Raw genomic sequence first — 66881 nt, 5'->3', positions numbered from 1 at the left:
AACCTAAGTAAGCTTTGAACTCATCATCCCCCTGCCTCAGCCTTCTAAGTAGCTGGGATTACAGGCTTGTATCACCAAGCCTGGGTTTCATTTTTTTTTTTTTTTTTGTTTTTTTATGAGTCTTTGCTGGCATGAATGTATATGCATCCTGTGCATGCTTAGTTCCTGAGGTCAGAAGAGGTCATCAGATCCCCTGGGACTGGAGGTACAGGTGGCTGTGAACTGCCATCTGGGTGCTGGGAACTGAATCCAGGTCCTCTGGAAGAATAGCTAGTGCTCTTAACCTCTGAGCCATCTCTCCAACCCCTCTTAATGGAATTTTAAAACCATCAAACCTCACTCAAATGGATCCACGTCCAGAGTTGATCCAGCGTACCCCTGTGCTCAGCATCCACGTTACCGATTCCTTTGAGGTCTACTTTGGGAAAGGCGGGGCCCAGCCAGGGAGAGTCCTGGTTTGAGGTGAGGCTGGGCTCCCAGGCCGTGGCCTCTGACCTCCATCCCTGTGTTGCTTCTGTGTGCAGTGAGTACTACCACTTCCGGCAGGCCTGGGTACCGCTGCGTTGGATGTCCCCAGAGGCCGTCCTGGAGGGGGATTTCTCCACCAAGTCTGACGTCTGGGCCTTTGGTGTGCTGATGTGGGAAGTGTTCACGCATGGAGAGATGCCCCATGGTGGACAGGCAGATGATGAAGTGCTGGCAGGTAAGGAGCCGTGTTCCTGAGAGATGATTCTGGATATTACCCCACCCTCTCCATCCCACCTCTGCTTGCTCAGGCCCCAGGGTTATTGAGCCTACCTCCTCCTCCCTTGGGGCTGGTACTTAGCAGTTATGAAGATATGACCTCTCCAGGTGTTAAAAACATGTAAATATGGGCTAGCAAGATGGCTCACCAATAAATAATTTCAGCTAGGTGTAGTGGCACATGCCTTTAATTCCAGCACTTGGGAGGCAGAGGCAGGTGGATCTCTGCGAGTTTGAGGTCAGCCTGGTCTACAAAGCTGAGCTCAGGACAGACAGGGTTACACAGAGAAACGCTGTCTCAAAAAACAAAACAAAAACAAAAAAAAAAGTTTTAAAAATACTGAGAAGCAGGGTCAGGTTGTGTGGGAGGTGATAGACCCTTGACTACCATCTGCAAAGTCCCAGGTTCATCCTCAGTATTGCAAAACACAAAACTAACTTATGGAGCACTTTATACTGGGTAATAAGCAGCACTTACCCCAGTGTCTCCTCCAGCTGTCACTCAGTCGCTTCAGCTCCCACAGGGACCCTGCCTACCAACCAGAGTGAACTTGGGGAGCGGAGTTATCTCTTGGTCTTACAAGATCTTTGCCATAGTCTTAAAATATGGTACCCACCCTCACTGACCAGTACTCCCCAGAGCAGAGTGGCCCTTGGGCGACTGCTGTGGGAACTGCACACCCCGGCAGGTGTTAAAGTCGTTCAACATCCAGGCTAACACTCTGCCCCGTGTGCCCTGCAGACTTGCAGGCTGGGAAGGCCCGACTCCCACAGCCCGAAGGCTGCCCCTCCAAGCTCTACCGGCTGATGCAGCGCTGCTGGGCCCTGAACCCCAAGGACCGGCCCTCCTTCAGTGAGATCGCCAGCACCCTGGGAGACAGCCCTGCAGAGGGCAAGCAGTGAGGGGGCCTTGCAGGCTGTGCTTCAGGGGAGAACACCTCCTGAGGGGAGCCTGAAGCATGATGGGCAAGATTATCCTGTCCTTCTTGGCCTGGGGTCCCTGCCCAAGCCCAGCGGGCATTGTTGAGGGCAGGCGGTGCCCAGGCATTTCGCCTCGCCTCAGCCATTGGGGAGGCTGACTCGAACCCAGGCTGGGTGACTAAGGTGTTGGGCTGGGCACCTTTCTTTGCCCCCTTTCCTCATCAGGGACAGTATGGGTGCCTCAGGTAACCCCGATTTCTGGTCTGAGACCTCTTTTGGCCAGGTCCAGCTCTGCCACTCATCTGCCAATGTTGCCTAGGGAGGGCTGGGCTTGGGCCGAGCTAGGTTTGGGGAACTAATTTACTAAAGTACGCAAATTCCAGGATAGCTCTGGGCACTCAGGACCAACAGTCCTCTTGGCCCATGGGTCCCACCTGGGGTGGGTCTAGCAGGTTGTGGAGGACATAGCCTCCCCGCTGCGGGTTTGTGCACACTAACCCAGACCCGTCCCCCAAATCCTTTCCTCATCCCAAGTGCCTGGCAGATGAAGTGTTCAGGGCCTTTTGACACTTATACAGCCCGCCCTTTTTGTATGCACATGGGCGGCTTTTTTATGTAATTGCAGCGTGGGGTGGGTGGGCATGGGGAGGTCTGGGGGGACCCTAGAGGAATTGGGGAGGGTGGGCCACCCCTGCCTTATACTTTTATTGTTGTTATTGTTATTGTTGTTTGTTTTGTTTTTTTTGTTTTGTTTTTTTTACACTCGCTGCTCTCAATAAAGAAGCCTTTTTTACAGTCTGTTTGTAAGACTCTTCGCTGCCTTTGCTCATGAATAGAGTTCTTTGTGACTTCATTTCATCTAGTAGGGTGTGGATAGGACTGTGCAGTAGATACTGGTCTGCTCTCCAGTTCAGAGATGTTTTGTAATACGTCTTAACCTGTGTGACGGCCGCTTACTCTTTGCTGGTGACTCGGTCCCCACACTCAGGGAATGTAGACGTGTAATGGACATGGAGGACCAGAAAAGGGGTTAGTGACATATTCAGGCTCCGAGTCCCTTTAAAACTAGGAAGGCCAGGAGCTGGAGAGATGGCTTAGTGGCTGAGAGCACTGGCTGTCTTGCAGAGGACCTGGGTTTCAGTTTCTCACACCCATGTAAGCAGCAGTTACAACTGGCTATAACTAGTTCCAGGGAGTCCAATACCCTCTTTTGGCACCAGTGGGCCAAAAGGGGTTACCAGGCGTGCACACACGCGTGTATACACACACACACACACACACACACACACACACACACACACACACACAAAGGTAAAACACATGAAATAAAAGTAAATCTTGACAAAAACACAAAAAATGAGATGGGAAATGGTTCAGTGGTTAAGATCCTTGTTCGTTGCTCTTGCAGAGGACCCAGGTTCAGTTCCCAGCACCCACATGGTAGCTCACAACCATCCCTAACTCCAGTTCCAGGAGATCAGACCCCCTCTTCTGTCTTCCTCAGGTATCAGGTACACAAACAGCACGCATACATACATTCAGGTAGAACACTGAAATACACAAAGTAAATAAATATTTATATATTATATATAAAGAATAGATAAATATAAAGTATATACATTATGGAGTTTATATATATTATATATACTTGGAAAATGCCTCAGGAGGCAGAGGCCAGAGGCCAATTTCTCTCAAAAAAGCAAAATAAATAAAACCACCCCACTGATAGGGTACTTGCCTGGCATCATGAAGCCCCGAGTTAGATCCCCAACCATAAACCAAGCATGGAGGTATATTCCTGTAACCCCAGGATCTGGTCGGGAGAGGCAGGAGGATCAAGGCTGGGGCTTGGACAGGTGGTTCAGCCATTAAGAGCAAACACTGGCTACTCTCCCTGAGCACCCAGCGTCAGTACCCAGTACCCACTTGGCTGCTCACAACCATCTGTGACTCCAGTTCCTGGGTATCTAGCCTCCATATGTACCAGGAATACACACAGAACACAGACATACATGCATGATAAACACCCATAAACAAAATAATAACAATAATAAAAACTAGTGTTTTCAATTTAAGAAAGAACAAAGAAGTTCAAAGCCACCTTCAGCTACATAAAAAAAGGTCGCCCCTCCGACCCTCTTACCTCAGTCTTTAACTCCTATTTTCTTGATGTGTCCTTCCCTCTGCCTGCTTGACCGAATCTGAGGAATCTCCTTCACTAACTTTGCTCTCTCTGAAGGGTACCAGTGTTAGGAGAGTCTTCCTTATTCGACAGTAAAACTGTTTTTAGTGTTACTGGTTTGTGTGCGGCAGGATCTCAAGTGTGGTCTAGAAATGGTCTTCAACTCACTAGCAGCTGAGGCTGCTCTTGAACTCCTGATGTTCTGCCTCTACTTCCCAAGTACTGGGATGGCAAGCATGGGCCACCATTCCCAACCAGAACCTTAACCCCAATGCCAGCATCAAAATCCATTTAGCTCACCTCTGCCTTGTGTCTTGAGTTTTGCTTGAATGTAAGAGAAAAAAGTAGGTAAAAGTGTAATTCTGATTGTAGAAAAAGTCTGATGGTAGGTACCCACGTAAGCACAATGTACTTCTTTTTGTCCCAAACCTAGTCTAGAGATAAGTACTGTTAGAGTTTGCAGCATGGCTTTCTAGAATTTTCCTGGGCACACTGGCTTATGATTTCCTTTTAGTTCCCTCTAACTTGCCGTCACAGCTGAGACCCTCACCTCAACAGGGTGTTGTGACAGTCTTTTTTTTTTTTTTTAGATAGAGGCTCTGTTACGTAGCTTTGGCTGTCCTGGAATATGCTATGTAGATCAGGCTGGCCTCAAACTCACACAGATCTGCTTGCCTCTTGCCCCCCAAGTACTGGGACTGAAGACACTTTCTATGTATGAAGACACTTTCTATGTAACGTATGTATGTATCTATGTATGTATGCATGTCCATATATAGGTGTTTGGCCTGCTTGTATGTCTGTTCATTTACCACATGTGTTCAGTGCTCTAAGAGTCCAGAAGAGGGCATTGGATCCCCTGGGATTGGAGTTACAGACAGCTGAGTGCTGCCATGTGGGTACTGGGAATTGAATCTAGGTCCTCTGGAAGAGCAGCAAGTACTCTTCTGAGCTGTCTCCAGCTCCACGGCAATCATTTTTAAGATTTAAATTTATTGTCTTTAATTGTGTATGTGTATCTGTCTGTCTGTCTGTGTCTGTGAGCCTGTGAATGCAGGTACCCACAGACTCCTGAAGAGGGTGTTGAATCCCTTGGAGCTGGTCATGAGCAACCCAGCATGAGTGCTAGGCACCCAGCTCAGGTCCCCTGGAAGGGGAGCCAGCACATAACCACCGAGCCCTTCCAGTCCACGACTGACATTAAAATGTTAATTTATTATTTTTTAATCTGCATGTGTATCTGTATACCATGTGTGTGCTTGGTGCCAGAGGAGGTCAGAAGAGGGCATTGGGTCCCTCTAGGAACTGAACCTCCACGTCATGTGGAGCTTACTCCTGAATATTGTGGTGTGTGTGTACTGCATGCATAGATGAATACACACACACACACAAAAAAAAAAAAAACTAATGTAATAAACAGTGTTATTTAGAAGCACAAATGTTGTATGATCCAAATAAAACACATCTATGAATTTTTGTTGTTAGTTCAGGGCCTCATAGACTCCAGGTTGGCCCCTAACTCACTATGTAGCCAAGGATAACCTTGAACTTTTTTCTAATACTCTTGTTTCTACCTTGAATGAAAAAAAGAAGTATAAAGGAAAGGAACATGACTGTTCCTAGGTATGGTGGAGGAGAAAGTTATCATAAATAAAAGGGAGAGAGAGCATAGCCAGAGACAGGGATATCTGGAAGAGTCGAGTGGAATGACCCTGACTGAGCTGGGCCACGTGTGGAGTGGGGGAGGGAGGGGGGGAGGCCTGCGCAGGAGGAAATGGGGTAAGAAGGGCACCAGGTACAGCAGCCAGGAGGCCAAAGGTATGAGAAGAACCGGTAACCAAAATGTCTGGATTATATAGGGAAGAGCCTCTGGGGGAAGGGCAACCCAGCCTCTGGGCTGAAGAGTTCAGGGTGGAGGGCGGGGTATGACAGCCACTCCCTGTAACAGGTAGGGACTGAGGGATGCTGGGAGAACCTGGCTTTGATACATTAAATAGGCATTTCAGCCTGTTGTCTCAGTGTTAGAGATTTAACCCAGCTCCAGAGTCCTAGTATATACATACTAGTATACACATATATACCACTGTGCCTGGTTTATGTGGTGGTGGTTAGGCAAGTACTCTACACACTGCTACATCTCCCACCCCATTAATACATTTAAAAAAAGATTTGGCTTGTTTGTTTTTCGAGAAATCGTTTCCCTGTGTAGCCTTTGCTGTCCTGAAGCTGGCTCTGTATACCAGGCTGGCCTTGAACTCACAGAGATCTGCCTGCTTCTGCAAAAAGATTTTTTTTTTAATGTACATGGGGGTTTTACTTCCATGTACGTCGGTGCACCACATGTGTCCCTGATACCTACCGAGACCAGAGGAAGACATGCCATGTAACTGGAGTGACAGATGGCTGTGAGCTGGCATGTGGGTGCTGGGAACCAAACCTGGGTCCTCTCCAAGAGCAGCCAGTGCTCTGGACCACTGAGCCATCTTTCCAGCCCTGTGATCCGCATCAATGGCTTTGGCTCCTGAACCTGCAGTCATGTGACATGGTATGGGCTTGAGTCTCCCCCTGCCTTCCTGTGGTGACCAAGGGCAGTGTGAATGACGTCACCTAAGAAGGTTGTGACACAGCACAGTAACCCAGGAGAAGGAAAGCTGAGGCAGGCAGGGTTCTTCCTGGACACCGCCCACTGTGGATGTGATGGAGTGCTGCCTTGCAGTACAGGACTCAAAGTCTTTGGAAGCTGGGTGGGGATGAAACCACAGGGCTGTGGATTTCAGACTCCATCCCCATCCCCATCCCCCACCCCCCGCTCTACCTGTGACCCATGAACTCTTGCAGAATCAATGTATATGTCTGACCTCTTCTGCCTCTTAAGCTAATGCGTTCCATATGTGTAAGTACCTTTGGTGCAAATTAGAGAAATGTGAGGGAGGCGTGATCCTAGTTCCTGTTTTCAGAGACTCAGTGACTAAACCTATGTTGTATGTACATGTGTGCACATACATTATCACTAATCTCTTGATATTTCTCATGGTTTTGAACTGTGTGTGACTCATAGTGAGCAATGCAGTGAACATTGACACCCAGTGCAAACAGATGAAATCAACAATTTTACACCCTTGACCTATGGAATAGTACTTTCATATGGTCCAACCTATATATAATGCAAACAAAAGTGCTTGGTGGTTTTTAGTGTGTGTGTGTGTGTGTGTGTGTGTGTGTGTGTGTGTGTGTGTGTGTGTGTTTTGAGAAAGGGTCTCACTTTATAGCCCTGGCTGGTCTGGAACTCATAGACTGGTGCACCTCTGCCTCGTGAGTGTTGAGATTACAGGCATGCTCCTCCACACCCAGCCCATACAGAAGTTTTGTGCAACTGGGTGTGGTGTCTCCAGCTCTTTATGGGAGCACTAGAGGGCTGGAGTGGGGGAGGAGTAGATGTTCAAAGCCATCCTCAGCTATACCGTAAGTTCAGTACCAGCCTGTGATGACTGAGACTTGGACACTTAATACTCGCCCTGGTCTTTGTTTCTGTATGCCTGGGTGAGGGTGGGGAGACCATAGTGCAGTCTTCACTGTCATTCCTTGGAAGCTGTCCACTGTGGTTTTTATTTTTAAAAATGTGTGGGTGCACACGCACTGCAGTGTGTATGCAGGTACAGAGGACAACTTTGAGAGCTGGTTCTCTCCTTCCACCATGCTGGTCCCAGGTCACCAGGCTGGCCTTTACCCACTGAGCCAGGTCACCAGCCCAGGCTTGTTTTTAAAGACACTGTCCCTCACTCAGCTGCCACGTAGGGTAGCCTGAGGGACCAGGGGTCCCCAGGTGTCTGCCTGTCTCCTCCCAGCACTGAAATCGATACAAGCATGTACCACCGTGGCTGCCCCTTGTCCCCCAGACAGGGTTTCTCTGTGTAGCCCTGGCTGTCCTGGAACTCGCTCCGTAGACCAGGCTGGCCTCAAACTCACAGAGATCCACCTGGCCCTGCCTCTGCTGAGATAGAAGGCGTGTGCCACCAACCTCTACTGGTTTATAATTGACTTTTTTGACGTGAGGTCTGGGGCTTGAACTCAGATCTTCATGCTTTCCAAGCAAACATTTCACTGACTAAGCCGTCATCTAAGTCCTTAATCTCGTGTGTGTATAATAATATACTTATTATATGATCTCTTTCTGGTGTCTTGGCCTCCTCAGTGTTGCAGGCATGAGCCACCATATCTGGCTAGCTCGTTTGTTCGAATACTTGTGTCATACCAGTACAATGACACTTTTTCTTCTTCACAACAGCACGTAGAGGAAACCCATCTCATTAAACACATCAGGATGGATTGGGGCGACTTACTACATGTAGCTCCGTATAACTAGCCACAGACCGCTGTTGTGGCTTTCTTTACTCTTTGCCCCCATTAAATCTATATTCAGAACTTGAGGGATGGATACCAACACCAAAGAATGGACCTGGAAACAATCTCTTGTTTCCAGGCGCAGGACTACCAAAAGGCAGGCAAACTTCTTATTTGAGTAATTTTTTTTTTTTTTTTGACTGGTTTTGCTGTGTGGTCTTGGCTGGCTCGGCACTCAGTACGTAGGTTAGGCTGGTCTTGAACTCAGGGCAATCCTCCTGCCTCAGCCTCAGGAATAGCTAGAATTAAATGTGTGCACCACCCTCTCCGACCAGATTTGAGTAATTTCAGTAACACAGAAGTTCAAGCTGTTTTCTCTATCTTAGAGCAAAGACTCAGCCTCTCGGACCCTTAACGCGGGCTTTGTAATACCCACGTTTTAACCTTTGCGTCTTTTTTCACTTTTAATCCTCCTATCCCACTGTACTTCAGGCCTCTGCACTGGCTGCGGGGTGTGCTTCATCCTCCAGACCACCCCCTCTTTCAGCACAGCCGGCAGCTGGAAGTCTTCACTGACCTCTCACTCTCCGCCCTGCCCCCACCATGGATGGGAGGACGTCTGTCCCTCCTCCTCGTCCAGATGTGTGTCTGCCAAAGACCCCCCAGTGTAGAGGATGATGAATGATGTGACCTCGCAGCGAGACTTGTGGGAAAGTGTTGATCCTTTGAAAAGAGAAAGAAAGGGAAGTAGTGGGGGTGGGAGGGGAGGCGACGAGACGGACGGGACGGGAGTGGAGCCGCTGGGCTGGAGGAGTCTAAACACGCACGCTCGCTCGGCTCCAACCACTTTACCTTCCTCAGGAAGTGATGGAAGTGCTCCAATCTATGCCTGCACGCCTTCGCTGGAATTAGCGAGTGTTTTTCCTCGTTTGCTTTAAACCCCCAATGCACTCGGGTTCCCTCTTCTCGGCAAGACAGTATTCCAGCCCTCTGCTAGGCTTCCTCGGCGCCAGCCCCTCTCCATACTCCACTACGCTTCAACACTTGGGGGCGGAGCCGGCTCGGCGGGCCTGTTCCTTTAAGGAGTTGTCTCCGCCCCTCTCGGAATCGCGGTCTGACGCGGGATGACAGCAGCGAGTTCCGTATGCCTATGCAAATAAGTGTCCCCGTCCGGCCAATGGGGAGCGGAGGTGCCGGAAGCGCGGACCAATAGGGCGGGGGCGCTGGGGCTCACCATATAAGGAGCGGCCTCGCCATAAAAGGAAACATTGTATCTCTTTATATGGGGGGGGAAGGGTTGGGGGATACCTCCGCCGCCAGCGCGTGGTCCCGGCCCCCTCCGCCCGCGGTCTCGGCCGCGGCCAGCAGCCCCTGCCCCCCGGGGGACGCTGACGGCCGCAGGGCGCGCCTCCCCGGCACACGGACAGGGGGCGCTGCGCGCGGCCTGGGGCAACCCCGGCCATAGGGGCAGGAAAGTGAGGGCCCAGGTCGGCCCGGGCGTGCAGGGGCCCCGGGTTCGCAGCGGCGGCCGCGGCAGCGGGAGCGGCGCTAGCAGCAGCGGGAGTGCCCGGTGGAACCGGGAAGCCGATGGCGGCGGCGGCCCCGATTCCTCGCTGACTTGCCCGTCCGCCCTCCTGCACTGAGCGCCATGTTACCGAGCCAAGCTGGGGCCGCGGCGGCTCTGGGCCGGGGCTCGGCCCTGGGGGGCAGCCTGAACCGGACCCCGACGGGGCGGCCGGGCGGCGGAGGCGGCGGAGGGACTCGCGGGGCGAACGGGGGCCGGGTTCCCGGGAACGGCGCGGGGCTCGGCCCGGGCCGTCTGGAGCGGGAGGCTGCAGCGGCAGCGGCGCCCACCCCGGCGCCCACCGCCGGGGCCCTCTACAGCGGCAGCGAGGGCGACTCCGAGTCCGGCGAGGAGGAGGAGCTGGGCGCCGAGCGGCGCGGCCTCAAGCGGAGCCTGAGCGAGATGGAGCTCGGCGTGGTGGTCGGTGGGCCCGAGGCGGCGGCGGCGGCCGCCGGGGGCTACGGGCCGGTGAGCGGTGCGGTGAGCGGGGCCAAGCCGGGGAAGAAGACCCGGGGCCGCGTGAAGATCAAGATGGAGTTCATCGACAACAAGCTGCGGCGCTATACGACCTTCAGCAAGAGGAAGACGGGCATCATGAAGAAGGTACCGGAGCCGGAGGTTGGCGCGCCCGGGGGGGGACCCGGAGGGTGGGTGCGCGCTAGGGTAGCCCGGGAGCGAGGCGGAGGTGAGGAGGCGGCGGGTCCGCACAAGGTGTGTAGGAGGGGATGGTGGTACACCGGCCGCGCGAAAGGGGAGGGGCCGCCGGGGAAATGTGGGGAGAGGGGAGATGCTGCGAACGTCCGGAACCCAGGGCAGAGGCGCCGAGGGGGGAGTGACCGGCGCGCGGGAGAAAGAGGGTCCTGGAGGAGGGCAGGAGTGGGCAGGGGCGGGCAGGAAGGTGGATAACCAGACGCGGGCGTCAGCCGATCCACTGTGTCCTGGCGTGCGGGAAGGGCGGTGGAAAGGGGAGCAGGAGGATTTGAGATGAGGAGGCTGGAGTTGCATGACAGCCGTGAGCGAGCGTGAGTGGGAGGAAAGGTGGGCATCGCTGGAGTTGTGCGCGCTTGAAGGACAGGCAGGGTTAGGGACCAGGTGAGAGAGCTGCTGCCGCCGCCGCTGCTGCTGCTGCTGCTGCTGCTGCTGCTGCTGCTGCTGCTGCCGCTGCCGCTGCCTTGAGGAACAGCGAGCTGGGACCAAGTCCCGCCCTGGCCATGTGTCTTCCGTTGCTTTCTCTGGAAATCTCATGCTGCCCGCAGGACTGGCTGCAGAATCACCGGTCTTTGGGACGAGCAGGGTTTCCAGCTCTAGGGCAAATCAGTGCATGCAATGTTGGGGACAGGGAGATTTGTAGAGGTATCTTTTGCCAGCCAGTATCCCAGGAAAAGTGGTGAGGACAGGAGTCTAGGGGATGCAGGAAGGGATGGAAGCAGAGGAAGCAGCCTGCAGCCTGGGAACCAGTGTTATCTGTTCCTTGTAGAAGCTGGAACTGCTTCCAAGGTGGGTTGTGCAATTTAGCGGGGGATCCCGTTTCTGGGCTCATGGCAGAGGATCTGTTGCAAACTTAGCTCTCATCGTTTTAGCCAATCTGTGATCGGTAACCCTTAATCATCACGGAGAAGGTCCTTCCTTATCCCAAGGCAAAGGGCACTATAGTATTACAGGGCCAAAGGAGTTAGGCTGTGGCAACAGGTTAGAGCCTGTGCAGTGATCTGGCAGGAAACATGGGCAGTTGCACACTTAGATGGCTGTTACCACCAATATGATGTGTGAGTTCCAGTGTGGTAGGGATCTCATTGTCCCTCTGACAGTGAGGGGGAAGCGGGCACCAGGCATGTTAGGGGATAGCTAACTGGGTCTTTCTATATCCCCTTGAAGTTATATATCCATCCCTGCTGGAAGCTATTTCTGTTTGCTTGGGGTGCCTGCAGTCAGACTGTTTCTTCAAGGACATAGGTAGTTTATTCACTTCCAGCTCACCGTCAGATGTCTAGTCCCTAGAGTTGAAGGTCATCACAGGAGTCGGTGCTGGAGATGACCGAATAATTTTCCCCAGGGAAGTGGAGAGGAAATGCTGACCTGCCCATATCCCTCCCAACTCCCCAGGCCTATGAGCTGTCCACGCTGACAGGGACGCAAGTGCTGTTGCTGGTGGCCAGCGAGACAGGCCATGTGTATACCTTTGCCACCCGCAAACTGCAGCCCATGATCACCAGTGAGACCGGCAAGGCACTGATTCAGACCTGCCTCAACTCGCCAGACTCTCCACCCCGCTCAGACCCCACCACAGACCAGAGAATGAGTGCCACTGGCTTTGAAGAGCCGGATCTCACCTACCAGGTGTCGGAATCTGACAGCAGTGGGGAAACCAAGGTGTGTTGTTGGGGTCACCTATGTAAAGGGGGGGAGAAAAGAGGGTCCCTTTCCTTTCTTGGCCTAGTACGGGTAAATAGATGTTCTTAGTGATGTGGAGTGGGACCAGGTTAGTGTTCCTTATCCTAGGAGACAGGTGTCCATCCTCCATTCCTGACAGGAGGCCGTCCCCCAAGATAAGCGGGCGGCCTCCGTGCCCATATAAGGCCGGTTCGGGCTCCACGCCGGCCTCCCGCCCACAGCCCGCCCGCCTGGCAAGGCTTTTGCATTCCTCCCGCCAGCTGTCTCCCCGCTTGGGGCGGGGGTGTAGCTTGGCCCTGCCCTCCTGGCAGGCTGGGAATAGGAAGGGAGCCTCCTAATCCAGGGTCCTGGGAACCCACTGCTGTTGCCAAGCGGGCTGTCAGGTTGGGCAAGGAACTACCATACTAGCGAGCCTCGTCCCGGGTGTTGGGGTGCTCGGGATACCCAGGCCTGGGCTGTTGGGGAGAGCATTGGCCTGCTACTAAAGATGCCTGCTCTAGTTACGCCTCCCCCTTATTCCCGGTAAGGAGAGAGGGGCGGGTCTTCCTTCCTGCTGCCTGTGGAGCTCCGCCTTCCGGGTGCTTGACTAACTGACCAATGGAAGGAAGCGGCACTGTTTGCCTTAGCAACGCCTCCACCAACCAAAGGCCTTGGGACCCGTTGCTTAGCAAACATCCCGAGCTGACCCACCCCGGCTTTTTTAATCAAGTCGGATCTAGGCCTGGCGGCTTGGTTCTCAACTCCTGGCTTCTTCTTCACAACTCTAAGAACCGAGAGAGTCAAAACTCCAGGTTCCCCCTTGTGTTAGTTACCCGTTATCTGCAATCATTTTCTCGTGTGTGTGTGTGTGTGTGTGTGTGTGTGTGTGTGTGTGTGTGTGTGTTGCCTCGTTTCTGTGCACGTGGGTAAGTCCCTTGGTCTTGGGCTGAAGCGCTTCACTGTCAGACCTTCATGAGCTTTCTCTTTGAAAATCTCGGTCCCTGATGTAGAGCCCAGCAGTTCAGAACCGTAAGGACCCTTTTGAAGAGAACTCAAGCCCAACCCTCTCATGTTTTGAAGAGGAAATTAAAGCTCATAAAAGGGAAGTGATTATCTCAGGGTCACCCAGATGGTCACTGCCAGAGCTAGAAGCAGACTGTGAGTGAGATTTGTGCGGTTCCCTGGGGCAGAAAACGGCAGGAGTTCTCACTGTAAGAGCTGCAAGTGTTTATTTTGATCTTGGTGTGAGCTCAGATGCTCTCTCTGAGTGGTTTTAGGAATGCTAGCCTGCTTATCTTTTTTTTTTTCCCTGCTTAATCTTCTTAACAACCTCCAAGTTAAGTAGTTGTGTTTTTTTCTTTATTTGTTTGTAATATTTACTTATTATTTTGAGGCAAGGTCCTGATTGTCCTGGATCTCGCTCTGTAGACCAGGCTGGCCTTGAACTCACAGATCCTCCTGCCTCTGCCTCCCGAGTGCTGGGATTAAAGGCGTGCGCCACCACTGCCTGGTGTTACGTTTGTGATTTTTAAACTTCGAGAGAGGGTCTCACAGTGTAGACAAGGCTAGGCAATGCTGATGCCTCAGACTCCCAAGTGCCAGCACTTGAGGCACCGTGTCTAATCAACAGCTTCATGACTTTCGTGGCAAGTAAATGGTATAATTAGGGTTTTAACAGAAACAGCGATTGCTGCCTGAATTCTCCATTCACACAAAGCTCCTGAGGGATGAACTCTGTTAGCAGCTCACTGCTCCGTCTTTACTCTGGGTGTAGGACACACTGAAGCCAGCATTCACTGTCACCAACCTGCCGGGTACCACCTCCACCATCCAAACAGCACCCAGCACCTCGACCACCATGCAAGTCAGCAGCGGCCCCTCCTTCCCCATCACCAACTACCTGGCACCGGTGTCTGCCAGCGTCAGCCCCAGTGGTGCCAGCAGTGCCAACGGGACTGTGCTCAAGAGCACGGGCAGTGGGCCTGTGTCCTCCGGGGGCCTAATGCAGCTGCCCACCAGCTTCACCCTCATGCCTGGTGAGTCCCAGGGGGCGGCAGGGAGGGGTTTGCTTTCTCGGGGTCAAATGGAGGATGTTAAAAGTGATTTTAGGGCTAGCCCCAGGAGGACCTCTTTCTTTGCTAAGAGAGCCCAAGAGAATCACTGTATGTCTCATTGGAAGACAAGCTTTGTCCAGTGAGATCCCTGCTGGTGGTGTAGTAAGTTTCAACGCTACAGTCTGGTCTTGTCTGGCTAGCTCACCCCTGAACCTCTGTTGGTTGCTATGGAGGTGGTTGGTGTTCTGCCACTTCCCTGTTGCGACTGGAGGGTGGGTTATGTTGATGGGTTAAGGACAGCTCCGGGTCAGCTGAAGAAGATGGAAGCAAAGCCTGAGGCAGAAGGAAGAGGGAGTCACTTCATTCAGACATGAAGGACCTCTTCAGGTCCCAGGGGAAAGTGATAAGGGTTGGGAACCAGAGTATCGGACCCGGGACTGTAGTGCTCCAGCGTGTTTGGTGAGGCCGACAGACTGCTTGGGATGGAGCCCGAGTAACACACCGTGTCTTGTAGGTGGGGCGGTGGCCCAGCAGGTCCCTGTGCAGGCCATTCAGGTGCACCAGGCCCCACAGCAGGCGTCTCCCTCTCGTGACAGCAGCACAGACCTCACGCAGACCTCCTCCAGCGGGACAGGTATAACTCCTTGTCACCCCCCATGCCTTGCCTTCCCACAGGAAGCCTAGCAGAAGGTGCTTAGCCGTGTGGCTCCTGTACGAGGACCCCGGGGAATTTACTCAAGTAGAAACTGGGGCTTTTGGTTTCGTGTTTATAGGAAAGCCGGTGAGCATGGTGGGGTTTGAACCCTGCTCTGCAGTGAGGATGTAAGTCAAGAGAGACATAAGAATCCACGGGAAATTGTTTGTTCAGTAGCAAGGAAGGAGCCGTGAGTGCATCTGTCACCGGGTGGGAGGGTGTTACAGGTCTTGAGTAGTTCTAATTCCTCTCAGCTACCTTTGGTCATTTCAGGAATTATAGCGAACTCTCATATGTAAGCTACTACCATCCCAACCTTATTCGTTACAGTGTGGTCTAGGGGCTGAAGTAACCGAGGACTTGAGGTTTTCACATCTCCAGTGTCGCCTCAAACCCAGTGACTCAGAATTTGCACTTTAACAAGGTTCCTATGCTAACATTGGAGAAGTGCTTGTCTCAAGGATGAACTGATTAGGTGTGAGTTTAGGAAGAGGGAGCGAGAGGAAGGAACAGGTGAAAATGAAAAGTGAGTGATGGAGTTTCCTGGGAGAGGGCCCATCGTTGTGATGCTAGGGTCTGGGGACAGAGAATTGGATGCATAGACAGTCCGCTCAGAAGAAAACGTTAGGCTGTTTTTCAGTTGATGGTAAGGAACAAAGAAACATTCTCTTGTCAAACCTGGGACACAGAACATGGTACAAAGATCCTAGAGATTGGACTCCTGGGGCAGGATGAGAGCTAGCCGGAGGGATCAGCTCCCTGATGTGTATCTGTGTTTTCCAGTGACGTTGCCCGCCACCATCATGACGTCGTCTATACCCACAACTGTGGGTGGCCACATGATGTACCCTAGTCCCCATGCAGTGATGTATGCCCCCACCTCGGGCCTGGCTGATGGCAGCCTCACCGTGCTCAATGCCTTCTCCCAGGCACCGTCCACCATGCAGGTGTCCCACAGCCAGGTCCAGGAGCAAGGTGAGGGAAGGACCAGGGCTGAAGAAAGAAAGACCATTTCTCCCTTTTCCAGGCACTCAGATGTGCCCCAGCTCCAACACTGAGATGCATTCTCCTCCTGTTTCTTCCCTCCCCCAATGCCCACATATATTCCTGCACAAATACACAGACTTGGATATTCTCACACTCACTGGACAACTGTATTTGTTCATTTGGACACTCACACACACTTAAACCCTCACACTACAGGCACCCTCGTGCATTGCATGAGACACTTTGGGGCACACATCCTTGGCTACATGTTTGAGGCTCCCCTAGTCACCTATGTATATCACATCTCCGATATCTAGAGCTCCTCCTGAGCAAGTGAATGAGTATCTCCCATGCTTTCCGATGCAGGTGGTGTCCCTCAGGTGTTCCTGACGGCATCCTCTGGGACCGTGCAGATCCCTGTTTCTGCAGTTCAGCTTCACCAGGTAAATGGGGCAGGGGGCCCCACCCCCTCCCGCCCTGTCCCACCCAGTCTTCCCTAGCCAAGGGGCCCATCTGTTGCTGCTCAGGCCTGCATTGGACGGGCATGCCAGCAGGGGGCGCCTGAGCCTGCTTGTCCGTCCTCCTCCTGGCCATCCTCACACTCCTCCTTCCCTACAGATGGCTGTGATAGGGCAGCAAGCTGGGAGCAGCAGCAACCTCACCGAGCTACAGGTGGTGAACTTGGACGCCACCCACAGCACCAAGAGTGAATGATCCGCCCGACACCCTGGACAGATGGCCAAGGGACGCCACCACTTATTTATTGTTGCCTTTTCACGTTTTCTTTACACACACGTTGACTGGCCCAAGGAGGGAGGCAGGAGAAGGAGAGGGCAGCCACAGGACTATGCCCTCTCACTCCAGCCAAAGAAATGGGCCTGCCTGCCCTCCACCTGCCCTCCCTCACCCCCTCCTTCCTACCCCACCCGTCGTGCTGTGGATGGGGGGGCTGTCCTCCTCCTCAGACCCCTGCCAGCTTGGCTCAATGTTTGCTGAGTATTCGCTCACCCGGTGGGACTGTGCCCACCTTCCCACTCACAGGCCTTCTGTGGGACTGGGCACAGTGTCCCCTCTGAGGAAGCATTTGGGGCCCTCTCTCCAGCCTGCCTGGTGACCTCTGGTTAGTTCTGTGCTGCCACAGTCTGGGTCAAAAGAGCCCTGCCCCTGCCCTCAGGGAGCCAGCTGGGAGAGAGGGGGTTCTTCCCTCCTGCCGCCACCCTCTGCCCCTTCCAGCTCCTGGATAGCTGGGCCTGTGCACTGGTCAGGTTTCTGGGGCCACCTGCTCCGCCTTGCCGCTCTGTCCCCATGGACCTGCAGGGGCTCTTGGGTTGGAGGGAACCTCCGGCGTTCTCTCTTCCCTGTCTTCCCCCTTCTCCCAGCTGCTTTACTTAAAAGTTGATTTTGAACTTTTTATTTGAGGAGATGAAGTGAAAACAAATCTATAAATATATATTTTTAAAATATTTAACTTTTTTTTAATGGCGTTTTTCTCATCCCCCTCCCTGCCCAAACTCCCCTTTTCTGGGGAGCCCTTAGGCTCTCTAGAACTGGCTGGGCCCCTGGGGACAGCCCCCCCATGAGCTCGGGGTCCACCAGTGTGCATGCGGGAGATTCTGGGTTTGCCCCACGTCCTGGGTTCTTTCCAGGAGAAAGCTGGGGAAGGGGCCCTCAGGCCGCAAAAGGGGAAGGGAGGGTTATCCACAACTCTAGGCCTCTTTTACCCTATAGGGTTGTGGCTGGGGGAGAGGGAGACCAAATGTGGGGCTAGGGTGGGAGGGGGCCAGGTAGAGGAGACGGACGTCATTTGTGCCACAGCACATCATTGCAGCCTTGTGCCCCCCCAGGCTTACAGCTCCCTGGGGCCCAGGCTGCAGTGAGCAGGAGGGGGTCTGGGAGGTGGGGGAGACACAGGAATGGGGGTCACATAGGAGCAGCTCTTGGGCTGAGTGCAGCGATGGAGAGCCAGAAATGGGCAGCTCCCCCAGGGAGTAAGCAGCTACTGTAACTTTTTTAAATTAAGACAAAAAGCCTTGAAGAAAATGACTTTATTTTTCTAAGTGTAACCTCAGTATTTATGTAATTTGTACAGGGCCATGCCCCACCCCCTTAGAACCCGCTGGGGACCTTGAGGGTGGGCTAGCATAGGGGAAGGGTATTTTACCCCGTGTCAGAGCCAGCCCAAACCCCCTGTGTTCAGTAAGAGAGCTTTTCCAGAAGGGCAGTTGGGGTGGGGTGTCGTCAGACCCCTCGCTCCTGCCCTCGGTAGGCACGTGCCTGCTTCTGAGGTTAGGTGAAAGGTGGGGAGGGTCTTATGCACACCTGGGTATGACGGGAGGATCTGTTGACATGTTTGAGAACCCCCCAACCTCTGATCCCCATTGCTGTCTTACCCAGCTGGGGAGGCCACCATTCTGGGCTTTCTCCTGGAAATAGCTGGGCCTTGGGTAGCTTTCAAGACTGGGGCATGGTAAACCAGGGGCCAGAGTGGGGGAGCTTGGGACTCAGGTCTGTAACTGCCCAGCCCCTCCCTCTGCCCTTGGTTCACTCCACTACCACTCACCACTCCCCCAACACATGGGAGGAGATGTTCATTGCTCCTCACAAAAGGTAGATCCAGTGAGTGAATCAGGCAAAGTGCTTATGATGTGTGCTGTGTGATTGTGGCCTTGGGAGAGTCTGTGTGTCAGGATTGAGGTGGCATTTCTGTGTGCAGCGACCCGTGGTGTTTCCCTTCCTAAGTGGCTCTGGGGTGTGTGTGTGTGCTTGTGTTTGAGTGAATGCTTGTGTGAATGTGGGGTGTATGTGGGTATATCAGTGGTTTCTACTTCTCCTGGGATGTTGACCCAGGAATAGTGGACATGGTCACATCCTATGTACAGAGCTTTCTTTTGTATTAAAAAAAATTACTCTTTCAATAAATGTATCATTTTTGTGCACAGACTGGGGTCTTTGGCTGTGTCTTTGGGATCTTTTCAGCATAGGGAGGGAGGAGCGAATACAAAACCCCCTAAACTCTGCCCCTGGAAGCAGGGTCCTTTGGACTATTGAATCCTACATGACTGAAGAAATCTAGGCGAGGGACTTTCTCACTATGCATGGTTTTGCTAGCAGCTCAGGGCGGTTCAGTGGTTTTACCTAAAAAACAAAGTGGAAGAACTAACTTAAAATTCCTCAGGGTTTGGGGAGTGTTGGAAACTTAAACTAAAAAACACTGAAAAGTCACAGGGTGGTGGGAGTATGGCTTAACTAATCCAGGGCAGGTGCTGGGATGGGTGGATGAGGAAGACGGACCCGGTGAAGAGCAGGGTGCTTCACACCTGACTAGCTGGAAAGGACACGGACTGCAGACTCCCCGGCTAGTACGCATGCTCCATTCACGCGCCGTTTTGCCACGCTCGTAGTGGGCCACGGTGGGACCCGTAGCCGCCGGGCCTGTGCGTGTGCCCGGCGGCGTGTGACCCGGAAAGGAGTTGTGGAGGAGGCGGGCCGAGCTGTGGGACCCGCTGCTGGATGCCAGTGAGGGGCGAGCCGGGCGGGGAGAGGTGAGAAGCCAGTCCTGCGCCGACCGGTCCCTTCCCCTTCCCCACCCCCAAGTCTCCCCGCGACAGGGGGGAAGTCGGGTCTCGCTCGTCCTGTCAGCTCTCGAGACCGAGACCGCCATCCTCCCGCACCCCGCCCCCAGGCCGTTCCCAGCGCGGTGCTGGGCCGGCTCGGCCGTCTCTCCGGAGTCTTGCACGGACGCGATCGCGCTGCTTTCGGCCCCGCCCCCCGGCCCGGCGCCACCTTCACGCCTCTGTTTAAGCTGCTGCTCCTGCCCTCCCTGTCCGTCCCCGCCCCCCAGGCCTAGCGGGTGGTTGGACTTGGTCCTGTGCTAATCAACAGCCACTGTGGCATCAGTGGCTACCTCCTAGCCTCCCTTCCATGCTAAGTGGGTCCCATCCCCATTGGGCTCACATCTTACTTGACTCCTCCTCCTTTCTGCTGCTCGGCTTCTGAGTACCCTGACGTGACGCCCGCCCTGATCGCCGGTTCTTCATCGCGGTGTGCCTTCCGTCCATTCTACTCTCGAGTGCACCTGCACTGCTTCAGACCTCACATACCTTTTCTGATCATTTTATTCTGCCTTAATACCCATTCCTATCTGATGCCTGCTACCTACTGTCTCCATCTAAGAATAGTATTAGATTATGTAGTCATACATTGCTTACTGAGCACTTCTGAGCTTGACAATGTTCAGTTTTGTTTTTGTTTTTATTTTTTTAAGATGGTCTTACTATGTAGTTGGGGTTGGCCTGGAACTTTCTGTGTAGCCCAGCCTAGCCTCAAAAAGATGATTTTCTTGCCTCAGTCTCCCGAATATCAAGATTATAGGCATGTGCCAGCACACCATGCTTAAATTCATAACCTTTAAAAAGATGTATGGGACTGGGGGTGTAGTTCGGTTAGTACAGTGCTTGCCAAGCATCCATGAAGCCCTGGATCAGTCCTCAACACCCATATAGTCCTGACAACCATCTATAACTCCAGTTCCAGGGGATCTAATTCCCTCTGCTGGCCTCCAAGGGCACCATGCAGGCAAGCAGGGCACAAACAAATGCACAGGCAACACACACACACACACACACACACACACACACACACACACACACAGTGCTAGGAGCTCAGGGTCTCTCACACACTAGGCAGACGCACTGCTTTTGAGCTATAGTCCCAGCCCTCTTCCATCCCTGAAATGCTTTCATTTCATCTCCTTGCTCTTTCACTACATTCCTCTCTTATATAAATATAACCCCTTATTTATCCTGTCGTATACTTTGTCTTTTCTGCCTGTGTGTTCTAAACCTCATCACACAACCCACCAATCACCACCATCCTGTTTTGCTACAAGATTCCATCATGCTCTACGTAGTTGTTTCCTCTTTGACATACTGCCTGTCTCTCTCCTGTATATTCTAGGAGGTCAGGATGGTAGGGGATCGACGAGCAGGGGACCTCATGATCCCCTTGGGGCCCCGGCTGCAGGCGTACCCTGAAGAACTCATTCGGCAGAGACCTGGACATGACGGACATCCTGAATACCTGATCCGATGGAGTGTCCTCAAGTGTGGGGAAGAGGGCAAAGTGAATGTAGAGGAAGACAAGACAGAGCACCTCCTCATGTGGCTGTCAGCTCCAGAGGTCTATGCCAACTGCCCCATGCTGCTGCGGGAGCAAACACTATCTAAAGGACCTCAGTACCAACCTGCTGGAGAGTTAGGAAGCTTCCCACAGGATCCAGGCGGCCTGGATGAGTTGGCAATGGCGGAGATGGAGGCTGACGTGCGGGCACTGGTGCGCAGGGCCGCCAGGCAGCTGGCCGAAGGCGGGACCTCGAGCCTGACGGCTGCTGTGCTTCACACCATCCATGTGCTCAGCGCCTATGCGAGCATTGGGCCTCTCACCAGAGTCTTCAGGGAGACAGGAGCCCTCGATCTGCTTATGCACATGCTGTGCAATCCGGAGCCTCAGATCCGCCGGAGTGCAGGCAAGATGCTGCAGGCCCTGGCGGCCCATGACGCCGGTAAGAGAGAGCGGTGGGTGTGGGGGGGGGTCACTGGAGAGAGTGGGGTCACAAGGAGTAAGGAGGGGTTAGCAGAGAGTTCCCAACCGTTACTAATAAGTAGCAACTCAAGGCAAAAGAAACATAGTGAATGGTACTCACTATGGTACAGGACAAAAAGACACGGGGTTTATCTGTCACCCTCTGGGTGGCAGAGAGTGAAGCAGGGAGACCTGCATTTGTTGAGTATTTGAGATGCATTAATTGGTTGTGAAATCAGTATGGGGAGAGTTACAGCCACCTTAAAAAAATTAAAATATCTAGCCGGGCGGTGGTGGCGCACGCCTTTAATCCCAGCACTCGGGAGGCAGAGCCAGGCGAATCTCTGTGAGTTCGAGGCCAGCCTGGTCTTCAAAGCGAGTTCCAGGAAAGGCGAAAAGCTACACAGAGAAACCCTGTCTCGAAAAATAAAAAAAAATTAAAATATCTGTACACAGTTGTGTGTAGTGGCTCATGTCTTTAATCTTAGCACTTGGGAGGAAGAGGCAGGTGGATCTCTATGAGTTCAAGACCAGCCTAGTCTGATGAGAGATCCAGGACAGCCAGGGCTATCTAGTGAGACCTTGTCTTGAAAAAAACAAAACAAAACAAATGAACTGTGTGTGTGTGTGTGTGTGTGTGTGTGTGTGTGTGTGTGTGTGTGTGTGTGTCAGAACACAGAATTTAGTAATTTTAACAGCGTGGTGTTATGTTTCGGTTCTGTGTGTATGTGTTTGTGCTCAGTTACATGTGAAGTGTCTTTCTTGCCTTGGGTCTCAGTCACAAAGAAGGTTAAAAGCCTCTGGGGAGGAGAAAGCCTAGGCTAGGCAGGGAAAGCACTGGGGATTGAGAAGATGGACTGCCTGTGACTTGCAGGGAGTCGGGCTCACGTCCTCCTGTCACTGGGCCAGCAAGATGGCCTCGAGCAGCACATGGACTTTGACAGCCGCTACACTTTACTGGAGCTGTTTGCAGAGACCACCTCCACGGAAGAGCACTGCATGGCCTTCGAGGGCGTCCACCTTCCTCAGGTACTCTGTCGTGTACAGGAGTGCTGGGTACATAGTACTGTCTCTCAGGCTGTGACTCGGGACCCGGAGCAACCTGGAGGGCTAACCAAAGTAAAGGCTCATGACCCCTTCTCAACCTCTCCATTTAGAATTTCTAATACCAGAAACTAAGAGTGGAATCCGGGAAAATGGCTCGGCAGGTAAAGCTCTTGCCTTCGAAGCATGCTGACCAGAGTTTGGATCCTCAGAACCCACATGAAACTCGGTGGTTTGTGGCAGCCTGCCTCCAGTCCAGCCTGCAGGAGAAAGAGACAGGGGATCCTCTAGGCAAGCTAGCTAGCCAGCTAAAACGGGGCTCTAGGTTCAGTGAGAGGTTTTGTCTTGATACGTAAGGTAGAAAGTGATCGGGAAGACACCTGATACCCACCTTGGGCCACCTCACTTGTGTGTACACATACACATGCACACACAAATATACACAAAAGCAGACACAAGAGTCTGTGTTTTAAGGTAATTACTTTGTGGGCTGGAGAGATGGTTCTGTGGTTAAGAGCACTAGCTGCTCTTCCAGAGGACCCAGGTTCAATTCTCAGCACCCACATATTGGCTCATAACCTTCTGTAACTCCAGTTTCAAGAGATATGTTTGCTTTCTTCGTGCCTCCACAGGCACCAGATACACACGTCCTGCACAGACATACATACCCACAAAGTACCCGTGCACACAAATAATTGTTTAAAAAGCGAATTCTTTTGTGTTTCTTAGACAAATCGATCTGAGAACTACAGGCCTAGGAATGCGGCTTTCCTCGCTCGTCTGTCGAGGATACCGAGGGGCAAGGGAGATGACAAAGCAGGAGATGAGCTCAGAGCATGGCCTGTGTCTTGCAGATCCCCGGAAAGCTGCTCTTCTCCCTGGTGAAGCGTTACCTGTGTGTCACCTCCCTGCTGGAGCAGCTGAATGACAGTCCGGAGCCCGGAGCTGGAGACCGCAGCTCTCCATATCTCACAAAGGGGAAGAGCCGGGGACAGCGGGAGCTGCAGTTCAGTATGGCAGTGGGCAGCCTCATTTCAGAGCTGGTGCGGAGCATGGGCTGGGCCCGGAACCTGAGTGAACAGGGCGCTTCACCACCCCGGCCAGCCCGGTCTATCTTTCAGCCCTGCATTTCAGGCCTTCCGCTGTTAATGCCCACCACTGTCACTACTCCCAGGAAGCAAGGGCGGGCCTTCCGCCATCGTTCCGAGTTTTCTAGTCGTAGTGGCTATGGTGAATATGTTCAGCAGACAGTGCAGCCCGGCATGCGAGTTCGGATCCTCGATGACTATGAGGAGATCAGTGCCGGTGACGAGGGCGAGTTCCAGCGGAGCAACAATGGTGTGCCCCCTGTGCAGGTGGGGTCACCCAGTGGTCGGACAATAAAGCATCTCTTCTGTGGTATTCGTGGGGTAGCTGAACCCCAGACATAGCCTGAGGATATAACTCAGTTGAGGAGTACTTGCCTAGCATAGATGAGGTCCTGGGTTTGATCCCCAGCATCATATGAAATTGGGAATGGTTACATGCTTGTGATCTCAGCACAGGAGAGGTGGAGACAGGAGGATTGGATTTTCAAACTCATCCTTGGCTACATAGCAAGCTGGAGGCTAGCTTTGGCTACATGAGACCCTGTTTCAACAACAAAAAAAATAAAGGAGGGCCAGGCATGGTGGCATGACTTTAAGCTCAGCACTCAAGAGGCAGGGGCAGGTAGATCTCTGTAGTTTTGAGGCCAGCCTGGTCTACATGGCAAGTCGTGGACAGCCAGGATACATAGAGAGACCTGTCTAAATAATAATAATAACAACAATAATAATAACGAAAAGAGAAAACCCTCAGAAGTGGAGTGGTTATTTAAAAAAAAAAAAAGAATCAGTACAGGAGAGGGTTCTATTTTAGAGGGCAGAGAAAATTTGGCGGAGTAGGTGGCCTGTGAGGTCACAGGGACTCGTGCCCAGGAAGCAGAAGTGATATACTGGGATGACCCCTTTGCCGTCAGTATCAGTAGGGGAGGATGCTAAGGAGTGTGGGAGTAGAGGCCATGAAGGTTAGGAAGAAGGACAGGGCCCACTCACTCCCTGTACTGGCTGGAAGCCTTTAGCTGTATGCAGATTTGTCCAGGCCTAGCCAGTTGTGGTCAGGCCCAGAGCTCAGAAGGCTGAGTCCGCTCTTCTCTTGCCTTCTACCAGGTCTTCTGGCAGTCAACTGGTCGCACCTACTGGGTACACTGGCACATGCTAGAGATCCTGGGGCCTGAGGAAGCTCCTGGCAATTCTACTTCAGCGTCTGTGGAGAAGAGAGAAGGGGCTACCGTACTGGGCACAGGTGAGCCTGAGGGAGGACGTGGGGAGCGTGTTTTAGAACCTAGGGGTACTGTCTAGCACTGAGCCATTTCTGAGTGGGGCCTGCCCCAGAGGTTCAGAAATTGACTATTTGTATATCCTCAGCATTTCCCTCCTGGGACTGGAGGCCTGCGTATGGTCTGTACCCACTGCCGTATCTCCAGCCCGAGCCCCAGAAGAGTGAGGAGTCAGGGTACCTGACCCAGGCAGAGTGGTGGGAGCTACTTTTCTTCATCAAGAAGTTAGACTTGTGTGAGCAGCAGCCGATTTTCCAGAATCTGCATGAGAAGCTAGATAAGGTACCAGAGGCCTGAGATATCTGGGCTGAGGGATGTGGTGGGTTAGAGATGGGCACTCCAGGAGAGATTCTAAGTATAGAATGTCACTTGGTTGTGTGTGGGTTGCGGGGAGCTAATGGGTGAGGCCTCTGGAGGTCCTGCTAGTGGACGAGGCATGCTTTGCAGGTCTTGTGTATAGAAGACATGAGGGGACGGCGGGGTGACTTTGCCCATGACTGTTCCTAGGAACTTTGTGTCTGTTGGTCCTTGAAACGAATACCCTTTGTATTGACAGGCCCTGGGTGAAAAAGCCCTCGGTGAGATCTCTGTGCCCATAGAGATGGCTGAGGGGGTGCTACAGGTTCTCAGTAATCGCTTCGAGGGCAGCAACCTCTGTGACCTGCTCAACTCCCAAATCTACACCAAGTATGGGCTAAGGCCTGAGGAACTGAGCAGCTTGACTTCTTCACGAAGTCCCTCCTGTACCCCAGAGCCAGAGGAGGGGTCAAAGTCAGCAGCCAGCTCCTCAGAGGAAGAAGCCGAGTCCTGCAAGGCAAAGGCGGAGCCTGCCAGTGCAAAGACTGAGTCCCCCAAAGCACAGAGTGACTCACAGCTGTTCAGTCAGCTTCTGGTGGTAGAGGGGATGGCCCTGTCCCCTGAAACACAGGAGGCAGCTGCTGGTGAGTTGGGTTCTGGGAAGGGAAGGGCAAGGACATGAGAACAAGACATACGTTGGCCCGGTAGAAGTGGGGAGAGTGGAGGAAAACACGGAGGAAGAAAGGGAGGCCTTTCATGGCGGACAGGCCTCGAAAGCACCCTCACGTCTCCCCAGGAACAGATTATGACTGACTGACAGCTGCCCCTTTCTTCAGTATTTTCAGTTTCCTTTGCAGGCCTCTCCATCTCGATGGTGTAACTAGACTGTTCATGTACTGTTTGAAAAGCCACAGTAGTGAATACCATTGATGACATAACTGGGTTTAAACACTTCCAGTTGTTTTAGCTGCTGCCTTTCCCTCACTAATTACAGAAATGGCCAGAACCTTGAGGGGTCCTGGTCCCCGCAGCTCCCTGGATCAGCATGTGGCAGCAGTCCTGGCCACTGTGCAGCCCTCCAGCCTGGACACAAACCTGCAGCTCTCGGGGCTCTGTGCCCTCTCCCAGGCTGTGGAGGAGGTCACTGAGCGGGACCACCCTCTGGTCCGTCCTGACAGATCGTTGAGGTTAGCATGTCACCGAGGGAAGAGGTTTGGGTTGAGGCTCTAGCCATTCCGGATGACGGCAGGAGGGAAGGAGAAAGGAAATCAAGAGGTAGGGTGGGGGACGGGTGGGGCCTGAGGAGCAGTGGAGCAGAAGGCTGGTGATGCGGTGCTCTGAGCACTCCTGAGAATTCACATGTGTGCCCTCATTAGTCTACCGCCACAGAGACAATGATGCCTTTAGTCCTGTATTAATATTAGCATTATAGTTTACAGGAGAAAACGGAGAATTCTAGTCACTTGCTCAGAGTTCTACAGATAGCAGAGCCAGGAGCCAAACCTAGGTCCTTTTGGCTCTTTAAAAAAAAAATTTCTTTTTCTTTAAAAAAAAATTTCAAGCCAGGTGTGGTGGCACATGTCTACTCCTAGAAGTCAGGAGGCTGAAGCAGGGAGGTCATGAGCCTGAGGCCAGCCTGGGCTACAGAGTGAGACCTTGTCGAAAATGTTTTTTCTCTTTTCTTTTTCTTCTGTCCTACTTTATTTTGAAAGTTTCATCTGATTTCATTATTATACAAGTGCATTCTCATTTTCAAAATGGTTCATATAAAAATTATTGAGGGCTGGAGAGATGGCTCAGAGGTTAAGAGCACTGACTGCTCTTCCAGAGGTCCTGAGTTCGATTTCCAGCAACCACATGGTGGCTCACAACCGTCTGTAACGAGATCTGGTGCCCTCTTCTGGCCTGCAGGCATGCATGCTGTATACGTAATAAATAAATAAATAAATAAATAAATAAATAAATAAATAAATAAATAAATAAATAAATAAATCTTAAAAAAAAATATTGAATGGAAGCCTTGCTGGGATGTGAGGGCACATCCCTATAATCATAGAACTCAGGAGTCAGAAACCAATTTGAGGTCAGCTAGAAAGAAAGAAAAAAGTTAGAGTGGGTTAGTAAGAAACGGAAGGAGGGAAGAGGGAGTGGAAGGAGGAGGCTCTGGACTGTCCGAGGGACGGTCCTGAGTACAGCTGGTCAAGAGAAGCAGCCCTTTCTCCCCCCACTGTCAGAGCGCCCTTCAGACCACCTACAGATTTAACATGTAATTGCATGTTTAGGGACTGGAGAGCTGCCTCAGTGGTTAGTAGTACTTGCTGTTTTTCCAAGAACCTGGGTTCGATTCCCAGCACCTACATTATGCCATTCACAAACATCTATAACTCCAGTTCCAGGGGATCTGATGTCCTCCTCTGGCCTCCATGGGCACCTGCACCTCGAATGTGCACACACACAGACACACAAACACACAATCAAAAATTTAAATAAATATTAAAAATGTGTAACTTCTTGTTTGTAGAGATTTTTTATATTTTAAAAGTGCAAATTAGATCTTTTAAAAACCTGATGCATAAAAGCATTAAAATTGTGTGTAGTTATTTGGGTGGAAATAGTATGTAATGTATTTGTGTTTTAGTGTCTGTGGCCACACTCTTTTGTGGCATTTCTGTGTTCCCAATCAGTGTCTGTTAGAGGACTTTTGGTGTCAGTCATCACAGAGCTGTTCATTATTTTCATTGATGTGTAGAACTGTATGGTTGCAGCCAAGTTCAAATTCACTGCTCTACTGTCTCTATCTCCCTTACCTTGACCAGCACATTAATAAATGTGTGTGTGTGTGTGTGTGTGTGTGTGTGTGTGTGTGTGTGTGTGTGTGGCTCAGAGGACAACTTGAGCAAGTTGGTTCTCTCCTTCAACCATGTGGCTTCTGGAGATCTATCTCAGGCCACCAGGCTTGGCAGCAGGTGTCTCTACCCACAGGGCCATCTGAGTGGCTGAAGATGAGCAAGAGTGTAAATGGTCATTGTCTGCCTCTGTTAGCGTCATAGTTCTGATGATGTTAGGCATATTTGTGTAAACTGTGTTTCTGCTTCCGTAACTATCACGTTTATGGAATATCTTACCTGTCTCCCACTTTTATTGAGCTGTTCCCTTTTTATAGATTTAAAGGCATTCTTATATTATTTGTTATCTGTGTTCCAAACATTTTGTTTGTGTTTCTTTTTAAATCATGTTAGCTTTATTTTTGTGATTACAAGAGAAACTACTTAGTATAGAGAAGTTAGAAAATAGATGTGGTGGCGGCGCCTTTAATCTCAGCCCTTGAGGCAAAGGCAGGCAGATCTCTACAAGTTCATGGCTAGTGAGTTTCAGGCTAGCCAAGACTACGTATAGAGACACGATCTAAAAAAAGGAGGAGGAGGAGGAAGAGGAAGGAAGGAAGGAAGAAAAGACAGATCGAATTAGATAAAAATTATTCAAAAAGGCCTTTCTACAGAGATATTCAGCTAACAGTTTTGTGAGCATTCTAACTTCCATTTTACCTTGTTCATAGGTGTTATCCATGTTAGATTAAGTAATTCATAACCAGTCCTGGTTTGCAGCTGGGTGTGGTGAAGCATGCCTCTAATCCTAGCACTTGGGAAGCAGAGGCAGGAGGACGGAGAGTTCGAGGCCAGCCTGGTAGGACCTGTATCAAGTAAGAAGAGTGGACCCGGCTGAAGCAGCCGGGTCCTTGTCTGTCTATTTCATGTTGTTGTTGCCATAGGGTTCTGAGAAGAAAGATCAGAACGCACGTTCTTTCCCAGAGGGTCTCTGTGTTGTTTCTCTGAGTAGTTCCCAGGCCACCTCACCAGTGTCACTGTTAGGACCAGCTCTCAGGACCCCAGTGCTCTCACTCAAAACCAGCATTTTTTTTGTCATGAAAGGGAGAGTTATATTTTGAGACAGAGTCTCAGACTGCATTGCCTGGGCTGCCCTTGAACTTCTGATCCTACCCAGGCATCTCAGTGTTGGGATTATGGCTAACTTGGTTTGCAGTCAGAAGGTCTATGTCTTGCTCCTGGACGTTTTCTCCAGGTTATATTGTTTGCGTCTTAATTTTGTTTGTAGTGTCTTTCAATGTGCTAACGTTTTTAGGTTGCTATTGTTTTTACCTTTTTATAGCTTCTAAAATTTTCTGTCCTATTAAGAGTCCATTCTTAAGCCAGGCGGTGGTGGCGCACGCCTTTAATCCCAGCACTTGGGAGGCAGAGGCAGGCGGATCTCTGTGAGTTCGAGGCCAGCCTGGTCTATAAAGCTAGTTCCAGGAGAGCAAGGGAAACAACAGAGAAACCCGTCTTGAAAAACCACACACACACACACACACACACACACACACACACAATTTAAAATAAAAATAACATCTAAAAAAAAAGAGTCCATCCTATTCCAGGATTAGAAAAATATAGCTTTTTTGTCACGTGTGTGTCCACTTGTGTGTGGAGATGTGTACAAGGAGGTCAGTGGTCAAGTGTTGGCTGTCTTTTGGTCTCACTGAAGCTGGAGGAGCTCACCAGTTTGGCTAGGCTGTGTGCGCAGCAGCAAGCCCCGACCGGGGTGGGGTCACCCAGTTCCGCCTCCCTGGTGCCCAGCTTTTTATGGAGGTTCTAGAGATCTGGAATCAAGTCTTGATGTTGTGAAGCGAGTGCTTTGCCACCTGAGCCATCTAGCCCCGGGAAAATAGCTTCTTATTTTTCTAAAAGTATCTGTTATTTCTGTTTTTGTTTTTCTATATTCATTTCAAATTCAACTGGAAATTTTGCAAATGGCATGAAACAGCCTAGACTCTACTCTGATTCAGGTGGACAGCGGGCACTGTCCTTTGGAGCTAGGAACTGAACCCAAGGCTCACCACACTAAGCACATACTCTGTCCCTGAGCTACAACCCCAGCATCAGGCTGGGTTTGTTCTTTGTTTGAAGGATTTTTATTTTATTGTATTTGTTTTGCATTTTGGCTTTTTAACTTTTGGAGATAAATTGTGTTATCACACTGTGTTTAAGGTTGCCCTTGGATTCTTGGCAATTCTCCTGTCTCTACCTCCCAAATGCAAGAATTACTGCATGAGCCACCACGCCCAGCCCTGCCATCCCCTTTTCCATAGTCTGTCCTTGCTCCCTGGCCGAGATCTCATCCTTACTCCCTGGCCGAGATCTGTCCACTGCTGCTTTTATTGTCTCCTTATCTCTGGCTCCCTATTTCAGTTATAGACTTTTGGTTATATTTGGCTAACTAGAATTAAAGCTGCCATTATTTTTTCCAAACATTTCTTGACCATTCTTACATATTGTTCCCCCTCTTCCTAAATCTGCCTGCCATTTTTTTTCTTTTTTATAAACTTTTTTTTTTTTTTTTTTTTTTTGTGGCCGGGGAGTTTCGAGACAGGGTTTCCTCTGTGTATCCCTGACTGTCTTGGATCTCACTCTGTAGCCCAGGCTGGCCTCGAACTCATAGAGATCTGCCTGGCTTTGCCTCCCGAGTGCTGGGATTAAAGGTGTGCACCACCACCACTCTTTTTGAACTTTTAAGCCATTTGACTAGAATTACGTTCATTCTATAGACTCATTTGAAATGAGGAACCGGGACAGTTAGACTGCAGAGGGGCGGGGTTAGGAGTGAGACTGAAGCCAGAGAACAGGTTGGGGGAAGAAGAGCAGACTGAGTCTTGATGGATGGAGTTGGGCAGGGAGTGAGAGAGCACCATGTCTGGAAGGTTAGGCACAGCCCCTTGGGGTGGGAGTCTCAGTGTCCTGTCTTCTCAGAGAGAAGCTGGTGAAGACCCTGGTGGAGCTGCTGACGAACCAGGTGGGAGAGAAGATGGTGGTGGTGCTGGCCCTGCGCCTCCTCTACCTGCTCATGACCAAGCACGAATGGCGTCCCCTCTTTGCCAGGGAGGGTGGCATCTACGCTGTGCTGATCTGCATGCAAGAGTATAAGACATCTGTTTTGGTACAGCAGGCAGGGCTGGCGGTGAGTATACTGATTTCGACGAAGTTGTGGAAGTGGAAAGACACAGATAGCTGTAAGAATATGATCTGCATGGTGTTGGAGCTCGAGTGCATGAGAAAAAGGTACCAGAACTGATACACAGAGAAGCCCTGTCTCGAAAAACAAAACAAAAAACAACAACAGAAGGGATGATGCTCAAGAGCTGGTCCAGAGTGCAACTCCAGCGGGGTTCAGGTCCCAAAGAGGAGGTGTGGGGTGGGTGAGGGGAAGGAGACTCATGGTGTGAGGGTGAATCTTGATGGCTGTCACTTTTATACTCTATGATTGCGTAGGATTAAATGGGAGAAGGGAGCGTGTGAGTTGTCGTGTGGCTTGTGATCAGGGGTTGAGGAAGCTAGCCCTGACCTTGACAAGTCGATAGACACCATGGTCATGTGTTAATCGAGGTCCACAAATTCCTCATGCCAGAGATAAGAATGACTCCCTTTTTAGAAAGCAGGAGCTCTCTCCAAGCCCCCGAGGGAATGGGAGTTTTTGTCTAAATGCCTGACCTTGGGAAAAGGACTTTCTGGGGACCGGACTCTCCAATACAGAATATTGCAGTTTTTCATATGGCTTAGTTTATCCAAATAGCTAAAGCTTATAGTGAGCAAAGACGAAGCTAGACAGAAATTACTGTGAACCTGAGCAGACCTTCGGAATTTATAAATCTTGCTTATCAAATATACCTTATTTATCAGGCATATGTTACTTATCTAATCTTCTAGCAGTTGATGTTGACTTGTGTGGGAGTAGGCGGAGTCATCGTGCTATGGAAGAATAAAGACATGCCGTACAGCAGAGTTCAGGAGGTGCATTGGGGGCTGGGGAATGGAAAAATGAAAGAACAAAAGGCCATCCCCGAGTGGGGACCTGAGAGAGGCAGGCAGGCAGGCAGACAGACAGACAGAGGGATCGGCAAGAGAGGAGCAAGAAAGGAAAGAGAAAGAAGAGAGGGGACTGTGACAGAGGGCACTTTTAAGGTGTCCTGTCGTGTGTGTCTGAGGCAGGCTGGCCACGACTGCCTCAGAGGTGGAAACTAACAGGATGGTTCCACAGTGTCAGAGATTTTCTTCCAAAGGATTATTTTTGTTTAAAGAGGCTGCCATTTTATGCATTTTCATCCCTCAAAGCCCACACAAAATTTCTCAAAAGAAAAGGCATAAGGCGCCGGGCGGTGGTAGCGCACGCCTTTAATCCCAGCACTTGGGGGGCAGAGCCAGGCGGATCTCTGTGAGTTCGAGGCCAGCCTGGTCTCCAAAGCGAGTTCCAGGAAAGGCGCAGAGCTACACAGAGAAACCCTGTCTCGAAAAGCCAAAAAAAAAAAAAAAAAAAAAAAAAGAAAAGGCATAAGGAAACTCCCAAAACACACAGTGAGAAGAATAATTAAAAATGAAAGTAAAAGTACTAGAGACTTGTGATCCGAAAAGTCAAAATGCTGGAGCTTCGTCAAGCAGCAATGGTGGCCATGTGGTCCACGCCATCCGGTCCACGCTATCCTTGTGAGTGGTTCGGTGGATAAAGGTGCTGCTCCCGAGCCTGACAGCCAAGTTCAGTCCCTGGAACCTCATGGTGAAGGCAGCGAACCCACACTTAGAAGTTGTAAAGGAAGGGAGATACTCATGTTTAGAATTCAGCGGCAGGGTGCGTGAGATGGCTACTAACCATGTTACAGGAACAGGGCTTGAGGAGAAAGCAGGAGTTTAGCTTTAGGTGTGTTGACTATTCCACACTTGAAATTACAGGGAAGTGCGTGCTGAAAGACTGACATCTTAGATATGACAGAGTGTTTTTCTTCTTTTTAAACTGAGTGGTCCCGTGTATAGAAATAATCCCTTACTGGATTTGTGGGAAACAAAGGCCATTTGTGGGAAGCACCGCCATTGCTCTGCCACCCGGGCCAGACAGCAGGGAAGGAAGGCCATGTCCAGAGAGCTTGAGCAGATTGGCTTCCTAAGCACTCACTACAGAAGTGCTCCTGCTAGTGTGGTGTGGACATTGTGGCTGTGTGTGACCCAGTGTCCCTGAAGGAAACAAACCTCATCCAGAGCAGTTCTGAAAATGGGTTCTCACGGCACAGTGGGCACAGTGTGGACAAGACACGTCCTCTCAGAGCTGGCTAATCTGGGAAGGTCAGGACACAGTTCCTTTATAGGGTCATTTGGGGTCTGCTCCTTCCAAGATAGCCAATCATTATCTAGACCACCAGTATACAAAAATATTTTCTGATTTCCTCAAATTGCATGGCCAAAAAAATAGCATTTACAAAACCTGAATTCATATTCTTGCCCATGACAAAATCACAGCATCTTGTTTGTAGCTTGAAGTCTATAGACTCCAGCTATGTGGGGTGGACTGAGGTAATCAAAAAGAGAAAGCTTTCCTTGGAGGGCCTGGACCTCTCCTGAGTTGTCCTGAATGCTACTTCTAGACCAGTTCATTCCCTGGGTACTTTTTCAGAGAGACAGCCCTACAGCAGAGACATTCTTGCCTCTAAGATATAATGGTTTTTTTTTTTTTTTTTTTTTTTTTGGTTTTTCGAGACAGGGTTTCTCTGTGTAGCTTTGCGCCTTTCCTGGAACTCACTTGGTAGCCCAGGCTGGCCTCAAACTCACAGAGATCCACCTGCCTCTGCCTCCCGAGTGCTGGGATTAAAGGCGTGCACCACCACCGCCCGGCTTATAATGTTTGTTTTTAATTTAGTTGCCTCTGTAATACCAACAAATAAGACTTCACATCACAAGTACTTCCCTATAATTCTCACTGCTGTACTTGTGAGATGGTTGAACAGAATTGAACAGGTAGATACTGCCCGGGGCGAGTGGACATAGGCTTTTGTAGACATTGTTGTCTGCAGGAATAGATGAGCTTGTCTAGGAAGGAGGAGAGAAAGGAGGCAAAGGCTGTATTTGAGGACAGAAAGGGCAGCATCCTGTGGGGAAGACTCAGAAAGAGCGGCCTGCCCTGGTGGCCTTGGTGTTGGGAGCCCAGGGGTAGAGAGAAGCAGCCTGGGATTACTGGCCACTCTGAAGTCATTCTCTCTGCAGCTTCCTCTTGGCTCCCTCCCACCCCCTCACTTTTCCTCTCATCCTATCCCATCGCACCCTCTTCTCTCCCCCTCCTCCTAACGACTCCCGCTCCCCCAGGTCCCATCACCCCATCTGCTTCATTTCCATTTCTCATACCGCCTGTTTGCCAGCAGTCCAGCTGTCCAGACTTTGAGATCTAGAACGATGACAGTAGCTTCTTCCTGCTTCCTTTGGGGTGGTGCTGGGGATTGAACCCAGGGCCATGCACATGCTGAGTAAGTATTCTACCCTTGTGATGGCTCTGTTCACCTCTAACTCTGCTTCTCATTCCTCTTTCAGGCACTAAAGATGCTAGCCATTGCCAGTTCCTCAGAGACCCCCCCTTTTGTGACCAGCCGAGATTCCACCCAACCTTTGTTTGACACCCAGATGACCAGAGAGATCTTTGCCAGCATCGACTCAGCTACACGCCCAGGGTCTGAGAGCTTGCTGCTTAGTGTCCCTGCGGCTGTGGTCCTGATGCTGAACACCGAGGGGTCAGACACTACCCTCAGACTCCAGATCCTTGCTGTGTCCTAAGCCCACCTCTCCTATGTCCCAGGCTCATGTGCTCAGCAGAAATTGTACTTAGGTTGCCCCCTTTGGGTAAACACTGGTGGCCTTCTCAGAATGTCACTGGAGGAGAAACCAAGTGGTTGATGTAGGGGATTTCCGGGAAAGGTAGAAAGATTGACTGTCCTTCATGGGATTGGTAGTAGTGGCCCAAGGTCAGATGGCCAGGAGTCCTTCCTCAGAGGGACCACTGGAGCACCCCACAGCCTAGCTGCACTTGTCCCCCTGCCTCTGGTGCACTCACTGTCAACTTCTTGGGTCACCCCCTTCCTGCCAGGTGCTCCTCTGCAGTGAGAAACGGTCTGCTTCTCCTCAACTTGCTTTTGTGTCACCACCATACCCTGGGAGAGCAGCTCATCACCCAAGAATTGAGAGACACCTTGTTCAGGCACTCGGGGATAGCACCGGGAACTGAGCCAATGCCCACCACACGGACCATTCTCATGATGCTTCTCAACCGTTACTCAGAGCCTCGGGGGAGTCCTGAGCGAGCAGGTACCGTTGTGGAGGGGATGTTCTGCCGACCAGTGACATGTGCCATGCTGTGACCAGTCAGTTCTTTACTGCAGGATACAGGAACCTTCCAGAAATGAATGAAACCTTAAGTGTTCAAGTGAGACATTTTTTCAGGGTCGAGGGGAGTGTAATATGTATGAGGTTATGTGGCCCAGGCTGACTTCAAACTCAAGGTCTTCTTGCCTCAGTCTCCCAAGTGTTGCAGTGTCAATGTGCAGGTTTGAAATGTGTGTATTTAACTCAGCAGTTTTCCTTATACTGTATTTTTTCAAGTGTAGTTAGGTCTACATTGGAGATCAGAAGAGAGAATTTCTTGTACTTTGATAAACTAGACATCCTCAATGCAGGAAGGAAGTTTGAGGGGTGGCTTTTTGGGGTGTCCCATTCCTCAATTTGACTGACTTCTAAGACACCTCTCGTGCACATTTTTCCTGTGGTGTGTCTGCCCTGCAGCATTGGAAAGCCCAGGCACCCAGGGTCAAAACGGATCCCCAGAGTTACTCATCCGATCCCTGGTGGGAGAACCTTCTGCAGAACTCTTCCTGGGCTTGGAGCGTGTGCTGTGCCGTGATGGCAGCCCACAGGGTGCCGTGAGTCCCCTCCTCAAGCGCCTGCAGCAGGAAGCCCAGCCTTTCCTCCTGTTGCTGCGGACTCTAGATGCCCCTGGGCCCAACAGAACTCTGCTGCTCACGGTCCTCAGGTAAGGGTCTGTCAAGGCCCTGTGCACAGGGACTAAGGGACTGCTGGGCCTCATCTGTTTCCACCCCCACCAGGGTCATGGCACGACTGTTGGACTACCCCGAGGCAGTGGTCCTCCCCTGGCACGAGGTCCTGGAGCCCTGCCTCAACTGCCTGAGTGGCCCGAGCAGTGACCCTGAGGTACCGGAGCCTGGGCCGTGGTTGGAGGAGGGAAGACAGATGTTGGGGCACCACCTGCCTAGCGAGGCTGTGGAGGTTCAGCAGATCCTGTAGGTCTGAGGGTCTGAGTGCACTAGGAACCGGAGAGGAAGGAGAGGAAGGCTGATGTTATCCCAGAGTCTTTGGACATCGTGAAGTGATGTCCGACAGAGGCTGGGATAGTTGGATACTGGTAGAAAGAAGCTGCTGACACTACCAGCTGAACTGCCGGCTGGCTCTGGAGTACCAGCCGCTCAGTGGGCTGTTCCCTTCTCCTTCATCCTCTCCGCCCGCAGACTTCCTCATCTCCATCACTGCTGCCTGCAGTGGAGCCGGCCCTTGGCCTGACATGCTCCGTCCTGTCTTTCTCTGGGTTCAGATTGTTCAGGAGCTGACCTGCTTCCTGCATCGCCTGGCTCTGATGCATAAAGACTATGCAGTAGTGCTTTGCTGCCTGGGAGCAAAAGAAGTCCTCTCCAAAGTCCTGGACAAGCACTCTGCGCAGCTCCTGCTGGCGTCTGAGCTTCGTGACCTGGTCACAGAGTGTGAGAAATATGCCCAGCTCTATAGTAAACTCACCTCAAGCATTCTGGCTGGCTGCATTCAGGTGAGTGTAGAGCTGAGAAAATAAAACCGGAAGCAAGGACTGGGCTCTTCATGTGTCTGTCTCTGGGGTCCCTGTGTGTCAGAAGTGGCAGCAAATCTGGGCACATGCTCCCTAATCTTTCCCCACCATGTCCTGTCAGAATTTGGTGAGAAAGGGGTTGAGTGTTCTGTTGCCACTTGGCCCCCTTTTCTCCATGCATGTTTCTGACTGTTCCCTGTATTCCCTCCCCACCCGATGTTCTGGCTGCAGATGGTGCTGGGCCAGATTGAAGACCACCGACGAACCTACCAACCTATCAACATCCCCTTCTTTGATGTGTTCCTCAGGCATCTCTGCCAGGGTTAGTGCCCTCCTCCACTTTCCCCTGGGCTCCCACCCAGAGTCCCCTTCCCCTTCCCACTCTCCGGGCCCTTTCCTCACCTCTGACCGTGCTGTGGTCTCCCCCTCTCTTTCCACTCTCCAGGCCCTCTCCTTACCTCTGATCATGCTGTGGTCTCCCCACTTCCCACTCTCCAGGCCCTCTCCTTACCTCTGATCATGCTGTGGTCCCCCCACTCCCCTGCCTTCCCACTCTCCAGGCCCTTTCCTTACCTCTGACCATGCTGTGGTCTCCCCACCCTTCCCACTCTCCAGGCCCTCTCCTCACCTCTGATCATGCTGTGGTCTCCCCCACCTTTCCCTTGTCCCCAGGCTCCAGTGTGGAAGTGAAGGAAGACAAGTGCTGGGAGAAGGTAGAGGTGTCTTCTAACCCACACCGGGCCAGCAAGCTGACGGACCGCAACCCCAAGACCTACTGGGAGTCCAATGGTAGCACTGGCTCCCACTCCATCACCTTGTACATGCACCGCGGTGTTCTTATTAGGTGTGAACCCATTTGTATGCGTCTATTACTGTGCACCAATATATCTCCCCAGAGTACTGTCCCACGACTCCATTAGTAAACCCTGCTCTTGTGGGATATTTTCAGACTCCTTTTGTGTAGTGAAGGCATGACTGGCATATTGGCCTGTCTTTGCTGTGCTGTGTGGACATCTCACTGTCTGAACCCAGGTACTGGTGCTCGAACAGATAGCGGTGCTTAGAGATCAACAGTACACTTAGCTACTCTTCCCATAGGTGTTTGCTCAATGTCAAGAATGCCAAGCACTTTTCAAGGCTCTGGGGTATAAGGACAATAAGATACAAGGGATTTGTAGTCTAGTTGGGGAGCCAGGCTAGCGAGTCAATCAAGAGAATCAGGCTTGCTGGTGCATGCATATAATGCCATCACTCAAGAGGCTGAGGCAGGAGGATCAAGAGTTCAAGCCTGGGCTCCATATTGAAACCCTGTCTCAAGTGGGGACTAAAAGAAGCAGAGACTTAAAACTGTAAAGAGAAAGCATCATGGTCCAGGCACGTGACGGCTGTTGCCCCACTCCTTAGGAAGTGAGGTAGGAGGATCTCTTGAACCTAGCCAAAGCCATTCAAGTCGATGTGAAGAGCAAGAGCCTGTTGAGAGAGAGAGGGCCAGGAGAAAGGATCCTGGGACCAATGAAGGTCAGAAGGTTCCTTCAAGAGGATGTTGACTGAGCTGAAATTTGAAATTGAAATTAGCTAGATAAAGAGAACTCAATGAGGCCGGGCGGTGGTGGCACACGCCTTTAATCCCGGCACTCGGGAGGCAGAGCCAGGTGGATCTCTGTGAGTTCGAGGCCAGCCTGGGCTACCAAGCGAGTCCCAGGAAAGGCGCAAAGCTGCACAGAGAAACCCTGTCTCGAAAAACGAAAAAAAAAAAAAAAAAAAAAAGAGAACTCAATGACATTCCAGGCAGAGGCAGCATGCAAAGGGAGAAATGGGATGCTGTGTGTCAGGTAAAATGAAGAGTACCTCCCAGTGGCAGGGGTGAAGCCAGGAGAGCAGTCAGATGCAGACTGTAGAATTTGTGAGCCCAGAGCTTTGAACTTTGTTCAGAAACTTGGGAAGTTGTAGGTTTTTTTTAAATTTTATTTATTTTTTACTCTTTGCTCTTTGGGGGCCTGCCGCCTAGCTCCCAAAAAATATGTGGAGACTTATTCTTACTAATGAATGCCTGGCCTTAGCTTGGCTTATTTCTAGCCAGCTTTTCTTAACTTAAATTTGTCCCGTCTACCCTTTGCCTCTGGGCTTTTACCTTTCTCGATTCTCTATTCCTTTCTTTCCTTCTTACTCTGTCTCTATTCTCTCTCCTGGCAGCCCCACCTGTCCCTCTCCTGCCTCACTATTGGCCATTCAGCTCCTTATTAGACCATCAGGTGTTTTAGACAGGCACAGTGACAGAGCCTCGAAGAGTTAAACAAATGCAGCATAAAGGAATGCAGCACATCTTTGCATCATTAACAAATGCTCCCCATTCTACACAGGGGGTCATTCAAGGATTTTAAGAAGAAAAGAAACTAGCTTTGTTTTTTAGTTGGTACTCAGGTAATCATGGAAATTTGAGTTGGAGGCCAGAAAAAAAGGTTTTGGATGATGTGTGTGTCTAGTAGAGAAGTGTTCAGTGTGTTCAGTTAAGGAGAGGGACTGAAGGGTCAGAGGTGGACTATGAGATACTAAGATGTAGTGTGTACACGACTTGCCATTGGTTGGTGAGGGAGCTGTGACCAGGTAGGTGGCCCATTTCTCTCACAGGGGACAGAATAGAAAGGGGTAGGCTTCTGTGGACAGATGATGTCCCATGTTGTCATGTTGGTCTTGAGGAACCTCTGGTTATGACATGGGAATGTCTGTTATGTGCACAGCATGGCACTGATTTGTCATTGAATCTAGTGGTTTAAGTAAAACCATTTTGGAGAGCTATAAAGGGGAAAGCTGAGGGTCTGGGGAGGCAGGCATGTCAGAGCTGGAGGAGGAAGTGGTAGGAAGAAGTGGCCCTAGTTTTCACCGATTCCTTTCTCTTCTCTCAGGCAGCTGACTCTGCTTGTGGCCAGTGAGGATTCAAGTTACATGCCAGCCAGGGTGGTGGTGTTTGGGGGTGACAGCGTCAGCTGCATCAGCACCGAACTTAACACGGTGGGGACCCTTGAACCCCTTTACTGTGTACTCACCATCCCTCCATTTCTCATTCTTCATCCCTCATTTTTGGGTGGGGAAGACCCAGTCTCTGGGGAATGGCTCTCTTGGTTCCTTCTGGGAAGGTCTCATCACTGGAAGTGCACGTGGGCTCAGTTCGTAAGACAGGCCATCCTGGCCTTGACCGCTGTCTGCACCTCTTCCAGCGCCACTTCTTTTATTTTTATATGTGTCTAAGTGTGTGTCTGTGTGTGTGTGTGAGTACAGGTGCTCTTAAATACCACAAGAGGGCATCAGGTCCTGTGAGTACCACAACAGGTAGTTTTAAGACACCAGCATGGGTGCTGGGAATCAATCCCTGGTCCTCTGCAAGAGCAGTATGGTTTTGTAACTGCTGAGACCTGTCTCCAGCCCTGCCTCACTTCTTTAGTGGGTCTCTGCCTCCTCTCTCCTGCCCTGTCAGGTAAATGTGATGCCCTCTGCCAGCCGGGTAACCCTCCTGGAGAACTTGAACCGCTTCTGGCCCATCATCCAGATCCGAATAAAGCGCTGCCAGCAGGTGGGACCAGGAGGAAGCCCAGGGTCTCCTTAGTGGGTGGGTTCTCCACAGCTTCAAGCCAGGACATTAGCCAGGGTTCCTCCTTGGCCAGCTTGGAGATGGCCTGGATGTATTGGGAATTCAGGGTGTGGAGTGTGGCTTTGGAGTGCAGAGTCGCTCAGGTGAGAAGTCCGTGTGCTGCAGGGCGGCATCGACACCCGGGTCCGGGGTGTGGAGGTGCTGGGTCCCAAGCCCACTTTCTGGCCATTGTTCCGGGAGCAGCTCTGTCGACGTACTTGGCTCTTCTACACAATTCGGGCCCAAGCATGGAGCCGGGACATAGCAGAGGACCGCCAGCGCCTCCTCCAGCTCTGTCCCAGGTGGGTGCAGCACAGGAGGAAGAGGTTAAGGACTGACACTGGAAGAAGTGGGGGCCAGAGAGATGCTTGAGGAGTCTGAGCAGTGCCACTGCAGCCAGCACTGGAGGGGACCAGCAAAGTGCCGGAAGGCCCCGAGTAGCATGATTGGGAGTTGATCAGCACTTGTGTGGAGGCCTCGGGGAAGCTGGTCTTTGGGGAGGTGGGGAGCCTGCCTTTCATCGGGCATCTACTTGTGTTCCCAGACTGAACAGAGTTTTGCGCCATGAACAGAATTTTGCTGATCGCTTCCTCCCTGATGATGAGGCCGCCCAAGCACTGGGCAAGACCTGCTGGGAGGCGCTGGTCAGCCCCCTGGTGCAGAACATCACCTCTCCTGGTAACCACCCCACACCCGGCCCCCACACCAGCCCCTCACAAGTCTCAGGGGTCACCTTTGTTGATATTTTGGTTCTCTTGGTTCCTGTATGTGTCCTTCAAGGCCTCTCTCCTCACTCCAGGCACCGCTCCCTGAGAGTGGTATTTGAAGCTTGCCCTCCACACCATCCCTGCCCTGTTACCATGTTCCCAGGCTCCAGCAGTGGTGAGGGAGGGCTAGGGCTCTGCCTCCCTCACACCTTTCTGTATAATTGAAGCTGTACCTCGACTCTGTGTCTCCCTACGTCCCACAGACACCCATTCCTGACTGGTCTTCTTGCAGATGCTGAGGGTGTGAGTTCCCTGGGATGGCTGCTGGACCAGTACCTGGAGCACAGGGAGGACGTGCCGAGCGCCCGCGGTCCAGCAGCATCCTTTGCTTCCCGAGTTCGGCGCCTGTGCCACTTATTGGTGCATGTGGAACCCCCTCCTGGGCCTGCTCCTGAGCCGGCCACGCAGCCCTGTAAGTCCACTGCGGCATGCTGAGCTGAGAATCTGTACTGTGGGGCTCTCCAGCTCCTTCCTCTTCGGCTCCTCCAGACCTCTAATACGCTGTGACCTTTCCAGGAGATGAACACCGAGACCCTGGGGCCCACCCAGGCTGGAGTGAAGCTCACTCTTTTGCCCTGTTTCCACAGTCAGCAAGAACAGTAAGAGTCAGGACGGAAGCCCCACGCCCTCGCCAGGCCTCCCCAGCAGCAGCCTCAGGAACATCACCCAGTGCTGGCTGAGCGTGGTACAGGAACAGGTAGGCAGGTTCAAGTCTGTCAGGCGGATGGGACACAAGGGGTCGCTCCGTCCTGTCACTTCCTACTCTCCTTCAGGTCAGCAGATTCCTGGCTGCAGCCTGGAGGGCCTCGGACTTTGTGCCTCGGTACTGTACTCTCTATGAGCGCTTGCAAAGAGCAGGCTTGGAGCTGTTCGGGCCTCGGGCAGCCTTCACTCTGGCTCTGCGCAGTGGCTTCTCTGGAGCCCTGCTGCAGCAGTCCTTCCTCACCGCTGCTCACGTGAGTCGTGCCAAGGGCCAGGCACGGGCTGCCCCCGCCCCGTCTCCTTCTGCTTCATCCCTTTGCTCCTTCTTTGCACTTGTCCACTCCATCCCTTGTTCATGGCTGGTCTCGTGTCCACTCTGTCATCCCCAGATGAGTGAGCAGTTTGCTAGGCACATCGACGAACAAATCCAGGGTGGTTTGCTTGGTGGAGCCTCTGGGGTGGAAATGCTGGGGCAGCTTCAGCGGCACCTGGAACCCATCATGGTCCTTTCTGGCCTAGAGCTGGCCACGACTTTTGAGCATTTCTACCAGTGAGTCACATTCTGGAGAGGTTGGGGACAGGAGACGTAGAGGCCGGAGGAAGGGAAGATTTGAATGTTAAGGGAAGAAGAAGGAAGAGTAGCTGAGAAGTTAAGACATGGTAGTGGCCATGTGCTGGTAGAGATGAGGTGGGTCTTGTGACTTAGCTGAGCTGTAACACAGAGACTTACCTTCTGGAGGGGAAGGCTGGGCCTGGGCCAAGCTGGCTCCCACACTGAGACCTGGCCGACTGTGTGTGCTGCAGGCATTACATGGCTGACCGACTCCTGAGCATGGGCTCCAGCTGGCTGGAGGGGGCTGTGCTGGAGCAGATTGGTCTCTGCTTCCCTAACCGCCTCCCCCAGCTGATGCTGCAGACTCTGCGCACCTCAGAGGAGCTACAGCGACAGTTCCACGTTTACCAGCTCCAGCAGCTTGACAGGCAGCTCTTGGAACAGGAAGACCAGGAGGAATGGAGGCTAGAGGAAGTGGAGGTGAGGGCAAGTGGGGAGAGAAGGGCAGAGAGAAAGAACAGGCTCACTGGAGAGCCCATGGCTCATCTCTCTCTCCTTAGGAAGAAGACAAGGGACAGGAGACTGAAAAGGAACTCTGTATAGAAGACGCAGGTCCGGAAGTGTCTGTACTGGTCCTGTCCCCACGCTGCTGGCCCGTCTCTCCACTCTGCTACCTGCATGAACCCAGACAGCACCTTCCCACAGACTTCTGTGATGCCCTTGAGCGCTTCTCCAGCTTCTACAGCCACAGTGAGGAGCTGGGGACAGGAACCTGGAGATGGAGATGCATTCCGGGTGGCAGCAGGAAAGGAGAGCAGCGCCGTGTGGGATGCAGAGATAGGAAGGGGGTCTCTCTAGGTTGGGCAGTTTCTGGGGGAGGGTGCAGAAGAATGGGGATCGCTTCATTAACGCTTGCTCTCTCCTTCAGCTTCCTGGAAACGGGTTCTGTTTGTGTTTCCGATCTTCAGGTTGTCTGCTCATTTCATTTTCAGTCTTAGGAACTTCTTCCCAAATAAAAATATTTAAGGCTGCCGGGCGGTGGTGGCGCACGCCTTTAATCCCAGCACTCGGGAGGCAGAGCCAGGTGGATCTCTGTGAGTTCGAGGCCAGCCTGGGCTACCAAGTGAGTTCCAGGAAAGGCGCAAAGCTACACAGAGAAACCCTGTCTCGAAAAACAAAAAACAAAAAAATATTTAAGGCTATTTATCCCCCATCATTTTAACCACATCCTATAGTGGGTTTTTTTGAACATTTTTTTTCTTTTTTTCTTTTTTTTATTTTTCATTTTTCACATCAGACGGGTAATGTGCCAACGTCATAACAAGGTTTAGTGGGCGGCACACATCACGCATGGGCGTAAGTTCCCAATCATCATGCTTATGAACCAAAAAAGGATCTTTTTTGAACATTTTTGATTGGTATATAAGTAGTATTAATAGAAGACTTAATGAGTTTATATACTTCTATACAGCCTTGTACCCATCCTCCAGATCAAGATGTAGAACATTCCAGCACCCAACAGGTTTCTCCTTCATGTACCCTTCCCAGTCAGTAGCTTCTTTTTATCTTTCTGTCTGTCACCATAAATTTCCACCTGCACCTGCACATTATAGAGATGGGACCATGGCCTACATGCTGCACTGTGTCTGCTTTCTTCACAGCTTGGTGTCTGGGGAGGGGTCACTGTAGCATTAGTTTTTGTTCTTTGGTTTGCTGAGTCCCGTTCTACTGTGTGCATGTGTCTACCTTCCCTGTTCTCATGGGACACTTAGGATGCATCATAGGGTTTTTGTTTTGTTGTTGTTGCTGTTGTTGTTTTGAGACAGGGTTTCTCTGTGTAGTTTTGGTGCCTGTCCTGGATCTCACTCTGTAGACCAGGCTGACCTTGAACTCACAGAGATCCACTTGGCTCTGCCTCCTGAATGCCGGGATTAAAGGTGTGCGCCACCACCGCCCGGCAAGTTTTTGTATGTAATTTTGATCTTGATTTTATTACACGCGTGGATATTTTTCCTGTATGTGTGTCTGTGCACCACATGTGTGCCTGGTGGCTAAGGAGGCCAGAAGAGGGGAGCTGGATCCCCTGGTACTAGAGCTACAAATGGTTTGCGCCCCCATGTGAACTGGCAGTCCAACCCAGGTCCTTTGGAAGAGCATCCGTTGCTCTTAACCGCAGAGCCGTCTCTCCAGCCCTGTGTGTAATTTTTGAATATTTATTTATTTATTTATTTATTTATTTATTTATTTATTTATTTATTTATTTAATGTGTTTTACTGCATGTGTGGATGTATACCATGTATGTGCCTGGTGCTTTCAGAGGCCATAAGAGGGTGTTTGGATTCTCTAAAACTAGAGTTATGGACATGGGTAAGTCACCATGTGGGTGCTGGGAACTGAACGCTGAGTACTCTTAATTGCTGAACCATCTCTCTAGCCTTTTCCATAGGATTTTATATATCATATGTTTCTTATTGTTCACTTCTAATAATCTCCTAATTTCCATTACTGTTTTTTTATGTATAGAGTCTATCAGTATGGCCATGACTAGCATGGCACGTACCATGTTTACCAGGCAGGCCTAGAAGTCACAGGCACCCTCCTGCCGTAGCCTGAGTGCTAAGACAAAAGGTGTGTGCTGTTGCCACTTCTGCGATGTATTAGTTCATGGAAAGTCTATTTTTAAACCTCCAAACAGAGGCTGGAAATAGAGTTGGTAGAGCACTTGCCTAGCATGCAGAAGGCCCAGGGTATAAACCCTAGCACCACATAAACCATGCTTAGTGGTTCATGCCAGTAATCCCAGTCCTTGGGAGGAGGCAGCAGGATAAGGCATTCAGGGATATCTTTAGCTACATAGGGAGTCTGAGCCAGCCTGGGCTACAGACCCTGTCTGAAAAATCAATCCATCTTTCTCAAATAAGTTTTTCTTTTTGTTTAGTAATTTTAGATTTCGGCCTTCATTCCATTGTGACTAAAGAACATGGTTTCTGATGGTTTGGATCTTTAATGTATTGATACTTCACTTATGAGCTAGTGGGTGGGAGGATTTTATAAGCTGCAATTAAGGAAAAGATGTGTTCTTTGGTTGTTGGATTCAGGAGTCTATGTATTTCATGAAATTGACCTTTTTAATTGTTCATATGTTATATACCTTACTAATTCCTGTCTGCTTCACCTACTACTGAGAGGGGTGAGCCAAAATTTACCCATGTGGCTGTGATTTTTTAATGTTTTATTATTAGTTATGTGTATAGGTATTTTGCCTGCATGTGTATCTGCACCACATGCTGTGACCACAGAGCCAGAGAAGGACAAAAGACTCCTGGGACTGGAGTTAGGGATGGCTGTGAGCCACCATGTAGGTGCTAGGAATCAAACCCAGGCTCTCTGGAAGAGCGACCAGTGGTCTTGACCACGAAGCCATCGCTCCAGCTTTTTTAGAAATTGTGATGTCACCATTGTTTCATATGACCTCGGCCTTGCTCCGAGATGCACATTTAAAGTCATTCAGGAGTGCCATCCGATAAGACTTTTGTAAAGACAAGAAAATGTTTTTAGCGGTGGTGCATGCCTTTAATCCCAGCACTAAGGAGGCAGAGGCAGATGGATCTCTGAGTTTGAGGCCAGCCTGGTCTACAGAGTGAGTTCCAGAACAGCCAGGGCTACACAGAGAGACTTGGCCTTGAAAAACAAAAACAAACAAACAAAAGATTTTCTGCACTTTTCAATATGATAACTATTCCTGGCTATTTTAAGCACTTGAACTTGTGAATATGACTGAGGGACTGAGTATTTAATTTTAATAATTTTAAATTTAAAATTGAACTACATGTAGCTAGTGACTACCATCATGAACTGTGTAGGTTTATAGTTTTGTGGTAAATTAAACTTGGTTATTACTATGAACTGACTCTGTTTTCCTTTGATGGAGCTCATGTGCTAGCATGTTTTAGTTAATATATTTCTGCCTCTTACTTTTCCTTTAATACAGAAAGAAGTCCTGAACTTTGAGGGTTTCTGTGTTTTTGAGACAGGTCTCATGGAGTCCATGCTGGCCTCAAACTCGCTGGGTAGCAGAGGACCTTGAACGTTTATCCCTCTCACCTTCTGTGTGCTGGAATTCCGAGTGGTACCACCATGCCTGGTTTGTGTGGTGCTGGGGCTCAAACCTAGGGCTTCACAAGCACACATTGGTGTGCCTGCCTCCGCCTCCCTAGTGCTGGGATTATAGGCATGCACCACCGCCACCACCGCCACCACCACCGCCACCGCCACCGCCACCCGCCACCACCACCGCCGCCACCACCGCCGCCACCACCACCACCACTACCACCACCACCACCACCACCACCACTAAAAACACTGTCTTTACAAAAGGTCTTATCAGATAGCACTGATAATAGGAACAAGATAATATGAACAGCGAGGCATCCATTCCACCAAGTGGGTTACATCTCCAGTCCTTAGGTTTCTTTTTTCTCTTCTTTTTTTTTATTACCTCCTCCCTCTCTCCCTCTCTGTGTATATGTTCATGTGTGTTTGTGGAATATGTGTATATACTTGTTTGTGAGTGGATGTGGTGTGTGTTGGGTATACATGTTCATGTGTGTGTGGTATATGTGTGTACATCTGTGTGTGTGGCATGTGATTTTTGTGTGCAGGTGCATGTAGAGACCAGAGGTCAACATGGGGTGTCTTCTTCAGTCACTCTATTTTATTTTGGAGACAGGCCTTTCACTGGACCTGGAGCTCATCGGTTCCTACTGGCTGGCCAGTGGGCCCTGGGGATACCTGCTCCTCAGCCTGGGCCTTTAGTACTCCCTGCAGCCCCTGGCTTTTAGGTGGCACTGGGGAGCCACACCCAGCTCACCGTGCTTACTTGGCACACACTCTACCTCCTGAGCTGTCTCTCCAGGCCCAAGTTCGTTTCTTTCCACCTTTCTTTCTACTTTTTTTTATTGTGATAAAATATGTCTGGCATAACATTTGCCATTTTAACAGCTTTAAGCATAAAGTTTCAGTTACCCTTCCCTAATTTTTGTTTTTTTCTTCCTGAGTCAGGGTTTCTCTGTGTAGTCCTGGCTGTCCAGGATCTCACTCTGTAGACCAGGCTGGCCTCGAACTCACAGACATCCGCCTGTGTCTGCCTCCTGAGTGCTGGAATTAAAGTTGTGCACCACCAGGCCCCTAAATTTTTTTTTTAATTTAGAAAAATTTCAAGTTTACAGAAAAATTACAACAATAATGCAAAAATACCCAGATAACTTTTATCCAAGTTACCTTTTGTGAACACTTCGCTTTTTATTTTTTTGTTTGAATAAAAGGTCTCACTATGGAGGTGGCCAGGTACTCACTGTATGGAGCAGGTTGCCTGGAACTTGCGGGGATGCTCCTCTGACAGGCATGCACCACTGTGCTGGGTGGTGACATCTTATTGTTAGCATTAGCATTTTTCTTTCAAACAAGGTTTCCTTCTGTAGCCTGGACTGGGCTTCAACTCCCAGACATTTGCCTGTACCTCTCAAGTGCTGGGATTACAGGCGTGTGCCAGCGCACCAAACTCACTTGCTCTTTGTATGAGCATGTGTATACATCTGTGGGAACACACACACTCAGGACCATTGAGAGAAAGTTGTCTATATCCTGTTCTCTTCTCCTGAATACTTAGTGTGTGTTCCCTAGGCGTGAAGGTAGTCTCACACACAGAAATCCAGGTAACACTCCAGCTTCCTTCTGTATTGCAGCTGTCTCCTCTAACTTTGCCTTCTAGCCAGGAGAGAGCCAGGCCGATGCCACCGGTGGTTTAGGTTTCAGGTGTCTTCCTTTAGTCTAGAATAGTTCCTCCGTCATCTCTGTCTCTGAACACTGACATTTTTTAAAGAATCCAGTCCTTTAAAATTTTAGCTGGGCTGTGGTGGCTCACCCCTTTCATCTCAGCACTGGCAGGTGGATCTCTGTGAGTTCGAGGCCAGCCTGGTCTTCAAAGTGAGTTCCAGGACAGCTAGGGTTACACAGAGAAACCCTGTCTTGAAAAACCAATAATAATAATAACAACAACAACAACAACAATTTTCTTTCAAGTAGTTGCTCACTTTGTTTCTGTGATGTTTCCTTGGGTTAAGACTCAGGTTCTGTGTTCACAGGACACTATGTGAGAACTGTCAAAATATTTATCTCCTGGCTCCCCATCCCCGCCCCAGTTCTGGAGTTTAATCTGGGGGCTTTTAGTTGCTAAGCATGTGCTCAAACACTACCCTATATTTCCCACCCTTCTGATGTTAAATCTGAAAACCTTGTCCAGTACAGTTTATATGTTTCCCTTGCCTCCATGAACAAGCAGGAGGTAGAGGAGCTATTCACAACAAGACCAGTAACCCTCAGGGCATTTTATTTTATTTTACTTTGGAGACAAGGTTTCGCATATCCCACGCTGGCCTCAAGCTTTATATGTATCTGAGGATGGTCTTGAACTTGTCACCCTCCACCTTTACCTCCTGTGTGTTGGGCTTATAGTCATATGTTAGTTACCACGCTCAGTTTTATGCTGTATGGGGATGGTACACAAGCATTCTACCAGCTGGGCTATATCCCCAGCTCTACTTCATTTCAAATATTTTTACTAATGGGCCGAAGACGTAGCTCAGCAGTTAAGAGCACTGGCTGTTCTCACAGAGGATCTGAGTTCAATTCCCAGTAGCCACACAGCTGCTCAAAACCATCTATAACTCCAGTTCCACAGGATCTGATGCTCTCTTCAGCCTCTTGAAGGCACCACACACACAAGCAGTGCACAGACACATGCAGACAAAATACTCATACACATAAAATAAAAATAAAGTTTAAAGTATTTTTGCAATGATAAGTTTCAAACATACAAATAGCATAAACTCAGAATATCAACATATGGCCCAGCATCGTGTTCTCCTTCCCATATCTAAAAGAGGAGGCTTTCTAAAGACAAAGGCCTCATCACTCTCAAACCCTTTAGAAGTTAAAGACCTTCTTGGTGTCAGCAGCTACGCACTATTCATGTTCCCTGGCTGTCCTCAGTTTCTGTCTTATTCTTGCTTTGTTTAATGGGGATCCAAGCAAGGCCCAGGCATTGCATCTGGTGGTTAGTTTTAACATCTTCAGTCCAGGTCCTGCTCTCCCTTTCTCCCTTAATGGCTGTTTGTGAGGAAATAGGGTTGCAGATTTATCTGGATTCAAGTTTGTCCTTTGGGATGTTGAGAGAGACCTGTAGATTTCCACATCATCAGTCTTCAGTGTAACCCATTTTTGTTTGTTCCTTTGGCTTTGGGTTTCTTGAGATAGGGCCTCGTGTAGTTGAGGCTGAGCTTGAACTCACTGTGTCCCCAGGGCTGGTCATCCCCTGGTCCATCTGTCAGCTTCCTAAGTGTAGGGTTGCAGGCGTGTGCCACCATCCCTGACGTGTGCGGCATAGGGATAGGCCCCAGGGCCCTGTGGATACTAGAGCCGGCATCTACCACCCAAATGTCATCCCCGACTCCTCGTGCCGGCCACTTCATTGGCACTTATGAAACAGTGAAACCCCAGTTTGTCATTGTCCCTTCCTGTGTGAGCAGGATGCCTTGTCTAGAGAAGCTTCTCACCGGCTGTTCACTCTCCTGAAGTAGTTCACAGGAAAGGCTGAGTCTGCCCTCTCCCTCTAGACCTGGTTTTGTTTTGGGTCTCACTGTGTTGCTCTTTCTAGCCTCGATTACTCTATGTAGACCAGGCTGGCTTTGAACTCAGAGATCCTCATGCCTCTGCCTCCTGAGTGCTGGGTTTAAAGGCATTTACCACCGTACCCGACGCTATTTTTATTTGTTTGTTTGTTTTTTAAATTATTAATCGACTCTCTGTAATATTCCAAAGATGATCAATGAGTTCTTTAAATATATAGCAATGTCATTACAAACCCACAAATGTAAGAATACTGTGTTTTTACCACTTCAATCCTAGCCCCTTTATTCCCAGACTCTCTGACTCTGTCTCCTTGACACTTCCCTAGGTCAGAACTACCCAGTCTTGGACGTGGGGCCACATCGGCGACTTCAGTGGACATGGCTGGGCCGGGCCGAGCTGCAGTTTGGGGACCAGACCCTGCATGTGTCCACAGTGCAGATGTGGCTGCTGCTGTATTTCAACCAGACTGAGGTGCCTCGACTGCTTTAACCCCTTAGCCCCCAGTCTTCTCTTCTCTTCTGCCCGAGTCTCCCCCCCCCCCCTTTCCTGTCCTCTTCACCCGATGGGCACTGTTTCTCCCCACCAGGAGGTGTCAGTAGAGATCCTGCAGAAGACTTCCGACCTCTCCCCAGAGCTTCTGCACCAGGCACTTCTGCCCCTGACCGCTGACAATGGTCCTTTGGTACTGGAGGAGGCGCAGAACTTCCCACAGGCGGGTAGGTCAGCAGGCCAGGCTGAGCCTCTGTGGCATGGTGGGAGACCCCGCGGGTGGAGAGAGCATACCAGGGAATGAGAGTATGGTAGGATCCTCATTCATGTGTCCCTCCCTGTCCTTGGGTACCTGATCGGGACTGGATTCCAGGGATGCTGCGGCTTCGTGAGCCTAGGTCCCAGCCCCGTGAAGAGGTCCTGTGGCTGATACCTCCCCAGACCTATTTCAGTGTAGAGAAGGATGAGGGCCGGACCTTGGAGCAGAAGAGGAACCTCTTGAGCTGTCTTCTTGTCCGGATACTCAAAGCCCATGGGGAGAAAGGCCTCCACATTGACCAGCTGGTTTGTCTGGTAGGCAGAAAGGACCACGCCCTGGGGTCATGCTTGGGTTAGAGATGGAACCAGCGGTCAGCATAAGAGAAGTTGACCTCTTTCAATATGAAACATCACTGGGGTGACATTTCTATCTGGTTCTGCTTGTTATGTGTGTATGACATTCGTTATGTGTATCTCATGGTGTGTGTGTGTGTGTGTGTGTGTGTGTGTGTGTGTGAAAGTGCAGATCAGAAGACAACCTTGGGTGTCCATCCTCACCTTCCAACCTTGCTTGGCGCCAGCTTTCTTGTTTGTTACTGCATGTGTGAGGCAACCCGGCTCATGAGCTTCTGTGGATTCTTCTGTCTGTGTCTCCTTCTCGCCTTCGGAGCACCTGAGTTTCATGCTACTCTACCAGACTTTGTATGGATTCTGGGGATTCGAACTCAGGTCACTTTGAGAAGCAAGCACTTTATTCCGCTGCCTCTGCACCCCTCCGTCTGGGTTTTCTATCCTGACATGAGTGCTTACCATGTGTGTGATTGAGTAACTTGGTCCTCAACAATAGTACAAATAAAACTAATATGAATACTAACTTATACAGATATTAACCTTTGCCATTGGCTGGAGGAGAAAAGTGAGGCGTGAGAAGGTCTTGGCTGGTCTCCTGGCCAGTAAGTAGTGGTAGAGCCAGGCATTCTACCCATGCAGGTTGGCTCTGTGGGTAAGGGCAGTCTGCTTGTCTCTTCCATCCAGGTGCTGGAAGCCTGGCAGAAGGGTCCAAATCCACCCGGAAGCCTGGGCCGCGCTGTTGCAGGGGGTGTGGCCTGTTCCAGCACTGACGTTCTCTCTTGCATCCTGCATCTCCTGGGCCAGGGCTATGTGGAACGGCGTGATGACCGGCCCCAGGTCCTGATATATGCTACCCCAGAGCCCATGGGGCCCTGCCGGGGTCAGGCAGACGTCCCCTTTTGTGGCAACCAGAGCGCTGAGACCTCCAAGCCTAGGTAGCCACCCCTGCTCTGTCCACTCTCAGTGATGAGAAGGTTACAGGGCCAAAGCCCTGCAGAGGTCACTCATATAAAAACACTTCCCATGTCAATCCCAGCATGCAAGAGCCAGAGGCAGGCAGAGCTCTGTGAGTTTGAGGCCAGCCAGGGCTACATAGTGACACCCTCTCTCAAAACCCCCAAACTAACCAAGCAGAATACCACTTCCAGCCTGTCCTGCCCATTTCCTTCCGCTAGTTCTCCACCCCCCACCCCCCACCCCCCACCCCCCACCTCATGCCTTGCCACTCCGGTCTTGATGGCCCATCCTCCCGGAGCCAGCCCGTAGGCAGGAGGTCCAGATGCATAGATGTCAGTCACTCTTTCTGAGCTGATCTGGTCTGTGCTGTAAACATGCACAGAGCGTTAGCTGTGCACTTGCCTTGGGGATATGCTGAGCTCCAGGAAGTTGCTCTACTGGGCGGTTTGCTGGAGGCTGTTCTAAGTCACCAGTAACCCTGGAACTTCCAACCTCAAGTGCATCCCCCAGTGTGTTACAGCATTGGTGTCTGTCCTTGATGATGCCTGCATGACGTGTGGAATGAGCTTCCTGACGTCTCCAAGCTCATGTGTGTTATGTGTGGCTGAGTGCAGATCTGACTCAGCCATTCCCTCTGTGATGCCCTGGCTACTGGTCCACAGTCACACTTGACATAGGAAGGCTTTCGACATGCTGCTGGCATTCTGAGCAGTGGACCGTCCCCTTCATTATAAGTCAGTGCCGTGACCCTACCCACTGGCCCACAATGCCCCAGTCACTGTTCAGTCACCTCAGCCCCACATTTACCCTCGCCTCTATGAAGGACTCTGCTCCCCCGCCCCCCGGGGTTCAGGTGGTTATGCACAGACTGCCCAGACAAGTGTGAGCTCTGGGTCATAGCGGGGACTGGGGCTCTGTGGGAGCTCGTAGACAGGTAAGCGGGGTGGAGACACTAAACACTGCCCTTCTCTCTCCCTAAGCCCAGAAGCTATGTTGGCCCTGGCGTCTCTACAGCTGCCTGCAGGCCGTACCATGAGTCCCCAGGAGGTAGAAGGGCTGATGGAGCAGACGGTGCGGCAGGTGCAGGAGACGCTGAACCTGGAGCCTGATGTCGCCCAGCACCTTCTGGCCCATTCCCACTGGGGCACCGAGCAGCTGCTGCAGAGCTACAGCGACGACCCAGAGTCCCTGCTTCTTGCAGCCGGGCTGCGAGTACCCCAGGCGCAGGTTGTCCCGACGCGTCCTGACCACTGCCCTGTCTGCGTCAGCCCCCTAGGACCCAGTGACGACTCGCCGTCCCTCTGCTGCCTGCACTGCTGCTGTAAGGTGAGCCCGCGCCCCTCCCCGCCTCTCCACCTGCCTCACCCCTCCAGCGTCGTCGTCGTCGTCGATGATAAATTCAGGAAGGAAGATGCATGGGGTGATGTCATCGGAAGTGACCGGGTAGGGCCAGGGCTTTCCTGCTACATCGAGGAGATGAAGGGAGGCCGCGAAGGGATGACATCTTGTGAGAGAGGGCCAGCGAGCAGCAGGAGGTCTGAGAAAGGATGAGGAGGCTGAGTGAGATGGCGGTTTGTGGGAAGCCATGATGGGTTTAAGCAGGGTGAGGAGATCTTATTTACACTTTTGAAAACTTGCTTGGAGCTGGGGAGGTGGCTCAGCAGATAAAGTGCTCACCATGCAGTGTGAGGACCAGAGTTCAGATCCCCAGAACCACGCAGAAGCCAGCATAGGTAAAGCAGGGGTAGGCGTGGTGGGTAGGCTGCCCGTTATCACAGCACTCCAGAGGCAGAGACAGGGTCCCTGGGCAAGCCGATGAGCTAAACTAGTCAGGATTGGTGAACTCCAGGCTCAGTGAGAGACCCTGCGTAGCAAGAAAGTGAAGATCCATCCAAGATGACACCATAGGTCAGCTTTGGGCTTCTTCACCCTCGTGAACAGATGCATAAACACCTGTGCAGACACACGTGCACCAGTGCGGACACACATGCACCTGTACAGACACACGTGCACCAGTGCCGACACACATGCACCTGTACGGACATGTGGACACACATGCACCTGTACGGACACATGTGCAGCAAGTGCGGACACACGTGCACCTGTGCGGACACACGTGCACCTGTACGGACACACGTGCACCAGTGCGGACACACGTGCACCTGTACGGACACACGTGCACCAGTGCGGACACACGTGCACCTGTACGGACACACGTGCACCTGTGCGTACACACGTGCACCAGTGCGGACACACGTGCACCTGTACGGACACACGTGCACCAGTGCGGACACACGTGCACCTGTACAGATACACGTGCACCAGTGCAGATACATGTGCACCTGTACGGACACACGTGCACCAGTGCGGACACACGTGCACCTGTACAGATACACGTGTAGCAAGTGTGGACACACGTGCACCTGTACAGACACACATGCACCTGTACGGACACACGTGCACCAGTGCGGACACACGTGCACCAGTGCGGACACACGTGCACCTGTGCGGACACATGTGTTGCTTTTGAGGTGGGTTTTGATATGTTTGCAAGTAGCGCCCACAAGACTGGTGTGCTGGATGTACAGGCTTCAGATGAGAGAATCAAGGCGGCCCCTTTGTTTTTGAGTTAAGCATCTGGGGAGATGGAATGTGCCACTTTCCTGCGTCTGAGAGGAATTTGGGGCAGGGTGTAGGGATGAAGGGTGGGGCTTTGAGTGGAAAGTCAACTGTCACATCTGTGTAAGGTTGAAGCCACTCCCTGGACGCCGTGGTAACGGCAGCTGGCAGCGGGACTTTGAGTTTGGAGTGAAGTGGAGAGGCCTGGCTGGTAACACTACAGGGAAAGAGCAGAGCTGAGTCTAAGGGACCCCGGGAGAGATGCAGAGACGGGGAGCCTGCAGCTGAGAAAAACGAGCTGGTCACAAAATTCCTAGCCTGAGGCGGTGGCGGTGCCCGTCTTTAACCTCAGCACTCAGGAGGCAGAGGCAGGCAGATCTCTGGGTTCGAGGCCAGCCTGGGCTACAAAGCAAATTCTAGGACAACCAGGGCTACACAGAGAGACCCTGTCTTGGGGGAAAAAAAAGTCCCAGCCTGTGAATAAGGCAGAGATGGCAAAGCCACAAGACAGCCGCAGGCCCAGAGCAGTGGGAGGCCACCAGCATGAGCCGTGTTGGCAGGCACAGCGGGCAGAGGGCGACAGTAGCACTGTTCTAGGGCTACACAGTGGCTGTGGCCGAAGCCAAGAAGTAGAGGGCTGCCCCAGGGTGCTGTCGTCCAGGGCTGTGAGGGACCATGAGGCACCGTGGACCTGTAAGAGTGGGGTCCACTTGGAGAAATTCCCCCTTGCTTTATCTAAAAATGATGCCAGATTCTTTTTTAGTTTGCTTCCCACTTAGTTTTGGTTTGTTTCAAGATGTAAAGGGTGAAAAATGGTGCAGATTCTTCACATGGCCCCTTCAGCTGTGTCCCAGGTGCTTTTATTGATCATTTTGGAACACGTGATCACAGGCTGAGGAGCAGGTTAAGAGGCTCACGACCGTGTTTAGAGAGTCAGACCATTTATCAGGAGGTTCCTGCAATGTGTTAAGGACACCTGCTCCAGGGTGGTTGCTGGAACAACAGAGGCATTTGGGAAACAGAAATCTGGTGCTGGTAACTTGGGTGGGGTGAGGATGGCTGTGCTGTCGATCAGAATGCAGGGACACACAAGCAAGTCTTTGAAGGGTGAGCCCTTGGAGGTGGAGCCTCAAGCAGGGAAAGCTGGGGCCCAGGGAATTAGCCATAGGAATGTACCAGGGCCAACACAGGGGACCCAGAGCCAGTAGGGAGGCTCTGTTCCCCAGGCCTCCTCCTCTCTGACCTTTAAGAAAAAAATTATTGTCTTTAATGCATGTGTATATGTGCATTGTATACATGCCTGGTGCCTGCGGAGGCAGCAGATCCCCCATGTGCCATCACACCTGCTCTTTCCTTGTCTTAGCACTTCCTCTGTGTCCATCTGATAGTATTCATTGGTAGGCCAATGCCTGAGCCCCATACATCCTCAAAAACAGCTGCAATTTGATTTCATCCCAAGACACCATGGCATCTGGAAGGCAGGGTCAGCTGTGAGGTAGGCCTAGGAGCCTGCCATTCTAGCCTTCCATGAAGCCGTGGGAGATGTCAGGTCAGTGGCCAGGGCACCTGTCCCTCATCAGCCTCTCCTGTTGTCCGGGCAGTCTTGCTGGAACGAGTACCTGACGACTCGGATTGAGCAGAACTTTGTGTTGAACTGTACCTGTCCCATTGCCGACTGCCCCGCTCAGCCCACCGGAGCCTTCATCCGTGACATTGTCTCCTCTCCAGAGGTCATCTCCAAGGTACCCCTTCCTGCCTGAGGCCCCAGAGGATGGGCTGGCCTCCTGAGAGTCCTGCTCTCCCATCATTCATAGCAACGTGCCTCTGTCCGCAGTATGAGAAGGCCCTCCTGCGATGCTATGTGGAGAGCTGTTCCAACCTGACCTGGTGCACCAACCCTCAGGGCTGTGACCGCATCCTGTGCCGCCAAGGCCTGGGCAGTGGGACCACCTGCTCTAAGTGTGGCTGGGCCTCTTGCTTCAGCTGTGACTTCCCTGAGGTGGGTGCCCCACTCTGGCCCCTGCAAGGACTCTCCTTCCCTGCCCAGCACTTCTCTCGCACACACAGATGTGAGGGGGCTTCCTTGTTCCCTGCTACCTGGCTGAGCTGTGTCCTCACACTCCCCCCACCTAGGCACACTATCCTGCCAGCTGCGGCCACATGTCCCAGTGGGTCGATGATGGCGGCTACTATGACGGCATGAGTGTGGAGGCGCAGAGCAAACACCTGGCCAAGCTCATCTCCAAACGCTGTCCCAGCTGTCAGGCACCCATCGAGAAGAATGAGGGGTGTCTGCAGTAAGAAGGGGTAGAGGGAGCATGGTGTGGGGGAGGCCTGGCAGGAAGGAAGAAACTCAAGCTTACTGTGAAGTGCAGAAAATCCTCTGCCCTCACCCAGCATCCCCCAGGGTCACCTCCTGGATTCCTCCACCCAGGTTCTAAGTCCACTGTGTTGGGAAGTCCAAAGAGAGGTGTCCTTAGCAGGGCTTGGGGTGGGACCTTGTCAGTGGTGTGTCCAGCCCCTGGGCACCCTGGACACCCTTATCCAGAGGCAGGCCCCTCTGACCAGCTCGAATCCTCCACAGCATGACCTGTGCCAGATGTAACCATGGGTTCTGCTGGCGCTGCCTCAAGTCCTGGAAGCCAAGCCACAAGGACTACTACAACTGCTCCGCCATGGTGAGGGCCGGAGCCGGGGGTCGGGTCGGAGCCCAGCCAGTCAGGACCAGACCAGCTGCGGCTGGCCCTGGGACAGAGCCGTATGCCCCCAACCCAGTGGGGAGAGGTTCTGGGAGCTCAGTACTGGGAGGACTGCCCCATCCAGGTGACCAGACAAAGCTCAGGAAGAGTAGGGCAAGGAGTGTGGCCGGGACAACCCTCCACATCCCCATGTAAAGGAACGCTAGGATTACATGGAAGTAACTGGGTGAAGGGTAGAGGGGCCCTCCTGAGAAGCCCCATCTGTCAGAACAGCACCCACAAGCTGTCCCTGTGCCCTTCCCAGGTGAGCAAAGCCGCTCGCCAGGAGAAGCGGTTTCAGGACTATAACGAGAGGTGCACTTTCCACCACCGGGCCCGGGTGAGCAGGGGCAGCAGCGGTGGGTGGGTGGGAAGTCACAGGGCTGTGACTGCACTGGGGGTGGGGCGGGGGGGGGGGGGCAGCTGGGAGCTGCATGGCTGCAGACCTCACTTTCCTCCTACAGGAGTTTGCTGTGAACCTGCGGAACCAGGCCTCTGCCATCCATGAGGTGCCGCCACCCAAATCCTTCACCTTCCTTCACGATGCCTGCCGGGCCCTTGAGCAGGCTCGAAAGGTTGTAGCAGGGGGGAGGCAGGCAGGAAGGGTTTGCCAGGGGGCTGAGTGGGCTTGGCTGGAGGAACCAGAAGAGGGGGAAGAGGGGGTGGTGGTGCCAGGACTCAGGCTGGCTACACTGACAGGGTCTCCTCTAGGTGCTGGCCTACTCCTGTGTCTACAGCTTCTACAGCCAGGACACAGAGTACATGGATGTGGTGGAGCAGCAGACCGAGAACCTGGAGCTGCACACCAACGCCCTGCAGATCCTCCTCGGTGAGCCGGGTGCACCAACACTGCTCCTCTCCTTGTGCTAAGCGTCCCACGCCCAGCCAGCCAGTTATCCAGGCCCCTCCCTCCCGGGTCTAAAGTCCATGACACAGGGTCCTGGGTCACCCTGCCCTTGGCAGGTGAGCTCCATGAGTTTTGACAGCCAAGCCTGGCCCTCTGGAGATGCTCCAGACCCTTGTGGGAGGAAGGGGTGGATGGAGGAGAGCAGGCCCTGCGCTTGCCCCTTGCAGAGGAGACCCTGCTGCGGTGCCGGGACCTGGCCTCCTCACTGCGCCTCCTTCGGCCTGATTGCCTGAGCACAGGCACGGAGCTTCTCCGGAGGATCCAGGAGAGGCTGCTGGCCATCCTGCAGCACTCCACCCAGGTACTGCCCTGCCCAGCCCTGCTTGGGAAGGGCTGTTAGGAGGCCTGGGCCAGTCTGCTGTGTCATTAAGCTCCTGGGGTTTCTTCCAGATCAGGGGTTTGAGCCAGGTGCTTGTCAGAGTCAGTCAGAAGTTTCTCAGACCATACTCCTACATGTGGGGATCAGGGCTGTGAGGAGTCACTGGAGTAAGAGATCTCCAAGGGTCTTGCCAGCTTAGGTACACAGGTGTGGAGCCCAACTATGACCCTTGTTCTTGGGTCACTTGCTGCCTGCTTAGTAATGGGCAGAGATGCTTGCTATTCGGTGCAGGCTGGGTGCTCACCACTGTCCTCTCCCCTGGAGCCTCAGGGAGTTAAACTTCAGGTGTGCTAATGGGAGTCTGGTTCTCAGGAAACATCAGTGGAAGGGATGCCGGGCCAGAGGCCTGGTGCCTCAGACACTCCTGTCTCCCTGTCAGGACTTCCGGGTTGGACTGCAGAGTCCATTGGCAGAGGCTCGCGAGGTGAAAGGATCCAACGTGCCCAGCAATCAGTGAGTAGGCTGCGCAGAGCTGGGAGAGGGCAGCAGGATGCACATTCACACCCGGCTGAGTGTGGTGGCTCTCCTTAGGCCCCAGGGCTCCGCGGGGCTGGAAGAGGAGGAGGAGGAAGAGGAAGAGGAGGGGGACGTGCCCGAGTGGCAGCATGAGTTTGACGAGGAACTGGACAACGACAGCTTCTCCTACGATGAAGAGTCTGAGAACCTGGACCGAGAGACTTTCTTCTTCGGTGATGAGGATGACGACGATGAGTCCTATGACTGAGGGGGGGGAAACACCTGGAGCTGCCCCCCAGGCAGGGCCACGGGGGTGGAGTGGCTACACGGGGGTGGGGGGTTCTCCCCTCCTCTGTCATGGGAGGGGGTCCCCAGTGTCTGCAGCAGCTCCGTCTGGTGACTGAATAAACCTCTTTTTCACATACTTCTCGGAAGCAGCTGAGCACTCCCCAGTGTTCTCTGATGGCCTCTCACTCTGTGCGTGCGTGCGTGTGTGCGTGTGTGTGTGTGCGTGCGTGCGTGTGCGTGTGTGTATGGAGATCAGAGAACACCTTAGGGAGTCAGTTCTCTTCTCCATGTCGGTGCTTGGGATAGAACTCACGTCTTCACCAGCTGAGCCACCTCGCCAGCCCCCCCTTCATCTTTACTCTTTCACTTCCAGACTTTTCTATCCTCAGAAAAGGCCCCAAGCAGACTCACTGACCTAAACTCACAAAGGGAAGCACAGATGCCCCTGGCCTAGTTCAGAAACGAGACACATGATGATCCGCCCACCTGGCCTCCTTCCACACTTGAAATGTTCCCCAAAGTGCCCGACAAGGCTCCCTCCACTTAAACCTAGAGTAAGTAGGATGAAAAGGATGCTACTGAGGACTTGTCCCGCCTCTGCCACGATACATTTTTGTTGTTGTTTTTGTTTTTTGAGATGAGGTCTCTCTGCGTAGCTCTGACTGTCCTGGAACTCACATATAGACCACACTGACCTGTGTGGATTCAGAAATCCACCTGCCTGTGCCTCCTGAGGGCTGGATTAAAGATGTGTGCCACCATATCCAGCTAAATGAACCTTTTTTACTACTGAGGCTGAGGCTGGAGTGATTCTGGAGAAGTGTCTGGTCAGGATTTAACAAAGTAGGGCCAGGTCCAGAGAGAAGGTTCAGCAGTGAAGAGCACTTGTTGCTCTTGCAGAGGTCCTGGGTTCAGTTCCCAGTACTCACATGGGGGCTTATAACCATCTCTAATGCCAATTCCAGAGAATCCGATGCCCTCTTCTGGTCTCTGTGAGTGCCAGGTATTCATTTGGTTATATACATACATGCAGTTAAAACACACATAAAAAACCTTAAGTTTTTTTAATAAAGTAGGGTTAGGTCAGGTACTTGGGTTACTGGAGGGAGCTTTGCCCTCAGGAGGGTAAGTCTCAAAGTATCGATCCAGCATGCTGTCCACCTCTCCTTCTGTGTAGTCCCACACCTGGATCCTCGAGCCATCTGCTGCTCCCCGGATCATGGCAGAAAGTACTGGGGAGGGGAGGGGGAGCTGACTCCATGTCCCCACTCGGCTCCCCGTCCAGCCCACTGGGAAAGGGAGAAACGGGTTCCCAGAAAGCCAGGAAGGATACTCACCTCGGCCAGACTGTGGTCGGAACAGGCATAGGATTTGCTTACCAAGAGCTACTGCCCAGCCCAGTTCATAGCCAACACCCAAGGAGGGCTGTGTCACCTCAGCCACAACCACTGGAAAGAAAGCAAAATAAAACTTTGTAGCTGGGACCTGAAGGACGGGATGACAGGGTATCTGGTGGGGAAGAAGTCCCTTCTAGGTGTGGAGGCCAGGGATATCCCAGGAATTACCATCCCGGAGGAGCCCGCATAGAGGAGAGAGGACTACTCACCATCTGCCTGCCGCAGCCAGGCCAGGTCTTGCTCATGGATGAGCCGGTCACCCCCAGCAGCTTCTCCTATGGTTGAGGGAAAGCTAGTCAAGGATGTTCCCACCCCAATTCAGGTACTGTGCTCCAGGACCTTCGAAGGCCAGCCCAGGAGAGGAGTCTGTCAAAGGGGTGAGGACTGGGACAGCCACAAGAGAAAGCCAACCCCTGTGTAAGCTGGCAATGTGCGAGTGGGGCTCGACAAGTGTGTGGAAAGAGCTGATTCACTATGAATCCAAGCCGCTGGGGAAAGGCCCGAGAGACATGGCTGGGGTCAGAGGGTCAGGGTCTCAGCTTCCAGCTTGAATAAATGCTACTGTTCAGGATGGTAAAGGCTATGCTGGAGGCAGAGCAGAAACGCCTTGTCAAAAAGTTCATTTGTGAGCTGAGGGCAGTAGCACACATCCATAATCCAGCCTCAGGAGGCAGAAGCTGGTGGATTTCGGTGAGTTCCATGGCACCCAGGGACATACAGACAGACTTTGTCTCAAAAACAAAACAAGCTGAGTGGTACTTATATATGCCTTTAATCCCAGTATTCAGGAGGCAGAGGCAGTCAGGTGGATCTCTGATTTCGAGGCCAGTTGGTCTACAGAGTGAGTTCCAGGACAGTCAGAGCTACACAGAGAAACTCTGTCTTTTTTTTTTTTTTTTTTTTGGTTTTTCGAGACAGGGTTTCTCTGTGTAGTTTTGCGCTTTTCCTGGAACTCACTTGGTAGCCCAGGCTGGCCTCGAACTCACAGAGATCCGCCTGGCTCTGCCTCCCGAGTGCTGGGATTAAAGGCGTGCGCCACCACTGCCCGGCTGAGAAACTCTGTCTTTAAAAAAAAAAAAAAGAAAGAAAGAAAAGCAAGCTTTGTGTGGGTGGCACTTGGGAGGTGGAGGCAGGAAGATGAGGAGTTCAGGGTCATTCTCTGCTACACGGACAGTGTGAGGTCACTATGGGTTTCCATGAGAAACCCTGTTTCAAAAAAATGGGCAAGAAATGTAACAACAGCAAAAAACAGATTCAAAGCCCCACCCCCACCCCTGCTATCACACTCGGTGGTCTTTTTGTTTGGTCTCATTTTTTTGTTTGGTCTCATTTTTCTTTGAGACATTGTCTAACTATGTGGCCCAGGTTGGCTTGGAACTCTTCCTGCCTCAACCTCCAGAGTGCTGGGATTGGAACTGAAAGTTGAGGGCTATCAACCAAATACACCATGAGCTAGCAAACCATAAACACGAACAGCTCCTTTTCAATCCACTAGCATTTCTGCCTTGTGGTTCTTTGTCTTGTAAAAGTTTTTCCCAGAATTGCATTAGCGCCCACAGCTTATGAGTCTGTTCTTGCGTGGCAAAACTACTTAAAAGTTTTCTGAGCAGAGGTATGAAAGTATGAGTCCAGATCAACCCTCAAAGCCTTGCTGGCCATATGCTGGGTCTGGGCTCTCACTGGCTTTCAGTGTGCTGGGACGCGCACGGCCCCGCCAGAGTGCTGGATGGGGAGTGCACTTGCAGGAGAGTCATAAGCCAGGGCCTTCCTCAGCCAGCCTGACCCCTACCTTAAAGATCCTAGCCTGCGAGTCCCTAACCTACAGGTCCCTAGCCTGCGGGTCCCCTAGCATGCAAGTCCCTAGCCAGCCAGTCCCTTAACCTGCAGGTCCCCAGTCTGCGGGTCTCCAGCCCGCGCCGCCTCACCGCGCGAGTCCAGCTCTGCAGCAGCCACGTGCTCAGTGAGCACCTTCCCATAGCGCCGCAGCCGCGATACGATCCGCGCGTACAGCGCCTGGTCCTCGCGCCCGCCGCGGATGCTCCCGCAGAAGTACACGGAGCAGCGGCCCTGCTCCGCAGCCGCCGCCATCGCTGCGCGCGCGCCGCCGCTAGAGGGCGCAGTCGCGACCACGTGATCCGGGAACGCGACTCGCGGCGGAAAAGGGGAGCGCCCTTTGCAAGCTCACTCCTCCGGGATTGGCTCTTCCTGAGCCAACCCGCCCCTGAGCTCCGACTCCTCCCGGTGACCTGCCCCTCCCCAGCTCCCAGCTGCTCATGCTGTTCTGGACTCTCCCCAACACCCTGAAACTCTGTAATAGATGCATGGGCAACTATGATGGGTTCTCACTAATCTTTCCACAATTTAAAAAAATTGTTGCCGGGCGGTGGTGGCGCACGCCTTTAATCCCAGCACTCGGGAGACAGAGGCAGGTGGATCTGTGAGTTCAAGGCCAGCCTGGGCTACAGAGTTAGTTCCAGGACAGGCTCCAAAACTACAGAGAAATCCTGATTGTTAATTTTTTTTTTTAAATAGATTTATTTATTATGTAAACAGCGTTCTGTTTGTATGTATCCCTGCAGGCCAGAAGAGGGCGCCAGATCTCATTACAGATGGTTGTGAGCCACCATGTGGGTGCTGGGAATTGAACTCAGGACCTCTAGAAGAGCAGCCAGTGTTTTTCACCTCTGAGCCATCTCTCCAGCCCGTTAATTTGTTTTTAAAAACATTTTATCATTCTCCTGGCGGTGGTGGCGCATGCCTTTAGTCCAAGCACTCCGGAGGCAGTGGCAGGTGGATCTCTGTTAGTTCTAGACCAGCCTGGTTTACAGAGGGAGTTCCAGGACAGCCAGGGCTATACAGAGAATATGTAGTGTGATTTAATCCAATCCACCCCCAATCTCTCCCCTCCAATCCCTTCTCTACCAGCTACACCAGCTTCACGTGCTCTTTTACTACTACTACTACTAATTTTATGTGTATACGTGTTTTGTCTGTGTGTACCTCTGTATACCGTGGAGCATGCCTGGTGCCCCAAGAGGCCAAAGGAGCACAATGGGATATCCTGGAACGGGAGTTATGGATGTTGTGAGCCACCAAGAGGGTGCTGAGAAATCAAACCCAGATTCTCTGGGAAAGCAGACAGTGAGTGCTCTTAACCACTGAGCCATCGCTCCAGCCTCCCCTCCCCACTTTAATGTAATATTAACTGAATCCACTAGGTATTACCCATGTGTGCATGGTATGGAACCGTCTACAGGAGGAGGTACAGGCAGCCTCTCAGGGCCTGCATCCCTGAAGAAAAATGACTCTGTCTGCCCCAGCAGTCCTCAGCTACTTGTCATGGTTCCCCTTCACACAAACTGGGATTTGGGCCAGCTTGACTTTGTGCAGGCGGTCACAGCTGCTTTGCGTTCCTGTGTGGTGCCCCATGTCATGACAGTACTCCCTCTCTCCCTTACAATCTTTCACCCACTCTTCTAGAATGATCCCTGAACCTCAGAGGGAGGGGGTATGGCACATGGAGATGGCACATTTACATTCATACACTACAGTTGTGGGACTCTGCATTAAATCTGGGTCTACCACAAAAAGAAGCATGTCTGATGAGGGCCAAGATATGCGCTAATCTGTGGGTACAGAGATAAGAAATTGGGCAAGACTATTACACTTTGTAGGATTTGACTCCCCCCACCCCATGGCCACCACGCTGGCCCTGGCCCTTTCCAGACCTCCTGGCCCCACCTCTTCCTGTCACGGTCTGCAGAGCACTCTGCAGCTGTGCAGAGCACACGGAGGAGACGGGAAACTCTCAGGGACCCCATCTTACTTGGGATAAAACTAAAAAGGAAAACCAAAACAATCCAGTGGCCCACAAGTTAGAGAAGAGCTGTGGATGCAGCTTCTGGGGAGAACACAGCCATTGCAGTCACCGCCCTGTGCCTGCCGAAGAACGAGGCTATCAACAGCCAAGCCTGGACGGACGAGGCCCACCTTCATGCTGAACTAATAGGTTAAGGAAAGAGGAGTCACCGCTCTGAGCTGTGTACCCGCTGGTGACCCAGATCCACCAGGCTCCACTCATTAGTCCTAATCCAATGGTCACACAGACGGCCCTGGTTAAACTAAGTGGTCACAAAACCAAAACAAAAACCATGAATTTCCAGAGAAACCCTGTCTCGAAAAACCAAAAAAAAAACCAAAAAAACAAAAAAAAAAAAACCATGAATTTCGAAAGCCATTGGTAGGGAAGGGGAAAATGGGGTTGTGGGGGGGGGTTGCGGGGCGTGGGGGGGAGATAAGAGAGAGTAAAGGGCCAGGCAGTGCTGGTGCACGACTGTAATCCCAGCACTCGGGAGGCAGAGGCAGGTGGATCTCTGTGAGTTCCAGGCCAGCCTGGTCTACAAAGTGAGATCCAGGACAGCCAGAGCTACACAGAGAAACCCTGTCTGGAAAAACAGAGAGAGAGAGAGAGAGAGAGAGAGAGAGAGAGAGAGAGAGAGAGAGAGAGAGGAATATATCCAGGTATGAAATTGTCAAAGAACAATTTAAAAGGGAAACTTTATTAATGACATTCCGAAGAGAAAGCCATAATTATGTTAAAGGTCCTCCAAAGGTGATTGACTTCCCAGCGTTGGAATGTTGTAGACTGGCAGCCAAATCACCTTAGGCTATCTCTAGTTCCCTTAATAGCCTTGCATGGTCCCCTTCTGTGTCTGGTCTAACGTCCTGTGACTGCTAGTAAATCTTTTGGAGTGTGTTGACCAAGGCTTAGAGAAGCACCAAGGCTTCGTGCATCCTAGGCAAGCACTCAACCAACTGAACCTAACCCAAGACCCAGACCCTGTCTCAAATACAGCAAGCAATTAATAATTACAGGACAAACGAGCTCATTGCCACCACTGTGTCGAGAAAGAGATGGTCGGGCTGGAGAGATGACTCAGAGGTTAAGAGCACTGGCTGCTCTTACAGAGGTCCTGAGCTCAATTCCCAGCAACCACGTGGTGGCTCACAGTCATCCATAATGAGATCTGGTGCTCTCTTCTGGCCTGCAGGGATACATGCAGACAGAACACTGTATGCACAATAAATAAATAAACAAATAAATAAATAAAAGAGATGTTCAGGTTTGGGGTAGTGTAGAGCACTTGTGTGTGCTGCAGGAGGCGCACAGACAGGGAGAGAAGGGAAGGGATTAGTTTCAGTTCTCTAGAAGTTTCTGTATGCCTCATTCAACTCACAACCCCTCACACCCTTTAATCCCTCCAAAAATAAGTACTGCCCTTATTTTCATAGTAAATACAAAACTCCATAGCTAAGATTTATCACATTTTAAAGGTTTCATCACAAATTTGCACCTTCCATACTTTGGTTTAATTTTTACTCATATTATGTCTTTTTTAAAAAGGCTATCTTTTAAAAAATACATATGGGGGCTGGAGAGATGGCTCAGGGGTTAAGAGCACTGACTGCTCTTCCAGAGGTCCTGAGTTCAATTCCCAGCAACCACATGGTGGCTCACAACCATCCGTAATGAGATTTGGCGCCCTCTTCTGGCCTGCAGGCATACATGCAGACAGAACATTGTACACATAATAAATAAATCTTTAAAAATAAAAAAATAAATAAATAAAAAATACATATGTTTTGTTTTTCGTTTAGGTTTTTTTGTTTGTGTTTTTGTTTTTGGGTTTGGTTTTGGTTTTTGGTTTTCCGAGACAGGGTTTCTCTGTGTAGCCCTGGCTGCCCTGGATCTCACTCTGTAGACCAGGCTGGCCTCGACTCACAGAGATCCGCCTGCCTCTGTCTCCTGAGTGCTGGGATTAAAGGCATGTGCCACCACCGCCCAGCTTAAAAATATTT

The 66881-nt window shown here is 51.6% G+C and overlaps 4 protein-coding genes and 1 non-coding gene across 7 annotated transcripts in view; 3 read left to right on the top strand and 2 right to left on the bottom strand.

Moving 5' to 3' along the window:
• Window positions 1-2295, top strand: part of Ptk7 (protein tyrosine kinase 7 (inactive)) — a 67349-nt gene extending 65054 nt beyond the window's left edge. The window contains 2 exon segments of the mRNA XM_052745485.1: window positions 525-703; window positions 1487-2295. Of these exon segments, the coding sequence (XP_052601445.1) occupies window positions 525-703; window positions 1487-1647 (340 nt within the window). The 3' untranslated portion in view covers window positions 1648-2295.
• Window positions 2296-9557: 7262 nt separating this feature from the next.
• Window positions 9558-18797, top strand: Srf (serum response factor). Of its 3 annotated transcripts, none has more exons than XM_052745480.1 (7): window positions 9559-10355; window positions 11856-12122; window positions 13897-14158; window positions 14691-14810; window positions 15654-15845; window positions 16224-16300; window positions 16476-18797. In XM_052745480.1, the coding sequence occupies exons 1-7, from the start codon at window positions 9837-9839 to the stop codon at window positions 16569-16571; spliced, it is 1533 nt and encodes a 510-aa protein (XP_052601440.1). In that variant the 5' UTR covers window positions 9559-9836; the 3' UTR covers window positions 16572-18797. The 3 variants fall into 3 exon arrangements, with proteins under 3 accessions (XP_052601441.1, XP_052601440.1, XP_052601443.1); XM_052745483.1 differs by lacking the exon at window positions 9559-10355 and adding an exon at window positions 10866-11249; XM_052745481.1 differs by lacking the exon at window positions 15654-15845 and having other exon boundaries at window positions 9558-10355.
• Window positions 18798-19269: 472 nt separating this feature from the next.
• On the top strand, window positions 19270-59761 carry Cul9 (cullin 9). The gene is made up of 41 exons (XM_052745479.1): window positions 19270-19399; window positions 20814-21417; window positions 22312-22466; window positions 23336-23836; window positions 24671-24806; window positions 24929-25122; window positions 25397-25781; window positions 26132-26324; window positions 30942-31149; window positions 34536-34732; window positions 35086-35303; window positions 35778-36024; window positions 36098-36203; window positions 36601-36828; window positions 37078-37168; window positions 37519-37690; window positions 39750-39855; window positions 40319-40414; window positions 40598-40773; window positions 41016-41149; window positions 41471-41650; window positions 41826-41935; window positions 42012-42194; window positions 42330-42490; window positions 42745-42973; window positions 43054-43243; window positions 50509-50654; window positions 50770-50899; window positions 51046-51245; window positions 51966-52216; window positions 53219-53564; window positions 56459-56599; window positions 56692-56856; window positions 56991-57154; window positions 57442-57535; window positions 57861-57935; window positions 58060-58170; window positions 58307-58424; window positions 58670-58803; window positions 59261-59334; window positions 59413-59761. The coding sequence occupies exons 2-41, from the start codon at window positions 20823-20825 to the stop codon at window positions 59603-59605; spliced, it is 7533 nt and encodes a 2510-aa protein (XP_052601439.1). The 5' UTR covers window positions 19270-19399; window positions 20814-20822; the 3' UTR covers window positions 59606-59761.
• On the bottom strand, window positions 43785-43889 carry LOC128115067 (small nucleolar RNA U13). The gene has a single exon (XR_008219966.1). It is a non-coding gene; the product is annotated as a small nucleolar RNA U13 (small nucleolar RNA).
• Window positions 59762-60674: 913 nt separating the features above from the next.
• Dnph1 (2'-deoxynucleoside 5'-phosphate N-hydrolase 1) lies at window positions 60675-63148 on the bottom strand. Its single transcript, XM_052745484.1, has 4 exons — window positions 62948-63148; window positions 61232-61297; window positions 60963-61073; window positions 60675-60857 (listed from the first exon to the last, which is right to left on the bottom strand). The coding sequence occupies exons 1-4, from the start codon at window positions 63108-63110 to the stop codon at window positions 60709-60711; spliced, it is 489 nt and encodes a 162-aa protein (XP_052601444.1). The 5' UTR covers window positions 63111-63148; the 3' UTR covers window positions 60675-60708.
• Between the last annotated feature and the right edge of the window lie 3733 nt (window positions 63149-66881).

This window comes from Peromyscus californicus, unplaced genomic scaffold, assembly GCF_007827085.1.
Source record: "Peromyscus californicus insignis strain IS unplaced genomic scaffold, ASM782708v3 Scaffold_19__1_contigs__length_69161282, whole genome shotgun sequence".
NCBI lineage: Eukaryota > Metazoa > Chordata > Mammalia > Rodentia > Cricetidae > Peromyscus > Peromyscus californicus.
The sequence above is the reverse complement of the archived record's forward strand: the minus strand, read 5'-3'. Positions and strand labels throughout refer to the sequence as shown.

Bases quoted from the DNA above. Each gene is read 5' to 3' on its own strand.
- Srf (XM_052745480.1), top strand. From the start codon at position 9,837: ATGTTACCGAGCCAAGCTGGGGCCGCGGCGGCTCTGGGCCGGGGCTCG. The intron at 12,123-13,896 runs GTGTGTTGTTGG...CTCTGGGTGTAG, and splicing joins ACAGCAGTGGGGAAACCAAG to GACACACTGAAGCCAGCATT. The intron at 14,811-15,653 runs GTATAACTCCTT...TGTGTTTTCCAG, and splicing joins GACCTCCTCCAGCGGGACAG to TGACGTTGCCCGCCACCATC.
- Cul9 (XM_052745479.1), top strand. From the start codon at position 20,823: ATGGTAGGGGATCGACGAGCAGGGGACCTCATGATCCCCTTGGGGCCC. The intron at 23,837-24,670 runs GTGGGGTCACCC...GCCTTCTACCAG, and splicing joins ATGGTGTGCCCCCTGTGCAG to GTCTTCTGGCAGTCAACTGG. The intron at 37,169-37,518 runs GTTAGTGCCCTC...CCTTGTCCCCAG, and splicing joins CCTCAGGCATCTCTGCCAGG to GCTCCAGTGTGGAAGTGAAG.
- Dnph1 (XM_052745484.1), bottom strand. From the start codon at position 63,110: ATGGCGGCGGCTGCGGAGCAGGGCCGCTGCTCCGTGTACTTCTGCGGG. The intron at 61,298-62,947 runs GTGAGGCGGCGC...CCTCAACCATAG, and splicing joins TGCAGAGCTGGACTCGCGCG to GAGAAGCTGCTGGGGGTGAC. The intron at 60,858-60,962 runs GTGAGTATCCTT...TCCCCTCCCCAG, and splicing joins CCGACCACAGTCTGGCCGAG to TACTTTCTGCCATGATCCGG.